The sequence below is a fragment of the Lampetra planeri genome, chromosome 7 (genome assembly GCF_965212315.1).
Source record: "Lampetra planeri chromosome 7, kcLamPlan1.2.h2, whole genome shotgun sequence".
NCBI classification, from domain to species: Eukaryota; Metazoa; Chordata; class Hyperoartia; order Petromyzontiformes; family Petromyzontidae; genus Lampetra; species Lampetra planeri.
In genome coordinates this window covers 15,052,129-15,124,217 of record NC_136113.1, presented here as the reverse complement: position 1 = coordinate 15,124,217, position 72,089 = coordinate 15,052,129, and the positions used below count along the sequence as shown (strand labels likewise).

At 51.4% G+C, this 72,089-nt stretch overlaps 1 protein-coding gene across 1 annotated transcript; it reads left to right on the top strand.

Moving 5' to 3' along the window:
• Window positions 1-50,249: 50,249 nt before the first annotated feature.
• Window positions 50,250-59,054, top strand: NKX2-2 (NK2 homeobox 2). Its single transcript, XM_078596506.1, has 2 exons — window positions 50,250-51,314; window positions 57,446-59,054. The coding sequence occupies exons 1-2, from the start codon at window positions 51,059-51,061 to the stop codon at window positions 58,135-58,137; spliced, it is 948 nt and encodes a 315-aa protein (XP_078452632.1). The 5' UTR covers window positions 50,250-51,058; the 3' UTR covers window positions 58,138-59,054.
• Window positions 59,055-72,089: the final 13,035 nt, after the last annotated feature.

Below are 72,089 nucleotides of genomic sequence, written 5' to 3'. Positions count from 1 at the left end.
ACCAGGCGAGGTAGTTAACATATCCTAGCCACCGTGATGATGATGAGAGAGACACGCAAACTCCAAATATACAGCAGCAGGCGTCAGGGTCCGGGTCGAACCCACGACCTCCTGCGTACCAGGCGAGGTAGTTAACATCTCCTAGCCACCGTGATGATGATGAGAGAGACACGCAAACTCCAAATATACAGCAGCAGGCGTCAGGGTCCGGGTCGAACCCACGACCTCCTGCGTACCAGGCGAGGTAGTTAACATCTCCTAGCGACCGCGGCGCTCGAACGCATCGCCGTAACCTTGCGAGCGAATGTTAATAGTCAACGATTCTTTTTTTTTATCTCCTTTTGCATTATTGGCATGGTGCTTGTTTGCTTTCGAGAACGCGTAAGAATAAACGAGTTAAAAAATAAACACTCGCACAGCGTGGGGCACTCGTTGGGGAAGGGGATGTTTATTTGACAACGTGTCTTGTTAAGAAGGAGGGAAACCGCGAGTGTTTACGCGGCCCCGGAGATCCGCGCTCCGCTCACATCGTCCCCATTCTCTGGCGAAGACAGCAAAGTCGTGCTGGGGGTACGGCTCTCCAAATCGTTTCTCTCTCTCTCCCCCCGTCTCCGTCATTCGCGATTTCATCTTTTGTAGATGTTGCCGATCGGTGGTCGCCCATCTATAGCAGTGTTTATATATTTTTTTAAATGTCAAGGAGTAGCAATCATCATCTACGCGAACGCCGATCGTCCGCGCAGCAGCAGCGGCTATTGGCTGTTGGTCATCGAACAAAGGCGGCGGTCACCGCATTGCGTGGCGCTTGCGGATGCGCTTCTGCGCCCGTCTGGAACGCTCTTCCCTTAAGATATTAGGAAGCCGCTGCCAGATATACACTTTGATATCTCATTTGAAAACTCATTTCTTTAGAACTTATTTTTGTGTGTGTTGTCCTCCCTCCACACCTCCGATGAGCACGGGTTGGCTGCGTACGGTGCAAAAGAAAGTTCAACATACTTAGATGCAATTAAGAGAGCACCGCTCGAGAAGGTGTTTTTTGGCCAACTCGTCCACGTTGGCCAGAGGTCTTGGAATAGTGCGTTGTACCCCCCGCACCACACGTCTATGCAGATCAACCTGCTGCTGTGTGGACATAGGCGGCGGCGGCGGGGATATAATCAACTTGTGCCATTGCGTCGACTGCCGCGCCGGACGATCGAAATCGCACTCGTGACCTCTGCATTGCAAGCCCAGTGCGCTCGCCGTGTGAGCAGTACTCACTCACTGCTCCTGCGTCCATCAACAACTCAACACGCTCATCATGGGCGATGTTCCGTACAGCCTGTAACAGATGCTGTCTTTCCGACAGACCTGTTCTTCACCTGAGGACGGCTGCTTGCGTTGTGGCCGAAACGTAGTGAGAATTGTATTTTATTATGTTTTATTTTTATTATTTTATTATTTCCCTTCTACGTGACTTTACCGAAAGAACCAAGAAGATGTAACAGACTGTCGGGCCAAGTGCTGTTGGCGAGTAGCACCTGTGAAGGCCGGCACGGCAGACGAGGGGGTTTGGTGGCTAAGCACCACGCCCGACCGCCTGGGTCTCCCTCGTGGCGATGTTTACACACCGCACCAGGTGCACATTTGAGGCTGAGTCGACCTAGGGGAGGCCCCATGACCTGTTCGTCACTGGTGTTGGCCATGAGCGGAAATACAATTCGGGTCGCCAGCTTCCTAGCTCAGCGCGCTAGGAAACACACACATTGTATGTGCTATGAAGAAGGGCTATTGACTGGAACGTCGTCTATTATGTATATGATTGTTCCTTTACAGGCGGCAGCGGTGTTGACACGGAACGTGCTTGTGCACCACCGCCCACGCAGCCGCAGCAGGACCAGCACAATGTGAACCGAGACAGTGGACGAATGTCGCCCTCCAGCGGTCGAGTTTGCGTCTCTCTCTCTCTCTCTCCTCGTGGTCGCGTGGATTTTTCTCCGGCTCCTCTCCGATTTTCCACCCCTCCACATTTATCACCAAGGTGCGTTTAGAGCAGTGGTTCTTAACCTTGACTGCAGCCTTGCACCCCTTTGGTTCTCAAGCGTAATAATATATATATAATGTTGGTATAAAATAAAATAAATCACGACGTTTCGGGAAATCTTTCCCACCTGATGACGGACGCTTGTGTTGCGCCCGAAACGTCGTAATTTATTTTATTTTATACCTACGTGACTTTACCGAAAGAACCAAAGAGTATGGATTCCTGCAGTCACGAAAGCTTCAAATCAAGATATATAATGTTAATAAATACACAGGTTTGATGACACAAAGTAGTTGTACTTACGTTCCCGTGCTTAATTTGTGTTTCGATGATTTACCTTCTAAAACAATCCGGCCGTGTCTCGCAGTCCCAGGGGTTGCGTTCACCCCAGGTGAAGAACCACCACGAGGATGACAAGTCACTTCTTTGAGCTATCATTTGTGATAGCCAGGTCGCTTGTGAACACGAGCTATATCGCTCAGTGGGCCTTAACTGTCTTCTTGGTTTTTTTTCGGTAAAGTCACGTAGAAGGGAAGTAATAAAATAATAAACATAAAATAATAAAAATAAAACATATTATGTTTTATTTTTATTATTTTATTACTTCCCTTCTGCGTGACTTTACCGAAAAAACCAAGAAGATGAATCCCTGCAGTCACGAAAGCTTTATATGGGCCTTAACTGGTAAAATAAAAAAGAATAACTTCATATTGACGCCCCTGACCCAGATACTTGGTGGGAAAGCACCTCTCACGAGTCTCAATATATTTTTTCAAGAACCTCCTCCATTGGGATGTTTGGCCACTCAGTTTGTATATTTAAAAAATTAACTGGTTTTGCTTTTGCACGTGTTTTGGAATTTACATGAGAAACAGACTGGGGGGGGGGGGGGTAGAGCGTGGATTCGAGAACCCACTCCGGCTGATGACATCGTCCAAACTGCTGAGACAAATGAGTGGTGCTTGGGCAGGACGTGCCACGGCTGTCAGGGGTGATGGCCCACGGGCGAGAGTAATCACGGAGCGGCAGCCGAGGGATGGAACGCGTCCGAGAAGACGTCCATCCAAGAGGAGACGAAGCGACAAGATCCGCTCGTGTGCCGGAGCTCAGTGGATCAATAATAACAAAGATCCTACATCGTGGGATCGTCGGATAGAGTGATGGCTTGGGAAGGCTTTCATCCAGCAGTGGATAGCTCGCGGCTGATGATGATGATGACGACGACGTGACAGGAAACCCGAGTTACGTGGAGAATCCCCTTCTTACGGGAGGGGATAACACTCAAGGGTCTGCACATACGGGTTCACGAACTCTCTCTCTCTCTCTACTGCCATCTCTTCGCCACGTCGGAGATGTGCGGGGTCTGGCAGCTTCACGAAGTGAGTGGGACCCACCCAACACTCGCCACCAAAGCGTTGTTGCATCAGTGGTGCCGCGGGAGGCCAACACTGCCCGATCTGATCTGATCTCGGGAGCTAAGCAGGCGATTAGCCTGGCGAACGCTCGGATGGGTGGGTGACCGCCATTGCCCGCCGCGGTTTGTGATTGGCTGCTACGGGCCTGGCCCACGTGGTGACGAAATCCACTGTTGTACTGCACTGTTGTGCTTCGATGGCTTCCACAGTAAAGAGTTGCATTTAGTAATTATCAAAAGATACGAGTATACAATTCGCCTCCTTCTGCTATCTGTTCCTCCACGTAAAAGCAAATGAAAGCAGTTTTTTTTTTATTTGAAGCTTTCGTGACTGCAGGGATTTATATTCTTGGTTCTGTCGGTAAAATCACGTAGAAGGGAAATAATAAAATAATACAAATATAAAAAATAAAAAATATCACGACGTTTCGATTACAACACAAGCAATTATCATCAGGTGTAAATCCACAGCAAAAAAAATTCTAATTTTCAAATAAAAATATAAAACAATAAAAATTCTCACGACTTTTTGATTGCAACACAAGCAATCATCATCAGGTGTGAAATCCACAGCAAGAAAATTTGAAATTTTTGAAACGTCGTGAGAATTTGTATTGTTTTATATCTTTATTATTTTATTATTTTCCTTCCACGTGACTTTACCGAAAGAACCAAGAATATGAAAGCAGTTTTCTTTTTATACACATCTCCGTCAGCCACACGGATCTTACGTGAGTAAACAACTTCATCAGCATCGGCTGCAAACGCACTCCGGCGGACCGGTTTGTAAACTCGGCGTATCTCGTCAAGAGTGAGGCTAGTTTGAACGAGCGCGCGTGAATTGCCAGTCCTTTCACGGCAATGCCCTCTCTGTTACACGTGGCTCCTAGTCCGACGGCCGATCAGTCTCTGCTCGTCGATTTGTGTCACCAAATATTCCGCGCAACGAAGCTGACGGATCGCTCTGCGTCCTCCGACGAGCGCGTTTTGGCTACGTACGGTGCGAAAGAAGCATCAACATTATATTGTTTTTATTGACTGCAAACCCCCAAGACGTCTTGCGCCGCCCCGTGGCCACGCCGCGCGTTATTTGCCTCCAACCAGAGACGCGAAAGTCCGCGGCCGCAGCCTCTCAGACACGAACAGAACCCCGTTCGTGCCTCTGCATTTAAGGCGCCGTCCATAAATGACGTCACGCGATTTTTAGGCGATTTTTGACCCCCCCCCCCTCGTCACACGGCGTCACAAAAAGTCAGACCCCCCCCCCCCTCAAATATGACGTTACAAAGCTCTGCCCCTCCTCCCCCAAAACCATATTTACATTTTGAATATAAAACATGCTTCAAATCGCTTTAAACTATTGCAATTGTAGTGCGTATTTAATGTGGCGCTGCACTCTGATGTTGTAGGAGTGTTGTTATAACAATTAGTTTTGTTATAACAATTTTATATTTATTTAAAGTTGCGCATTTTTATGTGACGTCACATTTCTGAAACCAGCCCCCCCCCCTCGTCACACATCGTCACAAATGTCTGACCCCCCCCCCCCCGGTACGTGACGTCATTTATGGACGGCCCCTAAGTATCCGCACCTCCGATTAGCACGTTTGGCTACGTACGGTGCGAAAGGCGCATCAACGTACATACGTGCACCGCTGTGTGCAATACAATTGAGTCATTCGTGATGGCATTTGTTCGATTTGTGAACACTGGTTACGGTCAATCTCTACGGAGAGAATGTTACATCCCCAGGGATATCTGTAAATGGACAGCACGCATAACCTCGTGACATCGTGAATGATAAACACGAGGGACACACCGTTGAGAGGATCCTGCTGAACGATTGCCTCCCCACGCCGCGTCAGTGATGGGGATTGTTTTGACCTCGCCTCGATGGGCATGGTGGGGATCGACCCAGAAACCGTTCAAACATCACCTGAACCCATCCGGATATCACCTGAACCCCGTTCAGACATCACCTGAACCCGTTCAGACATCACCTGAACCCATCTAGACATCACCTGAACCCCTTTAGACATCACCTGAACCCCTTCAGACATCACCTGAACCCGTTCAGACATCACCTGAACCCCTTCAGACATCACCTGAACCCATCCAGATATCACCTGAACCCCGTTCAGACATCACCTGAACTCCATTCAAACATCACCTGAACCCGTTCAGACATCACCTGAACCCGTTCGGACATCACCTGAACTCGTTCAAACATCACCTGAACTCCGTTCAAACATCACCTGACCCCGTTCAGACATCACCTGAACCCCGTTCAGACATCACCTGAACTCCATTCAAACATCACCTGAACCCGTTCAGACATCACCTGAACCCGTTCGGACATCACATGAACTCGTTCATACATCACCTGAACTCCATTCAAACATCACCTGAACTCCGTTCAAACATCACCTGACCCCGTTCAGACATCTCCTGAACCCGTTCAAACATCCCCTGAACCCCGTTCAGACATCACCCGCCACCGATGTTGCCCGTGGCCAGAAGTCAAAGTCGAGCGCCGGTGTTCGTGGGGCAGTCCGCTAACGACTGCCTTTGACCTCGTGTCGATCTCAGTTGCTCATCGCCACGCGGAGCGTCGCGCTGCTGTCCTCACTCTGGTCGCGAGCCACTTCCAGGCGTCTCAGCAAATGGGAGAAAATAAAAACATGAGAGAAAAAACCTTTATCGAGCGGTAAGCCCGAACGGGTTCACGGCAGACATCAACAGCAGCAGCAGTTGCGTTTATTGGCGAGAGTTCACAGTTCAAATCTCCTGTTGATGTTCGTTAATCTCCGAGCATAATCGTGCCGAGCCAGATAAACCCTTGTTCGGGCCCGAGAAACACGAGGACGTGGTGAAGCAATCGCCAGCACCGTAAAGTTCAATCACTGCACTCCGATTTAAATAAAGAGAAAACACGCGCACAAACCGCATTCGTTGATGCTCCACCGGTCAGTTGGAGTGTGCGAGTGACTGCCTTCCTCTGGTCTCTGTGTCCTTATTCCGTGATTCAATAAGGGAGCGTTTGATCGGCTCACCCATCGAGAACACATCTCGTTGTCGTCCAGCAGGTGGCAAAATTGGTAAGGCGGGACTTTGAAAAGAAATGGGCCCTCAGTTTATGACTGCCAGGAGGAGATACAGGAGTGGCCGTCACTGTTCTAAACATTCCTGCTAGCGCTATTACTTAGACCCCCCCCCCCCCCTTAGCCCCCCCTTATCACCCCGTGACCATAAAAGTCAACTGCCCGGAGTCAAGTACAAAGCACGACTTTATTAACTAAACGGAGCAACCGTTTGACTCGGGCATTCATCGAAAACAGCGATCAATGGGGGTCCGTGCGAGATAGCGTGAACACGGTAACCTAATCTAAGAGTGGAACGAGCTTGCCTCGGTGATCAAGGCTGTTTGAGGCACTCAGACTGAGCCGATAGACTAATTTTATTATTCACTGGATCCACCCCGGGTTGCTCAGAGGGTAGAGTGCTGAGCCCGCGCGCGGCTCGGACACGGTTTTTGAAAATGCAGGTTTCAGTCGCATGTTAGTAATTAAACGCGGGTTCTGAAGTTTGTCGAATTAATTGGTTCATCCCCACCACTCCCCCCCCCGGTCACTAATTACTACAAGATCAAACCATTGCAATGAAATCTGCTTCATTGCTTACGCGTCCAGGTAAATTCCGGCTTTGAGGATTTAAAATGAAAACAAAAAATGTGCATAGGTTTAACTGTCGAGCGGTGGAAGGGCACGTGGAATATTGCTGGGCCCGACTTTTCGTAAGCCAATGGTCACTTTAAGCCACTGGTCCTTCACCTGTGGTGCACGCACCCCCTGGGGGTGCCACGTGTCCTCCTGGGGGTAAGGGACATGGCCAGATTTTAGTTTCAAGGTAAATCATCGAAACACAAATTAGTACGACTTCTTTGTTTCATCAAACCCTACATGTATTTATTAACATTCCACATTTGTTCACGTTTGAGAGCCAGAGGGATGCAAGGCTGCAGTGAAGGTTAAGATCCACTGCTTTAAGCGGATCTCTGATATATCTCTGTGATACCCATCACCACCATCACCATCGTCACCATCACCACCACCATCACCATCGTCAGCATCATCATCCTTGATCTATCCACGACTGTGTGAAAGTCTGCCGATTGTACACAGGGTGGGCCCAAAAGTCAGGACACATATGACGATGACTTATATCTTAACAAATCACATCGGGATATTGAATTTATTTTAACAAAATGTTCAAGCTGACTTCCATGAACACGAATGCACGATGCACGAATTATCTTTTGAAATGAATTTAGCACTTTGTTTTGGTGTTTTGCTTTGTTGTCTGAACCCATTCAGGGCTTTTGCTCGAGATTCAGTAATGTCATCTGAGAAGGAAGAAGACGTGCATATGTAAAGCTACAGAAAATAGATTAAATATTAACTCAAAGAAAAAAAACAATTACGGATTTAATGCCGGTGTTAAAATATATGAAACGACCTTACGTGTGTGCTGACTTTGTTGATACCCTGTATATCTACATGGTCATGGGGAAAGCCTTGAAGACACAACTACAAGACGGCAGGAGAAGAGGGTCACAAGTGGTGGTCACTGTGCCGACCGGTGAAGCTGGACCTCAGGAGTGGCTAGGAGATGTTAACAACCTCGCCTGGTATACAGGAGGTCGTGGTTTCGATCCCGGCTCTGACGCCTGTTGTGTGTTTGTTGTTTGTGGTGTTCTCTCCGTGGTCGCGTGGATTTGTTTGTGGGTGCCTCCGGTTTTTCCCCCCACATTCTGGATCAGCATCACGCGCTTAGAGTATATGGCTGCTGTAAATGTACGCGTTATTCTAAGCCACTTCGTTGAGCTTTCATTTGTGGCCAGGTCGCTTCTGACAAAGACCCATATAGCTCAGTGGGGCCTTACCTGGTAAAATAAAAATAAATAGTTTAGTATAGTTTAGGTTACCCAGAGCCTACTATGTACGTGATGAGATCTCCGTAGAAGGTTGAGTGCCGTTCAAACGCCAGTCTTGCAAAGTCGCAAGCGAACTCAAGGGAACCAAACGTTAACAAGTGGACACGATGCCAAAAAACACCGATTGCCGATGCAACAAAGGCCATCACCCTCGGAGACGGATTGCATGATGACACACACACACACACATATATGGTTCTCAAGTACCTGGGCAAAGTATGTCAACTCGTTGCGATTCTCGGCAGAGTTACCAGTCTCATTATCGCCTTCCGTGTGTCACGCGGTGACCTTTGGAAGCCGTATCGTCCAAGCGCTCGGTGCTGAATCGACGTGTTTTTTTGTGCTGCGTGTGGTTTCGAGTGATAGGGTCCCCGGGGCACGCCACCGCAGGTAAACATCGCCCGCAAACCGTGGCACGCTGGGCTTGCCAAACTGTGGCAAGCCCAGTTTGCCAAACCGTGGCAAGATGGGCTTGCCAAACCGTGTCACGCTGGGCTTTGCCAAACCGTGGCAAAATGGGCTTGTCAAACCGTGGCAAGATGGGCTTGCCAAACCGTGGCAAGCTTGGCTTGTCAAACCGTGGCAAGATGGGCTTTGCCAAACCTGTCAAGCTGGGCTTGCCAAACCGTGGCAAGCTGAGCTTGTCAAATCGTGGCAAGCTGAGCTTGCCAAACCGTGGCACTGAGCTTGACGTCGGCTTGAATTGTCAGTGTTATTTATTGCTACTCTACATGATGAATTAAACGAGGCGGACGAGAGTGGGGTTTGGAGTCCGTTTGATGAGATGAACTTGATGGTGACGATGATGGTGGTGGTGGTGATGATGATGAGTCAAAGTAACGTAGCGATGTGACCTAAAATTAACGTGTTTAATCAATGCCGACTACAACTTCGCTGTGCCGTGATTCAGAATCGAGGACATGAACTGGGACGAGAGAAGACACACCGGGACATGACACAGCGAAACAGAGACACAAAGAGATAGATGCACGTTTGGACTCACATTGCGAGCACGAGGACGAGATGTTAACTCCCTCGCCCAGTACACAGGAGGTCGCGGGTTCGATCTCAACCCTGACGCCTGTTGTATATTTGGAGTTTGCCGTCGCGTTAATTTTTCTCCGGGTGCCCTGCTTTTTTCCCCTCCCACAGCGATCCGGAAAACATCAAGTGTGGAATGAAGCCCTGACTGTGCGTACATTACAAAAAAATAAATACGGTTAGTTTCATTTTGAGTTTTTGTTGTCGCTATTATTGTTGTTGTTGTTATTTTCACACTCGTAAGCGGGATTTTTTTTTCTTCACGAGACCGCTGTTCGCCAGATTAACCAGCAGATGTCGCCCTAAGTCCGCGTACTGAGTGGGGGACCCTCACCTGGGTCTTCGCCGCGTGGACCTCCGGCTGAGAGCAAATCCGCCGCCGCTGCTGCTGCTGCTGCTGCCGCTGCGGCGATTTCTACTTGAACGGCGCCAGGTGCGGCAAATTGGGGCAATTGAAGACCTGCGTGTGAGTGACAGCTCTCACCTCAACTCACCTGACCTGAGCACACACCTGTGCGCGTGGACACTGTGGGAGTGGGATTTCGTCTGTGTGCGCGCGCGCGGATGGAGAGCGGTGGCGCAACGGTTAGCGCGTCGTGATACTAACCCGGCGACCCCGGGTTCGATTCCGGCTCACGGTCTACGTACCAGTGACGATTACATGACCCTGATCCTGGGCCTCCCCTAGGTCGACTCGGCCTCATTAATAATTGGTGAGATGTGTGAGCATCTCTACGAGGGAGACAAAGGCGGCCGTGCGTGGTGCTGCCCACACGCTCCCTCGAGTGGTGGTCGTGCAGGCCTTGATAAGCGCTCGCTAACAGCACTTGCCTCAGCAGTCTGTTGAAAGCTACACGGGAAATCTTTGTTTGTGTCGATGAAGGGAGGTGGCGCAGTGGTTAGCGCACTGTGCTATGAATCAGCGCGAGTTCTACTCCCGCTCACGGCTAACATCAGTTGTGATTACGTGCCCCCGGTCCGTGTCTCTCTTAGGACGACTCAGCCTGAAATCGAGTATGTACCTGGGCCGCGATGTGTAAGCGTCGACACTGGAGAGAGACAAAGGCGGCCGGGCGTGGAGCCTGCCTTCATCGGTGCTCTGCTACAGCACTTGCCCCCCAAAAGCATATGGCTATACGGGGGATCTTTATCTTTGTGTGTGTGTGTGGGCTGTAGGGCAGTGGCGTAGCGTGGCTAGCATGGGCCCCGTTGCGAGCGATGAAATGGGAGCCCCCCTCTGTCCGCCTTCGTTGCCTGGCCCCGTGCAGTCGCACCGCCTGCACCCTCGACAGCTTTGCCTCTGCTGTGGAGGCTTGCCGCTACGCTGGGTTGTACGTGCGGCGGTGTTCTCAACTGTCCTGCTCTTTCAGGATCGTCCTGCTTTGGAAGGATCTTTGCTGGACATTACGAGTCCCCGGATTTTTTGGGCCGTTTCGTACTTGCGAATGAGATGATGCATCAAGATGCCATTTTGCCTGCCTCTGAAGTTGTCAGAAACTGTATTCTTCCCTTCCCCCATGATGGTGGTGTATGTGTTTTCATTATTATTATTATACCACGTAGTAATGCAATCCTGAGCTCCGTGTAAGCCGGTAGTTGTCTCGACCTGCTAGAGCTAGGGAGGTTCTCACCCACTGGTGGAGCCAGACTGGCTGCTATTGGAGTGCATTCGGGAGTTGTGCCTGAGTCTTTGCCCGCAACCGCTTTGTCCACATCCGAGCGACTAGTTGCGCAACGGGAGACATTTTAACGGCTTTCTATTTCCGGATCGTAACGACCGAATCGCAGTTGGCATGCATATGCAAGTGTGTTGAACTTCTTTCGCGCCGTACGTCGCCGACCGTGCAGATACGTCGCGACAAATCGCTGTGGCCGATCTGTGCTCAAACGTCGAGAGCGCTTGGTCGCAACTGCTCACAACCGGTTGCGCAACTGCTCGCCCACCCGGATGTGCGGAGAAGTCCACGCAACGAGCGATTGAGTTGCACGCAACCGAGCCGCGCAACCGATCGCCCGCGTGTTGGTCGCGACTCAAGGGGTGCCATGTGCTACGTACGCTCGCGACGCGTGCCCCGAAATCGTGCGCCTAAAGCATCGGACGCCTACGGTTTACGCAAATCTGCACGCAAATCGGATAGGCCAATGCAAAGTAATTGTAATTGGACCAAGAGCGGGTGATTGCGTGTGTACAAACGGGGCGTTGTGATCAATGAACATCGAAATACGTGATACGCGTTTTGAAATGAGCGTGCGATATCAAACGGCACTGATGTGCAGTACTGCGTCGTGCTCTTTATTGGCCTCGGTAAATTCAGTTCCGTTTCAGTTTATTTGTAATCACCCTGTGAGCCAAGAAGCTCGTAAAGTCGGATTTCATCAACAACAACACCGCTGGTTCTCGGACAAACCCAAGAAGTCACGGAAATTTTAGAAATAACAATGAACAATAAAGGGTAAAAGAAATAAAAAAAAAATGCTAGCAAATCATAATCGCAATATAAAAAATTACGTAAAAAATAGGAAAAAAATTCAATATAGATGATTCTCAAACAGCCGCGCTGTATCTCAAAACTATATTGACTAATTTAAATCCGCCACGGTCATCATAGCGCAGATACAGCCTCGAACACGACGGCATTGCATGGGGTGAAGACAAACGCGACGCTTGCCTTTGGCGGGACCAAAGGAGGTGTTCTGCTGTGGGGCACGTGGAGGGAGCGCTTGGCTCGGACGAGGCATGTGGCGCTTTCATCGACGGCCAGGGCCGAGTCGTTCCCTCGACACGACGCTGGGATGAACGTTCGAGCGATGAGCCCTGGCTCAAACGAGTCACTGCCGCGGGCGGCTTGAGGGCCACCCACACCGGACTTTCAATGGAGAAAGGTCGCCGGTTGGATTCGATCTCCGGGCGCGGAAAGTTATAACAATAGGCAGGGTTATGCGTTTGTTTATTTAATCATCCCCACCCCACCTACCAGCACGACACGTCTGCTCATCCAGAAGTGTAAATGGGTGGACCGCAGTGTGTCGATCTGGTGCTTTTGCGTGTGGTGGGGGGTGAAGTGTGGGTTGCACTACGCATGCATAAGAAGAGCGATTCAATTCAAACAGTAAGCGATCTTTGTCAAATTTCGATTTAAAGCTTTCGTGACTGCAGGGATTCATCTTCTTGGTTATTTCGGTAAAGTCACGTAGAAGGGAAATAATAAAATAATAAAAATAAAACATAATAAAATAATTCTCACGACGTTTCGGCCACAACCGAAAGAACCAAGAGGACGGACGATCTTAGTCAATTCACAGCTGACTTAAGACCACCCCCGTCCCCGCCTTAACCCACGCCGTATCGTTCACGGTGGGGGGGTCATTTGACCATACTTCACCACGATGTCCCAGTGCACGTTTGTTGAATAGGATAATATGTAATATCGAGGACCGATTCAGGTAGTGCTCGCCGCTGACGCGAGCGTGCGAGTTGTCGGGCCGCGTGGCACGAAGACCCCCACGCCGTGCCGGTTACAGGAGTTGTTTGACCATTCTTCATCAAGCAGACGCCTTCGATGCGTTCCTACGCGATTGTGTTCGATGCCACGCGAGATTACGGGCTCATATACATTGCATGCAGTCCATGTGTATACCGTATACATATAGACTCTATACAGCATGTACTCCAAACGCGATGGCGAGGTTACATGAGCGGCAATTGCCCCTGTTACAGTGGCCGCTGTACCCCCATCCGCATGCGGGCGGATGGGGATGTTGTCTTCACGCGCAGGACGCGTGCGCCCGTGTGTCTTCATATGTAGGTCGACTCAGCCGTAAAAACAAACGAGTAGCCGTTGCGGTGTGTAAATATCACCACTGGGAGAGACAAAGGCGTCCGGGCGTGGTGCTGGCCACTCCCTCGTGTGCCGTGCCGGCCTTCATAGCTGCTGCTCGCTTACAGCACTTGCCCCAACAGTCTGTTACAGGCTATACGCGGGATTTTGTCTTGTACGTCTGTGTGTGTGTGGGAGCGCGATTGTGTTATGTGTATGCGTGTGTTTCTGTATGTTTCTGTTTGTGCGCGCGCGCCGTGTGTATGTGTGGGTGTACTAGAGAGCGGTGACGCAGTGGTTAGCGCAATGCGATACAATCTCCGATGGCATGGGTTCGATTCCCGCCAGATCGATAACATCATTGGCAAGTGGCGCCGTCCGTAAAACACCAACAGTGGAGAGACAAAGGCGGCGGCGGTGCCCGACGATGGCCACTCGACACCTTTGTGTGCCGTGTCGAGCTCAATAGGTGCTCGCTAACAACGCTGACCCGCATCATCGTTGTTCTTTCGCTGCGAGTTCTGCATCCGCAACAGCAATATCCTCTCCTCCATAATCGAGGCTTTTTATTTATTTATAAATGTGTCGTTAAAACCCGCCACCACCCGACACAGCCAACGAGTAAGGGTTGTCACGTAAACAGAACGTGGCCAATTCGTCACTCGTACAGCACTAACCGGTTGTGTGTTGGAGCGCCAAGGCACAACATTTACAATCTGAGATCAGATGTGCTTCTATTACGTCGCGTCTTCGACCGTCACGGATGCGCCTTTGTCCAAATAATCGCCCCACTCCTCCGTGCCGTGTGTGTGTGCGCGCATGCTGTAACTGGCACTTTCTAAGAGACGTTCTCTTCTGCGGCCTTGTGATGTGTCCGCCCATATCTCGGTCAGTCCCCCGTCGGAAGTGATCGGCGATTCGCGGATGTTGTCGACAAATACCCACGTTCGTCTCAAGACGTTCGCCAATAATGATAATAACAATTGCGGCGTCACGAGGAAACCTACGTGATAGGTGACGTTTCGGGCAGTGGTCCTTCCGCACGGCAGACGCATTTAAAGTTTCGTCTGATTTCGAGTGAAATCGCAACCGATGTCAACGTAGGGGCGGGCGCATTCTGCAATTTGGTCGAAATGCGAAATCGCATTAAGTCTTTACAAAATAAAGTCTCGCATGTGCACAACATGTGTACAACATACAATGCGGTATTCCCCACCTTCGCCGACCCGCACTGACCAGAGTGGTGAAGTATGGTTACGCAAGAAAAACCTCTTGGCACGGGGAGGGAAGAGCCTCCATCCACTAGCGGATTGAGAATGAAAGCGGTGTATTTATTAACTCGTTAAATCCACACGGGGATGTTCGCCTGCATACTTATAATCTCTAAATTCTTTATGAGATAATCGGTTGTAAAAGTGTGGACTATTGTGCATGGTCCAATACATTATTGGAGCATAGAGCCAACGAACATTGTGCATAACACCAGGACAATCTATAAGTGCAATCAAGACGATACATTCTCAATAAATAAATAACAATAGTCAAGACAATTACATTTATTATGATTAATATGATAATTGTGTTTATATTATTATTTATTGACTGAGTCTATCACCGTGAAATTCTATGCCTTGGTTTGTTTGAACGTGATGTTTGTCTGTATATTTAGTTATACATGTGGAGGGCTTTAGAAACAATATATATATAAAACGGCGTCTAAGTTTAAATCACGATCCCCGCATGACAAACGCGATGTTTTCTAGGGGGTGACGAAATAATACCGGAGGCGTTACGAGATGTTTCGTGTGGCTGGAAAATAGCCACGCGACATTTCCAGCTCGACATTGAACGCCGACGTTTCAGTGTCAGCCCAACAGCGGAGTCCTTTGGTGGACGTGCAAATGACCAAGGGCAATGATCCTTTAGTTCGTTTCAATTATCATTTTTATTTGGGGGAGCGACGAGGGAATTGGTCGCCTTGTGGCTGCAGCGCGATCGTGAATCGTCGCAGAGATTCACGGTTCGAATCCCAGCGGCCGCCCTGATTATAACTCCGAGTGTATGTGGGTGTGTATATGTAATAGCGGGGAGTGGTAGTGTAGCGGTTAGCACGCTGCGCTACTAACCTGGGTACCCGGGTACGATTCCCGATCTCGAACCCGGTCCTGGGCCTCCCCTGGGTCGACTCAGCCTCAAATGAGTACCAGGTGCGGTGTGTAAACATCACCACTAGGGGTGACAAAGGCGGTCGGGCGTGGTGCTGGCAACCCCAACCGCTCGTGTGCCGTGCCGTGTTTGCTAACGGCACTTGCCCCGACAGCCTGTTACAGGCTACAGGGGGGATCTTTGTCTTTGTTTTCTAATCGTCGTGATGATGCTACGCGTCGTCCGCTTCACTCGCAGTGCAACGTCAACAAATCCCGTGACGCCATTCGCAAGAGTTCGTCATCGTGTGCCGGCGTCACGCTCCGCATTTTGCTAAAGTTGGCACTTGTAGAAAAACAAAAGCGAGACCCTACCCCTTGATGCCGAGAGCTCGCACCTGGTCGCATGACGATTTACAAAGCCTTGCCAATTCGCCGCTGGATGAAGGCCACTTTACGCAGCGTCGGTCGCGGGTGTTTAATTTTAGCCACAATTCACCACGTCGATCAGTGCGGGTGGTGGAGAGGGTATAGGAATGGGCGGTGCAGTGGGACCGGTTAAGATCCCACTCGCCACCGACGATAGCTGTGGCCGGGAATTGAACTCGCGTGTCGAGATCAACTGCGCCAGCCGTTCTGGCACGGCTCCCTCGTGAGTAGCTGTATGTGAATATACCTTTCGTGTTCATATGCTGCACATACGTGCAAATGACCAAGGGCAATGATCTGTGTACGAGTGAGTACACGTGTGTGTGTGTGTGTAAGTACGTGCACACGCGTAGCGCTTTGGTACACTCGCGTTAAAAATCGTAACGTAATTTGACCAAATGTGTTCAGAAGTGACATTGAAGTCGGAACATCGTTCAAGAGGCGTGGCAACCAACAGAAGACAAACTCACGGTGGACGCCTCGATTAGAGTTCATGGAAACCGGTGCGGATACAACAACACCGCGCAATGCACACCGAACGCAGATCACACGCGCTGAATTGGACAATTCATAAGGCAGGGATGTAACGTTGGAAAAAAACTAAGATGTAGATTTGCAATTCTGTGGACCCTGCAGCGTCTCCTCGGCACAACTGCAGAGAGGCTGCAGCCCCACGCACGCACGACCACCTTTAACCCCCCGTACCCTGCCCCTGCGATGATGTGTACACACCGCTCCAGGTACTCGCACGAGCCTGCGTCGACCTGGGGGAGACCCATAACCGGTTCAGATCATCTCCGCTTATGTTAACAGAGACAAAGTCCCCCCGTCCCCGCAGGAGGCTTGCACTAACGGTCGGAGCAAGAGCTGTTAGCGAGCACCTATGACGGGTGGCATGGCACACGATTTAGTGGATGTCCAACACCGTGCCCGGCCGCCTTTGTCTTCCCAGTGATGATGTCTTACACTCCGCCATGTACTTATTTGAGGCTGGGTCGACAAAGGGAAGAGCTCAGGGTCGTTTCAGATATTCGCCACCGTTTTTGGCCATGAGCGGGAATCGATGTCTGGTTTGGTGGATTCGGAAGCCCGTGAGTGAGTGCGCTAACCACTCCGCCACAGCTCCCCAAGACAAGACAAAGATTCCCCGTATAGCATTAACAGCCTCGTGGGGCAAGTGCTGTTAGCGATAACCGATGAAGGCTGCCACGGCACACGAGGGGGTGGGTTGCTAGTGCCACGCCCGGCCGCCTTTGTCTCTCCACACACAGCCAAACACGCACATGTATGTATGCCGAACCTCTTTCGCACAATACGCAGCCAACCGTGCTATTAGGAGGTGCGGTGGAAGGACAACAAACTAAACATAAAACGCCGTACCAATGCAACGAGTGTTCAATCTAGACGTAAAAATAAATAGCGCCGATGACTTGCTAACATCGGAAGGGAAGAGCGTTCCAGACGGCCACGGAAGCTCAACGGAAAGCGCCGCGCGATGCGGTGACCGCCGTCTTTGTTCGAAGGCCAGCTGCCAAAAGCCGCCGCTGCCGCTGCTGCTGCTCCTGCTGCCGCTGCCGCTGATGCTGCTGCTGCTGCCGCTGCTGCTGCTGCTGGGATGACCGGAGAGTTTGCCTGATGGGTTATGCTTCTCCACGAGCTCAGCGAGGTACGGTACAGTGGTTCATTTGCGGCAACAAGCACTTCGCGTGCGTGCGTGCGCGTGCGTGCGTGTGTGAGCCCAATCGCATATCCGGTGCACAGTGTGCGCGTGTGTGTGTGTGTGAAGTGAGTAGAGTGTTCGTTATCGCCAGGGAGAGGACCGCATCGCTCATTATTAACCAGCTGCAATAACACCGACGAGTAGTTGAGGGCTATAAAACTGAGTGATTAGAAGTCGAGCGCTTGCACGGTACGGTTGGGTGGGTGCAGGGGATGAGATTGTCACCAGGCGCCCATCACCCCCCCCCCACCCCGCGTAGGCTGTGCTTGCATTATTGGGGCCGGGTAAACACGCGACGGCGGTGGACACCAAGGACTTGAAAATGTCGACATCGCGGGCGGTGTGCGGGACGGGGGTAAGTGGTTTCGTTGCCACCACTTAGGGGGCCGCAATCCCATCGCGGGGGTTAAACGGCCGCGAAAACACCAACAGCGCTCGGCGCCGAGTGAGCGAGCGCTGTTGTTTCGCTGTGCGCGTGCCGTGCCACGCGAGATGATGATGATGACGGTGGTGGTGGCGATTGGAATATGAAACAAACAAAAAAAACAACCTGAGTTAGATTCCCAGCCCACGGCCAACGGAAACCGGTGACGATGCTCTGAACCGGTTTTGGGCCTCTCCTAGATCGGCTCGGCCTCAAATGAGTACCTGGTGCGATGTGTGAATGTCGCGGCTAGGGAGATAAAGGCGGCCCGGCGAGGTGCTGTGTGCCGTGCCGCTAACCTCATAGGTGCTACTCGCTAACGGCACTTGCCCCAACAGTCTGCAAAGGCTATACGGGGGAGTTTTGCGATTGTCGTTGTGTGACGACGACGGTGATAATTGCGATGTGACTACCGGCCACCCGAGTTTGACGCTCGCTCACGGTCAATTATCAGCGGAGAATATCCAAGCTGGTCCTGAGCCTCCCCTATTGAGTCATCGGGGAGACAAAGGCGGCCGAGCGTGGCTCTGGCCGCACCGCATGCTCTCGTTACACCGCGTCAGCCGTCAGTCGTAGACGCTCCATCAGCAGCACTTGCCCCAACAATCTGTTAAGGCTACACGGGGTGGGGGGGGGGAGTTATCTTTCATGGTGATGATGATGTAAAGTCGGAACGTTTTCGCTTGAGTGCAGCACGTTGGTCTACAGGCTAAAGGGGCAGCCCTGCAACGACTCGACTCACGCCCCTGCTGAGGAAGGGCCTCCAACTGGAGTAACCCACACTTTACCCCACCGCACGCTGAGACGGAGGGGGTATGGCTCGGGGTGGTGGGGGGGGCAGAAGTTTCAGTGACGTTTCCATTGGTTTAAGTGCCGCTCCGGGAGATAGAACTTGCAACGTCTGGAGTTCAAGGCCACTGTGGGTGTGTTTTATATATATATTGCGATGGTAGAGCTACTGAGTAAATGCGTGTAGTTATATATTGCAGCAATGAAGTCCGTTTATAGACACGTAAACCGCGGGAATTGCAACTCTTTGAATTTATCGTGCATGTTATTATAGCAAAAAATGTACAATGAGAGCAATCGTGTAGTAGTAGTAGTAGTAATGATGATAATATCGACAATTATTTACACAGCAAAGTGTCCTGCTTTTAGATCGTCTGGCCTGTATCGCTCACGAGTGTCTAGCATTTTTTATTCGTCTCAAAAATGGCACTCACTGCATTATTGGCCGTCTCGCTTTCGTAAGATGTTCTGGATTCAACGTGTGGTCATTTTTGTTGTTGTCAACTGAAACAAATTACGCAGCTCGGGTGTGTTACGTATTCACGCGTCGGTCAAATGTTCCGTGAACATTTTCGTCCCATTTTTTTCGTGCGAAATTTGTCCTCCCTTGTTCCATCACCATCGTCAACAAACAAACGGGCCCAAGTTGCACGTTCCACGTGGTCCAAGTTGCACGTTCCACTTTGCCCAAGTTGTACGCTCCATTTTGTCCCAAGTTGTACGCGCCACTTTGCCCAAGTTGCACGTTCCACTTTGCCCAAGTTGCACGTTCCACTTGGCCCAAGTTGTACGCTCGACGTTGTCCAAGTTGCACGTTCCACTTTGCCCAAGTTGTACGTTCCACTTTGTCCAAGTTGCACGTTCCACTTTGCCCAAGTTGTACGCTCGACGTTGTCCAAGTTGCACGTTCCACTTTGCCCAAGTTGTACGTTCCACTTTGTCCAAGTTATACGTTCGACGTTGCCCAAGTTGTACGCGCCACGTTGTCCAAGTTCTACGCTTGACGTTGTCCCAGGCGGTCCGTGTGCAACGCGTAAATCGAACTCGTCCTAAACTCCCAGAGTCGGTAAATTGTACGCAGGGAAATGAGGGAATAACAACGTCTCCATTATGTCGCCAATAAATGGTGTTTTGTTTTTTTAACGAGCCTGGCGCTGCTGATGAGTCACAGAAGATCGAAAGCTGTTCGGAGCACTAGCGCTTAAACAAATTCTTCTGGCTAACATTGATCTGGAAATACAGAATACGCGTCTGCTTATATATACTGAATATATGAATCCACATAATCGCACGGTTTGCTTAAAAGCGAGACATATGTAACCCTCTATCGGTGCAAATCTCAATATTTTGTGGAAAAGATCAGTTGGCCGAAACGCTAAGAGTTTTACTTTTTCTCTCTCTGGCAATATATTTGTACGTGGTTCTTTAATTGCATTCATTGTTGAAAATCATCTAACACGTGACAGCACAGACAGAACAATATCGCCAGATATGTATTCTCGCAGTGGATGACCACGTGAGCATGCGCCTTGTATAAAAGGCAAAGGAGCAGCCCCTGCAATATCTCGCTCACACCACTGCTAGCGGGAGTGGCCTCCACTAGAGGGGGAATCTAGAGAACTTCTAGAGAGAGTATTTGGCCTACTCTTCCACGCTGGCTAGACATCCTGGAAGAGACGTTTAAATATATATGTATATACAGTATGTGAAATATACAGCTTATATATGTACACTGTTAATATAGATACACGTACATAACTGCGTAACTATGCAGTATGTACGCTGTTCAAAGCGTGTGATTCTCTCTGTACGTCTACGTGTTAATACGCGTGCGTAAACTACCATTCTTAGATATTCTGTTTGAGAGGAGACCTGACGGATCCTTGTGATTTTTCTTTTCTTTTTCTTTTTATTTTATTAATTTACATTTTTTACCTACGTGACTTTACCGAAAAAAACTAAGAATATGAATCCTTGCAGTCACGAAAGCTTCAAATCTGGAAGGTTATAAATTAGTTGGTTTTTACCGCTAACGTTGAGAACTAGCACGTGTTCTCAGAGTTCGCCGTCGGCCGTGGATCTCGGGCAAGAGCTGCAACTCCATTCCGCGTGGGGTTGGACGCGGAGCTCACAGAGGCCAAGGGCCGTGTCAGAGGCACCGCTAAGATTCAGGGCTCTCTGTCTGTCGCGGTGTTAAACCGGCCTCCAACACGTCAGCGAGGATGATGCTCTAAGACAGATAACCATTTGGCGAATAAACTAAAAATAAATTTGAGATATAAACAAAAATTTTGGTTTATTCCAGCTGTAACATCGAACCATTTGTTTTCGGTGTGACACGTGACGGACACTCTCTGTGAAGTGCATATAATAGTTGTGTACACGGGGCGAACGCCGTGACTGCTGCAGGGGTCATTCTACGACATCAACTTTCGAGGCCGTTTTTCCATCACAAGGTGGGTGCTCTGCTGGCTGCGAGAGCTCGAAAACGCAAACGTCTCCGTCCCGTGATGTATCACGACAGACGCGCACACAGAATGTCATTGACTCACACGAATCCGCATTGCGCTCAGTCTAGTCATTATCATCACCATCGTCGTCATCATAATTTAACCAGGGATGCATGTCTTCCGGATCTGTTTGGGTCGGCGACCCGGGGAATCTTTATACCGTACCCGGCACACCGCGTCTCGATGTGGCTACTTGTGGTCCATGTGCCACGTCGCGGACGAAAAAAATATTCACTGAAACAAACAAATCTGACCGCGGCAATTAAACGGCAGCACTGCTGACGCCGTGGGGGTGGGGGGGACAACGATAATTCAGCAGTAGATAGACAATGGCTGAAAAAAATATTTACATAAAACACCGAGTGCTCCAGTTGAACAATTTGTAGCGATGTTGTCCTTCCTCCGCACCTCCGATTAGCACGGTTGGCTCTGTACGGTGCGAAAGAAGTTCAACACACGTACACATATACGCCGTGCCACCTTCCCTTTCGTATCGCCACATAGAAGCAACGTATCTGGTAATCTCCCCGCTCTGTTGGCCTTCGACGTTTCGAAAGTTTAAACCGGTCCAAAGTTTGCGTGTCGTGGAACGATCGTAAGTCTAGAAGTTAAACAAATGATGATGTGGTGATGCTGCTGCTGCGTTGGCAGTGGCGCACAATCATAATTAACAACAACAACAGGACGCATTCGTCAATAACACTTTCATAAAATAAAAACAAAGCAGGCGACGTTTCGGGCAGTGATCCTTCATGCGGTAATGAAGAAGGAGGGCCAAGAGGTCAAATAACTAAATTTAAAGTCGTCGTTTTAAAGAGGCGACAGGGAGCGAATGAGTGGGGCGCGTGAACGTTTCACGACCGGCCGAGCTGCGGGGGGGAAGTCGTGCGCGGACCCAACGTTTCACGACTCTGAGCTACCTCGCGCGCGTGTCGCGTCGAGTACACACTGGGGTGGAGCGGTGGCGCAGTGGTTAGCGCACTGTTATGTGAACCCGACAAACTGAGTTCGATTTCCGCGGCCACTGACGAGTCCTGTTAACTCCCAGTGTGAAAACAATGCTCGGGGGAGGCGTTCATCCAGCAGTGGATATCAATCGCTGGATAAACGCAACGCGCGGGGCCACACGTGGCGCGCGCATTCGTCGGACTCGCTCCGCGTGGCACGAACACCAACACCGAGCCAGGTGGGGGGAGGGAGTGGGTGGGTGCGTGGGTGGGGAGAGAGGGAGGGGGGTGGGTGGGTGGGTGGAGAGGGCAGCACCTGTACGGGCAGGGAATTGCCGCCGGTGCCAATTTGCGAGATGGGCATATGGTTATCACCTGGCGTCGCGCCGTTATCGCGCAGAAGCAAACACATCATCGGTTCTCAGGGGGGGTCCGAGTGTGCCGCATGACCGGGCAAACACGGGCTCCCGGAGACGAGAATAATAAAGCAGCCTCCCAACCCGGCCCGGATATATATAAAGCGCATCATTGGGTTATCTCGAAGGCTGCGCCTCTTTCAAGCTTCCACTCGAAGCGATCTCCAAGGCATCTCGAGATCAGTTTAAGGGTCGGCCCTCCGCCCCCATCGCCACATCCATGCAGCGACTCTCACTCTCTCTCCCCCCCTCACTCTCCCACCCCCTCCCTCCTGCACCTCAAGCCGCCCTCTCCTGCGAAAACAACTGCCCCCCCACCACCACCCCACCACCCATCACCCACAGCATCACACCCCACCACCCCCCATCAACCCCCCCCCCCACCATCCCCCACCACCCCACCACCCCCCACCATCCCCCATCACCACCCCTTACCTCTCCACACCTCCACCCCCCATTATCACCCCTCACCTCTCCCCACCACCCCCATCACCCCCCATCACCCCCCCCCCCTCCATCACCACCCCTCACCCCCACCACCCCCCATCACCCCCATCACCCCCCACCACCCTCTCCACCACCCCCCATGACCCCCCACCACCCCCCATCACCACCTCCCAGCACCCCCATCACCCTCCCATTACCACCCCTCACCTCTCCCCACCACCCCTCACCACCACCACCCCCCATCACCCCCCACCACCCCCATCACCACCCCCCAGCACCCCCATCACCCTCCCATCACCACCCCTCACCTCTCCCCATCACCCCTCACCACCACCCCCACCACCCCCATCACCACCCCCATCACCACCACCCCACCCCCCCACCACCCCCTGCCCCTTCGTTCCCTCCTCCCACCTCCACACGCCGCTCCCTTCTCCCGCTCGTGCATCTGGAGGAGGAGGCGAGGGCACGTGGACGGACGAGAGCGTCGATTTGTCTCGCGGTTAAATATTAGCCCTCGTGTAAAGGTTAAAGTTTCCGCCGCCGAGCAAAATCCGCTGATGCGAGCGCGAGTGCGACTTCGCGAAGGCAAACACTGCAGGCGCTCGTCACGCGATGGGACTGAGGAGTTGTATTTCTTTGGCCAGTCGCTGGCGTCTCTGTGTGTGTGTGTCGGTGGTGAAGTGGAGTGCGGGGGAGCGATGTTACGCACCTCATTGCCGCGCGCTGAACGGCCCCGACCGCGTCTCTGTGTGTGCGTGCGCGTGTCTTGCGGCGGAGTTTACGGCTGGCATTTCGGAAACCGGCAACCTCTGAGCGTCGTCGGCCATTTATTGCCCCGAGGCGAAACAGTCGCGCGCTCTCTCGGTTTTTATTTTTGTTATTTTTATCAGCGACAGAAGCTGCGTGCGCGTGGCCCACTAATATGCTTATGCGATGGAGGGTGATGCGTTCGGGGTAGGTTTTTTTTTCCCCCAAGAATTTTTTTATTTCGCATTGTGTTGCATTATTTGTCCAAATACAAAGCGATATTTGCGGCTAATGTTGGTACGGATGTGCAATGTGCTTTCAAACTGTAGGCCTGCAATGTTTTTTTTTTCGATGTATAGTAAATTAGTATTAGTATTATTATAACGATGATGTTCAGCGCTGTGTCAATCCGCTGCTGGATGAAGTCCTACCCACGCATTTGTTTGACCATACTTCACCACACTTGGCCAAGTACGCGTTGGTGAACAGGTGGAGGCTTTCCAACGGCGGCAAGGAGATGTTAACTACCTCGCCTGGTATACAGGAGATCGTGGGTTCGATCCCCGATCCTGACCCTTGTGGATTTGAAGTTTGCGCGTCTGTCTCTTTATCTCTCTCTCCACGTGGTCGCGTGGAATTTTCTCCGGGTCATACAGTTCTCCCCCTCCACATTTGTAATAAAACACGCGTTTAGATTATTTGGCTGCGATACATTTCCACGCGATATGCCATTTCGTTGAACTGCCATTCGTGGCCAGGTAGCTTCCGAAAAAGAGTTGCTCATAGCTCAGTGTGATCTTACCTGGTAAAACAAATAACTAAATAAATAAACGAGTTTAAAAATAGTTTCGTATCACTCGCCAATGATGTTAGCCGTGGTCGGGAATCGAACCCATGCCGCTCCAGGTCACGTAACAGGAGCGGAGTGGCGCTCACCACTGCGCCACCGCTCCACACCCGCAGTAACACTCAAAGTCCATGGTTCCGCCGACATGTTCATTATTTAAACACATCGATCTCGTTACGTGATGCAAAATGCATTTGGCCTAAATGAATTCAGCATGAAATTGTATTACGCGTACTTAGAGGCAATCAAAGGCGGGAGGTTGGTGCGGCGAATGGGGAGGGCGCGGTGGGGGTGGGTGGGTAGTGGAACCAGTAACAAAGACGCAGATCCCCCGTATAGCCTTAACAGACTGTTGGAGCAAGTGGTGTTAGTGAGCACCTATGAAGGCCACAGCGGTACACGAGGGGGTAGGTGGCCAGCATCTCGCCCGACCGCCTTTGTCTCCCCAGTGGCGATGTTTACACACCACCCCAGGTACTCATTTGAGACCGAGTCGACCTAGGGGAGGCCCAAAACCAGTTCAGATATTCGTCATCGGCCGTGAGCGGGAATCGAACTCAACTACGCAACCGCTCCACCCCCACACAGAACACACAACCACACACGCACAACACCCTGCGATTATGGCATTTTTACGTAGCTATTAAATAGTAGTGCAGCGTAGAGCAGCAACTATTGAACACCGCATTTACAAAGGAGGTGCTTTTTGAGCCGATGCGGCAAAACTACGAAATGCCGAGTTCGTAGCGCAGCGTCGCGCTATCCACAACGCAGACACACAGCGCCTTCTCTCTTTCGCCCCGAGTCAAATATAAAACGTGTTTTTTTTTTGCATACGTGCGTGGCTCGTGATGGATGCATATCGGATGGCGCAAATCCGCACCTCATAATGGAAATAATCCACGGCGCGCCGAGGCCTCGCTCGCACGCTCGCTCGCTCATTCCCAGCTCGCTCGGCTCGCTGTGCGTTTCGGGACAGGCCGGGTCTCGCGTGCGATGCCTATCGGGGGAGGAAGGGGGAGGAGGGGGGGGAGGGGGGTCACAGCGGCGAGGCGAGAGGCGAGAGAAGCCCCGAGGTCGCGGCTTGCTGCTTGCTGCTGCGCGCGGGATAAGCGCCGCGTTTGCCCGCGGGCGCCGCGCCTGCAACCGCCACGATTCCGCACCACCACCACCACCACCCCCGCCCCCATTGGCTCTCCCTCACACGCCGCTCTTTGAAAACTGCGGCCGTGTTAATGAAGGCTTAATGGGAAATATTCGATTGGCGGTGCAACTGCTCACAAAATCAAACCCCGCGCGTGAGTGAGTTGATGCCTATTTATTTATTCATTCATTTGAAGCTTCTATCGCACGCTTGTAAATGGCCCGGGCTCATTGATCATAGCACGTGTCGATGTCCCGTTACATACACGCAAGGACCTCAGCGCTGCTTTCTGTTTGAAATGTGGAAGCTGAGTTTAAGTCTTCATCGATCTGAAAGTACAAAAGATAAAGTTTCCTCCACCCCCACTCCGCGGAGTCCCACGCAGGCCATCGGGGCAAGTGCCGGAACGGCGCGCGAGGGAGCATCGTGATAACCACCACAGACAACGACAAAGATCCCCCGTATAGTCTGCGAGAGACCGTTTGGGCAAGTGCTGTTAGCGAGCACCTATGATGGTCTGAACGGCACACGAGGGGTTTGCGTGGCCAGCACCCCGCCCGGCCGCCTTTGTCTTCCCAGTGGCGATGTGTACACACCGCAACCAGGAACTCTTTTTTAAGGCTGAGTCGACCTAAGGAAGGCCCAAGACCGTTTCAGATGATCACCACGCCAGTGGTGGCCGTGGCCGGAATTCGACTACGGGTTGGCGGTTTCGCACTTGGCGCTTTCGACTACGCTACCGCTCCACGCGCACACAGTACACACAACCACCCGCACACAGTACACACAACCACCCCCACACAGTACACACAACCACCCGCACACAGTACACACAACCACCTCCACACAGTACACACAACCACCCGCACACAGTACACACAACCACCCCCACACAGTACACACAACCACCCGCACACAGTACACACAACCACCCCCACACAGTACACACAACCACCCCCACACAGTACACACAACCACACACGCACAGCGCCCTGCAAGGATGGCATTCTTACGTAGCTACTAAATAGTAGTGCACGGCATATCAGCAACTAATTAACACCGCATTTCCAAACGAGGTGCTTTCTGAGCCGATACGGCAAACTACGAAATGCAAACTTGATTGGAAGCTTTCGTGACCGCAGGAATTACTCTTCGGTTCTTTCGGTGAAGTCGCGTAGAAAGAAAATAAATTGAATAATAGAATTCGACGTTTCGATTGCGACCCAAGTAACCGTCATCGGGTAGAACTAAATTTGAGAGAGAGACAAACACACATACGAAATGCAAGTTGATGAATTGGAAGCTGGATCTGGTAATCGTCACGTGGCCATACAATAATAATAATAATAAAAACTTGCAACTCCTTTGTACAATCCACCGCTGGATAAAGACGTCCCACACTCCATCAGAGTGTGGGGGTTGTTTGACCAAATCTTCGCCACCCTCATCTGTGCGGATTGGTGGGCAACAGCGGAGCAACATCGGTTCCGATAATACTCGTCACTGATGTCAGCCGTGACCGGGAATAGAACTCAGGTTGCCAGATTAAGGTTGCAGTGCGCTAACCATTGTCGCACCGCTCCTCTCGTTCGCTACGTAGACATATGTCTATGGATACACATTCGCGTGCTCTATACACGTGTGTGCGCGTGCGCATTCTATATTGAATTGTATCTGGCAATGTATATTTAACGTATTTCGGCATGCGTCAAGTACGTGACGTGTTGAGAATTGTTCGCGGTAATTGTCTTATTCATAAATCACGCGACTTTTAGAAGCAAAAACTATGAGCGTAATCTCACGTGCATACATTGCAGAAAGCAAATAAGTCAACACTCAAGAGACACAATGAGCGAGGTTCGATAATAAACACGCGCCGACACACGGATAAAAGCACACACAAGCACAACACACAGACCAACGAATACGCACATTTAATACACAGAGCACACATATGCACACAGCAACACGTAAAAATACGCGCACACCAACACACACATGTACACAAAACTATGCACGTGCAACACACATACACACGAGACAAAGACCCCCCGTATAGCTCTAACAAACTGTAGGGACAAGTGCTGCCAGCGAGCACCGATGAAAGCCGGCACTGTGCACGAGGGGGTGGGTGCCCACTCCGCAGGGCCGCCTTTGTCTCCCTCGTGGCGATATTTTCACAACGCACCATGTCATCATTTGAGGCTGAGTCGACCTACCGGAGGCCCGGACGGGTTCAGATAATCGGCACTTGTGTTTGGCCGTGTGCGGGAATCGAACTCGGCTCGCCGGGTTCGTAGCACAGCGCGCTAACCGCTACACCACCGCTCCCCACACACAACACACACACACATTTATGATCACACGCAAGGTCGCACGCACATGAATACACAGCCTTTCGTCATCATCAACCATGTTCAATCCACTGCTGGTTCAAGGCCGTCCTCCCCCAAGCTTCTTCTCACGGTCGCAAGACGGCGAAACAGTCCACCGAAGCACGCGCACGATCACTGATTTCATCGCTCCATCTCCACCGTGGGCGGTCTTTCTTTGGAACGAGTCCGAGAGGACTTCCACCGAGGCTCACAAACAAAACAAACACAAAAATCCGGGCTCTCGATTAAACACGAAGATAAAGATTCGCCTTAACAGACTCTTGTGGCAAGTGCTGTTAGCGAGCACCTATTGATGCCGGTACGGGATACGAGCGAGTGGGTGGGTGGCCAGCACCACGCCTGGCCGCCTTTGTCTCCCCCCACTGGCGATGTCTACACACATCGCTCCAGTTATTCATTTGAGGCTGATTCGACCTAGGGGAGGCCCAGGACCGGTTCAGCTAATCGCCATCACCGGTGGCGTTTTTTTGGTGGCCGTGAGCGAGAATCGAGTTCGGCGTTGCCGGGATTCGATTTTTTGTTGCCAGTATCAAAAATGATGGTGGGAAAAAAACTGTGATATATATTTTTTCTATATATAAAAAAAAAACTTTTTTCTGGCAACAACTACCACCCCGCCCCCTCCACACACTACCTCCCCCCCCAACACTCGATCAAAGTACGGCCACAACAAGTCCCGCTGTCCGAGTGGGGCGTTTGGGCCGGGTTTAGCCGAGACGCGCGCGCGGCCCAAGGGGTTAAATCCGCCGACTCTGCGATGAGGATTATCGCCAGAGGTCATCATGGCGTGATCCCAGCCTAAACGGTCGCGCACAGCTCCCCACCACCACCACCACCACCACCCCCAATTGGTCACCGCTTCCACATCACGCCCCCCAATCCACCCCCCCCCTCTACCCCAACACCCCCCCCCTCTCTCACCCACACGCGCTCCAACCACTGCTCCCTCGTTCACAACGCGCGCATGTCGCTTTGCTAAGCGCAGACCGAGCGCTGTGTCGAAGCACAGAGGTCGAGGAGGAGGAGGAGGTGGTTTTTTTTCGTTGTGTTTTCGCCTTCCTCTCTCTCTCTCTCCTCTTTCTGTTGTTCGAGACAGCGGGTTCGATGGTGCTGCAGCATGCGTGTGTCTCCGACAGTTCGTCTACGAAGCAGGGGCATTGCTCGAAACGTCGCCTGCCGAATGTTTCTTTCAGGGCAGCGTTGTTGTCCAGTGCGTGAAGTGAGTTCATTGCTGCACTGTGAGCGTGTGAACATCTGTGCAAAAAGAGCTTTATAGCTCATCGGATTCCTCCAGAATTAATAAAGATTCTGAGTCTGTGTGTGGTGAGGAGCGGTGGCGTATTGGTTAGCGCACTACGCTGCGAGTGCGGCAGTCCGAGTTAGATCCACGATCAGCGGTGGTCTTCTGTAGCGGACCCCCCGGGCATGAGCCTCCCCTAGGTCGACTCGGCCTTTAAAGACGAGCACTGTGCTCGGTGTGAAGTGTAGACGTCAAGGACGGCCCGGGGTGATGCTCGCCCCAGCACCACCTCGTGTGCCGCCTGCCGGTCTTAATAGGTGCTCGCAAACAACACTTAACCCCTAAACGTCTGTCACGGTAAGCACACGATGGTTGATCTTTGTCTTTGTAATCTTGTTGCGCTTTGGCGCTGGGTCGGTATAAGCTAGTTTTTTTTTAATATAAATGCATAATATAATGTGAATGATTTTATATATATGTGTGTGCTGCTGCTGCTGGTATCACTCACCGCTATCGTATCATTTTAATAAGTGTCGCAGACACCGCGAAAGACCACTTTGATTCTTGTTCAGATAGTTATTGCCAATTAGAATTTATCAATGATGCGATGCCTGTAAACTGGGACGGCAGGAAAGGGATGGAGGAGGGGGGGGGGGACACAAGACAAAGAACCCCCGTATAGCCTGGACAGACTTTTGGGGCAAGTGTTGTCACGAGGAGTGAGTTTTTGCCAGCAGCACGCCCGGCCGCCTTTGTCTCACTTTGTCTCACACCCACCGCACTAAGTTGCGTTGCTTACTTTGAGGCGGAATGGAACTCTGGGAGGCCCAGGACCGGTTCGGATCATCGTCACCGATGTTGGCCGTGAGCGGGAATCGAACTCGGGTGGCCGGGTTCGTAGCGACGCGGCCCTACGCACTACACCCCCCGCCACGTGCAAGACCACACGCGTTTAGACAGAGACGCGGTGATACACAGACACGACGCATGCGACAATTGAAATACGCAGAAAAGAAGACAAATACGAACACAAATACACACATACGCGTGCGGTATGTACAATATTTATCCGCCGTTCGCCACGAAGTGCCAGGCTAGGTGTCACCTTGAGGCCCTGCACGTGAAGCGAGGATGTCTCGCTCGAATAAAAACACACGGAGACTCACAGAAATACACACACACACAATACACACACAATACACACACACAATACACACACAATACACACAATACACACACAATACAAACACACACAATACACACACAATACACGCATAGACAATAGACACATACACCATACACACAATACACACACACAATACACACACAATATACACACATACACAATACACACACAATACAAACACACACAATATACACACACCCAACACACACACACACAATACACACAATACACACACACAATAAACACACACAATACATACACACACAATACACACATAATGCACACACAATGCACACACAATACACACACAATATACAAATACACACACAATACACACAATACACACACTACACACACAATACACACCACACAACAAGTACACCTCGCACGTACACACAGGGGCCTACAGACATGCGCGCACACACACACAAATGCACACTTTTTCTCACACACACACACGCGTACAATACACACGCACACATGCACAGAGACCCATATAAATGCGCACAAATAACGCATAAACTTAACACGTGCAAACAGAGACCCATAAGAAATACACATACATAAAAAGACAAAAACTCCCCCTTATACTATAGCCTTAATTGACTGTTGGAGAAAGTACTGTTAGCGAGCAGCACCTATGAAGGTCGGGAATGGTACGTGAAGGGGTGGGTGGCCAACACCGCTCCCGACCGCCTTTGTCTCCCGAGTGGCGATGTTTACACACCGCACTAGGTACTCATTTTAGGCTGAGTCGACCTAGGTGAGGCCCACGACCGGCTCAGATAATCTTCACTGGTGTTGGTCGTGAGCGAGAATCGAACTCGGGTCGTTGGGTTCGTAGTGCAGCGCGCTAACCACTTACACTACCGTTACCCACAATACATACACAACATTAATACAAAGATCCACCCCATTGCCTATAACAGACTGTTGGGCGATAGTGCTATTAGCGAGCACCTACATGCACACAGACAAAGATCCCCCGCATAGCCTTAATAGACGGTTGAGGGCAAGTGCTGTTCGGGAGCACCTCATAGACACAAAGACAAAGGTACCCCGTACAGCCTTTAACAGACTGTTGGGGACAAGTGCTTATGAAAGCCGGCACGACACACGAAGGGGAGTGGGTAGACGGGCATCTCGCTCATTCCACTAGCCCCCCCTCTCCCCCACTCATCCCCCCCCATCCCTGCCCCACCGCCACCCCCACCACGGTGGTAATAAGTCAAGAGGCGCGCCCATCATTTTCTGGAGCAGGTAATGACAGGTGCTCTGTTTACCGCGTGCTCTGTCGGTTGACACGAAGCTGGCTGCTCGTAAAAGAGAGCGGGGACTACCCGATCGATAAGCGAGCGGCTGCGAGAGGGCGGGAGGGAGGGAGGGCGGGCGGGCGCGCTCTGGGGCCCCGTTCGTGACAAACGACGCGAGCGCTGCGCCGTTTATTACGCGGGATCGGTGGGGGGGGTGCCCGCCGGCCATAAAGGCGCGGTTGGACCCCGGGGAATCGATAGCAGTGCGCGGGTGGAAGCTCAGCCCCGTGTTTATACAACACGTCCATCAGCGTTAAGGGCCGTGCGGTTGCCGGGCACGAGGTTAGTGGAGGGGGAGGGCAAGCGGTAAGGTAGGTGGTGTCGTAATACGGTCGTCAATTGCGTTCTCGTCTTTGTTCGGGTGGCAAATCGCATTGGTTACCGGTTCATAAGACGCGGGCCGGGTGGTTTCCTAGCACACGGAGAGGGAGCGGAGGGGTGGGGGGGGGTAGCAGAGGGGAGGGGTTTCGCGGTGGCGAGATGTTAACAACCTCGTCTGGTACACAGGAGGTCGTGGATTCGATCCCGACCCTGACGCCTGTTGTATTTTTGGAGTTGTACACGTTCTCGCTCTCCCAGTGGTCGCGTAGATTTTTCTCCGGGTTCTCCGGTTTGCTGCCCTCTAAATTTAGAATCATCATCATTTTCACGCGTTTAGAGGAATTGGCTGCGATCAATTTCCACGTGATAAGCAACTTCGTTGAGCTATCGTTTGTGGCGAGGTCATTTCTGACAAAGAGTTATATAGCTCAACCGTTTCTTACCTGGTTAAATAAAAAAAATTGTAATATAAAAGCATATATACAATCGTTCGTTGCGTTAAGTTTTATTGTTAATTTTATTTGATGTTCGGTTTTTTGTTTACAGATACAATCTGCTCTTGTTACCGTGATCTCAGTATAATGACGCACTCTCTAACTACCACTGCTCCCCCTCCCTACCGCATGCCCTGTATATTTTTAAAGATAAAGTTAAGGTGGGGGGGCGGGGGAATGTGGTATAATCTGGTAGGCGCTTGCTGTGTGCGTGGTGGCTAACAGCACTTTCCCCAAAAAGCCTGTTAAAGGCTATACGGGGGCTCTTTGTCTTGTGTGTGGCCATATTTGTATAGAGGGACTGCTTTGACACCGGCTACTTATTTCGAGGCTGCCTCTTACTTCCAGGAGCGTCGCAATAAGTATGGGAGAACGTTATTCGTCAAATTTAATCTAATCACACGTATTATTGTTATTACATTAAAACACTGCTACAGTTGTGATTAATTACTTTGACGGTCTCTTAAGGCTGCGAGAGGAACCTTTGTCTTTGTATAATAGCAAACAATTATAATTAGGCTTATTGTCTATCAGAGGTGTGGACTCGAGTCATGTGACTTGGACTCGAGTCAGACTCGAGTCATGAATTTGATGACTTGCGACTCGACTTGGACTTGCATAACAATGACTTTGTCCCACCTATGAGATGTGGACTCGAGTCATGTGACTTGGACTCGAGTCAGACTCGAGTCATGAATTTGATGACTTGCGACTCGACTTGGACTTGCATAACAATGACTTTGTCCCACCTCTGTTGTCTATATATCCTGGTGAATATAACACGAACCTTCAGACTTCCTTCAGGAGGGTCCAGAAATTGTGACGTTTGACCGATCCTGTGAATAAATGAGCGTCTTTCCGCTCTCTAACGAGTCCGTGTTTGATACACACACAGAGAGAGGATCAGTATCATCTGTATCTATTTCAGACGCACATTTGAAGCCGTGCGGTTAGGTACGTGGCTCGGTACGTCGTGGTTATTTCGCGTGTGTGTTGAGTACAAATCCCTACTCTTAGGCTTTTTTCGGTAAAGTCACGTAGGTAAAAAATAAAAATAAATTACTTCTATTAATTTTATTTTAAATTTTTTACCTACGTGACTTTACCGAAAGAAGCCTAAGAGTATGAATCCTTGTAGTCACGAAAGCTTCAAATCTAGTATAAATCCCGCGCTCGATGGATTACGTTTGGCGAGAAGGCGGGCATCGCGCATCATGCAGCAATTAGGCTAAATTACGCGCGCGCATCTGCATATAATAATAATGATGATGAGTTTCCGAGCGCATGGGGGTAGAGAAGACCGTTTCCTTCCCTTGCCCGGCATTTACTCACAAGTGCGGCCAACAGAACCATACCTGCAAAAGTAAACAGGTAATCCGTGCTACAGAGAGAGGGCCCCTTCAGCTAAAGTACAACCACTTAGCCTCTTGCTTGTTTACCTAAAACCACCGCCTTTGTTAGGAGACGGGGGGATTCTTGCGACAGGAGGCTAAGGCTCAGCGTGTAGCACTCCTAAGCGACATTATTATGACGCGAATCTCCAAAATCTTTTTTTTGTGTGCGTGTGTCTTTGCAAATAAATGCGCAGGCGTTTTAAAACACACACACACACGCACGCGCACGCACGCACGCGCGCGCGCGCGCCCACGCACGCACGGATACATTCGCACGCGCCTTTTGTGGATTCTATGGGCTGGCTGTGTAGCCCACAAAAGTAGAGGTCTGAATATGACACATCTCGCGTGGAATTGGAAAGCGCCTAATGCGAATGAAGTGAGCGCATTTACAGCGTGACCGAGTGGGTGAGAGAGAGAGAATGGGGGGGGGGGGGGGGATATTTATATATTTAGCTCGTCCCACAGTTTTGTAGATATACGTACACGTTGAGGCGGTGAATTAAACATTGTGTGTGTGCTTTGAGCCCAGAGACTTGAGTTCAAATCCGTGACACGGCTAACATCAGTGACGAGTGATACTAGACTGTATCCCAACCGGTCACGGGGCTCCATTTGTCGCGACCCAGCACAGACCAGCGTGGTGAAGTATGGTCAAAACAACCCCAACACGACGAATGCAGCTTGGGGAGGCCTTCATCCAGCAGTGGATTGGCAAATGACTGCAAATAATGATTCAGCATCGTATGGTATATTCAGGTGTAGTGCTAAACCTAAGCAGAATATTACAATTAAATCAACTGCGATTTTGCAATTTTTCAATCCAATTCTTAGAATGTTCATCAAGCATGCACGGGCATTTTTTTTATGACTTCAAGTATATTTTTTTGAATGAATTTCGGTTTTTTTTTGTCCTCCCGGTACATCGCCCAGTAACGTCGTCGGACAAACATTCACATTTCCCTTGAAGGCAGCGGCATCGCTCGTGCTGCCTGTGCTTGCTGCGCCCCTTATCGATGCAGTAATCACATCGACGGACGCGTGCGTTGCGACTGATGTCGTCTTCTGCCGTTGTCTTCACGCGAGTCGCTGCGTTTCGTCCGCTCGGCTTGTTGAGACCCGGGCAACCACGAGAAAGGAGAATTTCTGCACTCGATGGGATTATTGCCTGGCCTACTCAACAATGTTAGCGTACGCATCTCATAATTCCAACTGTTGAGAGAGAGAAAAAAATACACGTTAGTAGGGGGGGGGGCGGTGGAGGACACGAGACGGCTCGGAGGCGCCGACAGACAGTGGTCAATGAATGGAAAGCGTTCGGACTACGTCCAATCGTGGAGATGGGACTGGGTGAAATCAGCTCGTGCGCAGGTTCTTGCTGGACTCTTTGACACTGGAGGGGGGAGGCCTTCATCCAGCAGTGGATTGACCATGGCCAGGGCCGTCCATAGGGGGAGGGCGGGGTGCGGGGCCCGGGGCAACTCACACCGTGTGGGCCTCCCAAAACGTCTTCAAACTAAACCGTCGAATCGTGCCCCCCCCCCCCCCTAAAACGCGGGGCCCGGGGCGGTCGATGCGATTCGCTCTACCCTCGGGACGACTGTGACCATGGCTGATGATCAGCATCGATATCGAGCTATATAGCCACATGTGTTGCGTGATTGCACTATATTCTTAGACGCAATTATATTTCTACACATATACACACATTTAACCGTATCTTATGTCCGCTTCGTAAAACAGAGGCTCGTGCATTGCACTTAACATCACGAACAACCCAATCGAATCAGATCTCGCCAGGAAGCTGAGCAGCATCGAGCATGGGCAGTGCGTTGCATGGGCGAGGCGGCGAGCAGCAGAGGGCAGTCCAGCATCCCCCATTGTTGTACTGTACTCCACCCACCCCCAACCCTCCCATCTGAACCAGCTGACACGCAGCGCGGCATTGGGAAGACTTCACCCAACACTCGACTGACCTTTGCTTTTAAAGTACGAGGTGGGTGGGAGATGGGGGGGAGGGGGGGGAAGCGCATCTTCTATTCGGGAGAATGCGGTAAATGCCCACGGAGAGATACGGTAAATGGCAGAGCGAGATGCTGGGAGGGTTCGCCGTTGCCCCATTATGCAGTCGCAGTGGGTTTTAAATAAGCGGCTGCTGTTGCGATTTTAAGTAGAGATATATTACACACGGTGTGTATGTGTGCGTGCACACGCAACGCTTGAATGCAAGTCTGCACACTTGTTTTAAAAGTCTCGCATATGGAAGGTTGTTTTTGAATCAATCAGTCTTGTTCAATTTTTTTTACAGGGGGTGGGTGGGTGGGTTGGTTGGGCGAAAATCTTAAAAAAAAAGTGTGACTACGCTTTTCCCTACAACAAGAACCCTCGGCCCCCCCCCGCCTCTAGGTCAATAATGGGCCAGCCACGAAGGTTTGTGTGACGGAAGGGTGAGAAAAGAATGTGTGCGCGTGAATGCGAGCGTGGCTGCACGTGCGCGCGCCCGCGTGTGTGTGTGTGCGCGCGTGAATGTGTGATTGAAACGACTGTTTAACGGATGTGAGTTGGTGTTGTGTGTGTGTGCGTGCGTGAGATTGCTTTGACAAAGACAGGCCACAGTGGCGCGATTGTGGACATGCAGCCCAAACCAAGCCGTGGACCCGCGGAGTAAACCCGATGTGGTCTGCGCTTCTTCAACGGAGCAGGAGAAGCGGTAACGACGCGACACGAAGTTCACTCGCATCCCTCGCTCTCATGAAGCCCCTCTCGTCGTGACCAGCAGACTCCACGTTGGCATTTCTAGCTTCTTCTGCGCATCTTGCTGCTGCCGTCATGCAAGAATGGAATCGCTTTGGCGTGCGCGAGTGTATGTGTGTCTGTCTGTATTGTGTCGTGCCCATCTTGATAGGTGCTCGCTGACAACAACACTTTTCCCCAAACCAGTTTGTTAACGGCCCTTACGGGGGTTCTTTGTACGTGTGCGAGAAAAAAGAAATGTCTGTGCAATGTCTGTGCAATTGTGATGGGGGTGTTCGTGTGTTTCCGCGTGTGTCTTTGCGTAGTTGTGTGTGTGTGTGGGAAGCGGTAGTGTAGCGGTTAGCGCGCTGCGCTACGAACCTGGCCATCCGGGTTCGATTCCCGCTCACGGTCAACACCAGCACTTGCACCAAGCATCCATGAAGGCTATACGGGGGACCTTTGTCTTTGTGCCGGCGCGACACCGTGCCAAGTCGTCGCGACCCCGTGCAACAAGCGACCGGACGGCTCTCAGTCTCCCCCTTGTCTCCCCCGTGTCACCTGGGGGCCGGTGCCCGCGTTAAGTTGACCTGTCCGTGGCACTTAAACTGCGGTCGCTCGCTCGCCTTACACATCACACATTACAGATCCAGTGCCCACGGATCCAGCTGCAGCAGTCATCGTGAAGAATAACTTTCATCGTCATGAATTAAACGCTGACGTGCAATACAGACGCACTTTATGTGTTTAGGATATTGTTGGTGGAGAGGTATTTCCCATAAATATGCTAAATTCCTCTTGATATGCAAATTATTTTGTCAAGGCGCTCTTCCCCCCTCCATCCCAGCTTAAATAGTCGCTCCAAGCCTGGGGTGTGTCATTCAGACTCTGTCTTCTCGACAGACCTGTTCTCCACCTGAGGATGGCTGTTTGCGTTGTAGCCGAAACGTCGTGAGAATTATTTTATTATGTTTTATTTGTATTATTTTATTATTTCCATTCTACGTGACTTTACCGAAAGAACCAAGAAGGTGGCACAGTGGTTAGGGCACTGCACGATGAACCTGGCGGCTTGAGTTCTGTTCCCGGGCACGGCTAACGCCAGTGGCGAGTGATCGATGGGCCTTAACCAACCCGAATCCGACATGTATGCTCAACTTCACGACTGCAAGTTCAGCAAATGTTCAACATCTCTGCACACTTTCTTGAACCTTCCTTAGCAGATCCTCAGTGGAAACGGTTGCCGTGTAGAGATCTGGCGTGATTCGTATGTACGTGTGGATGTGTGTTGAACTTCTTTCGCACCCTACATTGCCAACAGTGCCGTGCGGGGGAAGGACAACAAACGAAACAACGGACGCTGACGTTGTTTACAGAGCGGCTTTAAACTCAGCTTCGATTGTTTTTTTTTAATCCAATCGAATGTATTCCCCCGACGTATCGTCCCTGCCGCGAATTATGAATAAAATGAACCCCTCCACTGTGATCTCTGTTCTAAGTCTGCTCTTCGGACTCGCTCAGAGAGGAGCGCAAAGAGGTTTGGCCGAATTTATCCTCGCCGCTTGAGAAATGAAGTAGGGACGAGACGTCGATACGAGACGCATGTTCGAGACGCGGGTACGAGACGCAGGCACAAGACGTCGGTTCGAGACGCAAGTTTCGAGACGCGGGTCCCTCCTGCATTGCAATGCGCCGAACCCAGTCCCAACACTGGGCGTGGCATAATCATCCAGCTGATGCCACTGACATCTGGGATCAGTCCGTGACCTCTGCAGCGCCGTCTAAATCCACTTGGAGCCCGCGGCCGAGTGCGAATGTTAAACAACGCGAAGAGGCTTTGACGAAAGCCCTTCACCTTGTTTGGTCGAGGGTGAGTTGACAGGGGCAGTGTTTTGGACTTTCGTTGTTTTGTTGTGCTGCTTCCACCGCCCCCCCCCCCTTGCCCCCCAATGTGTGTTGCGGGTTATCGCACACTGCGTCTTCGTCCCTTCGAATTGCACGGTCTGATCGCTTCCCCTTCAAGAGATCGTGTTGCCGCTCTCGCGTTTGTTTGCAGACACGCTACATAACAGTCGAGGTGCCGTACTCTGCCTCGTTCCGCGTCTGTTCCCGCGAATTGTTATCACGTCGGCGTCAATGTTGTCATCTGGATGCAAACCGCTTTGGCATGTTCTGGTGTAGTTAAAATGTTAGGTGACCCTGGCGAAGGAGCAATGATGTCTGGCGTGTCTCAATGAAAGGCGTTGTTTCATCTTCTGGTCGAGTAAGGTAGTGCTGACTCATTGACCAGCGCGGTGAAGTATGGTCAAAGCAATCCCCGTGACTTACGCGGCGGTGGCCACCGCCTTTGTTCGATGGCCGAGCCAGAGGCCACCGCTGTTGCCGCTGCGAGGATGAGCGGAGTTCGCGTGATGGGTAAAGCTATCTACTTCTGCTGGCCCGTCTGGAACGCTCTTGCCTCCAATGTTAGGAGGCCACTGGTGCTATGATGCTACTTTTTTAAGAATCTCTATTGAAAGACTAATTTCTTGAAGAATGCTGTTTGTGTTTCGTTTGTTGCCCTTCCCCCACACCTCCGATTGGTACGGTTGGCTACGTACGGTGCGAAAGAAGTTCAACATACATAGAGAAAAGGTCCCCCATATAGCCTGTCAGGGCAAGTGCTGTTTAGCAAGGAGCAAATAGGAAGGGCGGCGCGTACACGCACGCGTACACACACGTGTACACACACGCGTACACAACAACAACAACCGCCATTCGCCACTAAGTGGCGGTGACGTCACCAAATCGCTTGTGCCAGGCCATGTGCACCTTGAGGCCACGTGAAGTGACGAACGCCCGCTGGCAGGAGGTCACGGGGCAGACCCAGGTGCCACGGGTCGACTGACTGAGATGAACGAGATGACTGGCTGATGCACCACGCACGCGTACACACACGCGTACACACACGCGTACAGACACGCGTACACACACGTGTACACACAGTCGTCCTTTCAGATGCGCTGCTTTTGTGGCCGTCTGGAACGCTCTTCCTTCCAATATTAGGAAGCCACTGAAAGCTATGATGCACTTTTAAATAATCATCATCATCATTTTGATTGTCAAAGTCATTGCTTTAGAACTGCGTGCTTGTTGTTGTGTTTCGTTTATCGTCCTTCCCCCACACCTGCGATCGATACGGTTGGCTACGTACGGTGCGAAAGAAGTCGTGTATGTTCCTACGCGTGTTTCCTGTACACCACCCCACGACCTACTCTTTACTTGATGCAGAATATCCACATATTTAGGGGGCGTCCTGCCGCGAGATTTTAGTTTTAACTTCAAATGTTTTCAGCCAATTAACGACGATACAGGTGCACCCGGAGAAAACCCAGGCGCGCAAGGGAACAACGGTCTGTCGCCGTACAGATGGACGAGAGATGGCGATTTGGTCCACTTGCTGTTGCCGCCGTCTCTGGCTCGCCGGGGGATGTGGCGACCTTTCGACGGCGGAAGGGAGTTTCCCACAACATCCGTGCCGTGATTCTCCAACCCTCGCCGCTGCCTCCAAAGTGCCGCGTTACAGGCAGCCACGTGCACGGCCGCACGCCGTCGAGCGAACATGCAACGTTGGGCCAACGTTCCGCCAACGTTGGCACGGTTACTGGCCAGTGGGCAATGCGTGAGGACCCACACGCGTGTCAAACACACGATGGCCTTGCACCAAGGGCAGACCTCAGCACGGATCACGAAGGCTCTCACTGGCACATTCGTGCTGAACACACGCACGCGCGCACTCGTATCCACGCATGCACGCGCATCGACTGATACAAAGACAAAGATCCCCCGTGTAACGTTCACGGACTCTTGTTAGCGAGCAGCACCTATGAAGGCGGGGAACGGAACACGAGGGAGGTGGGTGGCCAGCACCACGCCCGGCCGCCTTTGTCTCCCGAGTGGCGATGTTTTACACACCGCACCTGGTATTCATTTGAGGCTGAGTTGACCTAGGGCAAGCCCAGGACCGATTCAGATAATCGTCACTGGTGGTGGCGGGAATCGAACCCGGGTCGCCGAGTTCGTAGCGCTAACCACTACACTCCCGCTCGCACGCTCACATAAAGATAAAGATCCCCCGTATAGCCTTAACAGACTGTAGGGGCAAGTGCTGTTAGCGAGCACCTATGAAGGCCAGAACGGTACACGAGGGTGTCCAGCACCACGCCCGACCGCCTTTGTCTCCCCAGTGGCGATGTTTACACACCGCACCGGGTACTCATTTGAGGCTGAGTCGACCTAGGGGAGGCCCGGGACCGGTTTAGATAATCGTCACTGGTGTTAACCGTGAACGGGAATCGAACCCGGGTCGCCGGGTTCATAGCGCAGCGCGCTAACCGCTACACTAGCGCTCACATACACACATATACACACGCATGCACTCATACACACAAACACACACACAAACTTGTGCACACACGCACGCATATGCACAGATACACACAACAATTACTCACACACGCAGAAACACACGGGTACGCACAGATGCACACGCAATTATGCGCTCACACACAATCTCGTCGCTCTACAATAAACCTCAAAGACAAACATCCCCCGTATAGCCTCTAACAGACTGTCGGAGCAAGTGCTGTTAGCGAGCACCTATCAAGGCCGAACGCGGCATACGACGGGGTGGAGTGGGGGGGGGCAGCACCACGCCCGAAAATCAAACTCACTCACACACACACCGTCACACACACACATACACACACATACACACGCGCACTCACACACCCCGTCACACTCACACACACATACACACACACATACACACACACACACACGCATACACACACGCACTCACACACCGTCACACGCACACATACACACACCCACACATACACACATATACACACGCGCACTCACACACCGTCACACGCACACACACGCACATACACACATGCACTGTCTGTCACTCACACACTGTCACGCGCACACATACACACACGCACTGTCACTCACACACGCACTCACACACTGTCACACGCACACACACTCACCGTCACACGCACACATACACACGCACACATACGCACTGTCACTCACACACGGTCACACGCACACACACACGCACTGTCACTCACACACCGTCACACGCACACACACACACGCACACACACACGCACTGTCACTCACACACTCACCGTCACACGCGCACACACACACACGCACACACACGCACTGTCACTCACACACGGTCACACGCACACACTCACCGTCACACGCACATACACACACACACTCGCACTGTCACTCACCGTCACCGTCACACACACGCACACACACACACTGTCACTCACACGCACTCACACACGGTCACACGCACACACACACACGCACTGTCACTCACACACGCACTCACACACACATGCACTCACACACCGTCACACGCACACACACACACACGCACTGTCACTCACACACACACACGCACACACACACGCACTGTCACTCACACGCACTCACACGGCGGTGAGGAATCCCAGAGGTTCGCGTGACGAGGTAGCCGCCATATCGGACGCGTTTATGGACGAATCGGCCGTAAAAGCTTACCTTGTGCAAACAGCCGAGACGCAGTCGCCTTAAAACGCAAAGCAGATATTGACTTTCCTCTCCAGCCCGTTTGCCGTGGGAGATCGTGGTAATTGGTCGACTCCCATTGTGCCAAAGTCCTTAGAGACATCCACAGAGAACTTCAACTGCATTTGGCAGCCCCTTACTTTGGTATAACGTTTTAGCTCGCCGCCCCCAAGATTCTCTCTCTATCTCGCTCTCTCTGTCCCTCTCGTGCTGCATTGGTAGCGTACTTCTAGATAGAAAGACAGACAGATCGACAGAGAGAGAGACAGAGTAAGCGAATGAAAAGTTGTTTTTGTTCTGTGCCAAACTGGAAAACCATGAGGTTGATGTGTACACGACCTGCTGCAATATCCGACAAATCTCACGTGTGCGCGTGTGCGTGTGTGCGCGCGCGTGCGTGTGTGTGTGCGCGTGTGTGTGTGCGTGTGTTTTAGAGGATGCGAGAAAAACGCGTAAGAAATATTTTTTTGAGTGAAAAAAAAAAATGGGACGACCTCGGGACCTGATGGTAGATTGAATGAGTTTTTGTTTTTTTTTGCCAAAAATTTTCATTTACATGAAGTGCAGATCGCCTTTTCAGAAATCAATGAAAACGGCCCTCCATTGAACGCGGCTGAATGCCATGACAACTCGGAACAAGCTCAGATTTATTCCAAACAGTTAAAGCGCATTGTCCGTGGGCGTCAATCACCCATTATTTCATGACTAAAACAAATGCAAAAAAAACTGGGCCGCCACAAAGGCGTCCAACAGGAGCTGGACATTTGTCTACATCGCCTGCTTTGTGTGCAGCTTAGCAATCGGGTTCGTATTTGGGTTTGGCCCGGGTGCCTTCGACCACCCAGGACGTGGGGCCCCGTCTCGCCAGCAGAACGGCAACTCGTGTGTGTGCCTCTGTGTGTGTGCCTCTGTGTGTGTGCCTGTGTGTGTGCGTGCCACTGGGGAGACAAAGGCGGTCGAGCGTGGTGCTGGCCACCCACCCCCCTCGTGTGCCGTGCCAGCCTTCACAGGTGCTGCTCGCTAACGGCACTTGCCCCAACAGTCTGTTTAGGCTATACGGGGGATCTTTGTCTTTGTGTGTGTGTGTGTGCTGGCGCAGCGGTAGTGCAGCGGTGAGCACGAACGCGGCGACCTGAGTTCTATTCCCAGTTTACGGGCCAACATTGGTGACGAATATCTGAACCGGTCCTGGGCGTTCCCCAGGTCGACTCAGCCTTAAGAGAGCACCTGGTGCAACGTGTTAACATCGCCGCTGGGGAGACAAAGGCGGCCGGGCATGTTGTGCTGCCCACCCACCGCCTCGTGTGCGGTGCCGGCCTTCATAGGTGCTCGCTAACAGCACTTGCCCCAACAGTTTGTTAAGTCTATACGGGGGATCTTTGTCTTTGTCTGCGCGTGTGCTCAACGGGTCCCACTGCAAGGGGACAAACGCTGGTGGGGGGGGGGGAGTGGGGCTGGGGTGTGAGGGGCACAGGCGGCTTGGAGGCGCGAGGGGGGGGGAGTCTTGGGTGTTGAAGGGGGGGGGGGGTTGAGGAGGGGGTGCCGGTTCGTGGTGTTGCGTGGGGCGGCGAGTTCTGTGGGAGGGTGGGTGGTTTTGGTCTGCGCTGGACCCCCAACGCGCACATATAGGCTACCTACAGCAGGGCACCGCTCGAATGGTTACAATAAGTGTAACAATGCGCGCGCACAGATACACACACGCGCCCGCACATATACACACACACGCTCGCACGCACAGACACACAGACACGCGCGCGCGCGCACAGACACACACACTCGCACGCACAGATACACACACACTCGCACGCACAGATACACAAACACACGCGCACGCACAGATACGCACGCACAGATACACACTCGCACGCCAGACACAAACACACACACACTCGCACGCACAGATACACGAACACACTCGCACGCACAGATACGCACGCACAGATACACACACACACACTCGCACGCGCAGACACACACACACACACACTCGCACGCACGCACAGACACACACACACACTCGCACGCACAGACACACACGCACACTCGCACGCACAGATACACACACACTCGCACGCACAGACACACACACACACACTCGCACGCACAGACACACACAGACACACACTCGCACGCACAGACACACACAGACACACACACACACTCGCACGCACAGACACACACACGTAGACTCACACGCACAGACACACACAGACACACACACACTCGCACGCACAAACACACACACGGACACACACAGACACACACTCGCACATACACACACACGGACACACACTCGCGCACACACTCACGCTCTAAGCCACACGCGCTATGACACAAGACCACGGAAGGAGGATTTGGAGGAGGGGGGGAAACGACCGACACAATCAGAGACACGAGCTGGAGCAGCGGCGTGCTGCAGCACGAGGGTTTAGAGGCTTCGTGTGTGGACAGAGGACGCAGACCGGAGTCGAACTCGTGTCGCGTTGTGTGCATCTCGAGTCGTGTCGATCGTGCGCTGCTCGAGAGCGGCTAACGCCAGTGGAGAGCGCTGTCTGGACCTACACGTGCTGGGCCTCCTCTGGATCGACTCGGCCTTAAACGAGAACCTGGAGCAGCAGTGTGTAGATTTAATCACTGGGGAGACAAAGGCTGCCGATGTTATCGACGGCCTTCTTTAAAGTGCCAGTTGCTCACTAACAGCACGGGGTCCCAACAGTCTGTAAGGCAATATGGATAATTTCGTTATCCGTTTTTGCTATTTTGTGTACCCTGTGAAAGACGACGATTCCCCCTTTTAGTCGTACAGGCCATCGGGGCAAATGCCGTTATGGCACACGAGCGGGCGGGGGGGGGGGGGCGGTGTGACCAACACCGCCCAACACCACGCCCGGCCGCCTTTGTCTCTCCCGGGGAGCTACCGTTTACACCCAGCACCAGTTACTCACTCGAGGCTGAGTCAAGGGCGGTTCAGATAAACATTCGCTGGCGTTAGCCGTGAGCGGGAATCAAACTCTGTTCGGCGGCTTTTCAGCGCACTCGTCGCGCGCATCCCTACGTGCAAAAACAAAGGTCACCCGTATAGGCACCACCCACTGTTGGGGCAAGTGCGATCGCTGATTACTTATAAACACACGCACACAGCGCGTAAAGCATTAATTGCATATTACAGCCCTTTCAGAACCCTTCGAGTTAAGAGTGACTAGGCACATTCTGCACCGCACAAAGATCCCCCGTATAGACTTAACGGGCTGTTGGGGCAAGTGCTGTTAGCGAGCAGCACCTATGAAGGTCGTAACGGGACACGAGCGGGGTGAGTGGCCAACACTACGCCCGGTTGCCTTTGTCTCCTCAATGCTGATGTTTTGTACACACCGCACAATGGATGTATTTAAAGCGTAGCGCTCAAACCACCACTACACGACCGCTCCCCCAACAAGCACGAACACACGTCGACATAAAAAAAAACAAAGATCCTCCGTATAACCTTGACAGACTGTTGGGGCAAGTGCTGTTTGCGAGCACCTATGAAGGCAGGCACGGCACACGGTACACACAGACACAAGCGCACACACACGGAACACACACACACGGTACACACACTACAGACACACAGTACACACACATACGGTACACACACGGTACACACAGACACACGCGCACACACACGGAACGCACACACACAGTACACACACACACGGTACACACATACTACAGACACACAGTACACACACACGGTACACACACTACACACACACGGTACACATACACGGTACACACATACACACTACACACACGGTACACACAGACACACACTACACACACACGGTACACACACGCACGGTACACACACACTACAGACACACAGTACACACACACAGGGTACACACAGACACACACTACACACACACGGTACACACAGACACACACTACACACACACGGTACACACACGCACGGTACACACACACTACAGACACACAGTACACACACACAGGGTACACACAGACACACACTACTACACACACGGTACACACACACGGTACACACACACACACTACACACACACGGTACACACACACACACTACAGACACACACGGTACACACACACGGTACACACAGACACACACTACACACACACAGTACACACACACACGGCACACACACACACTACAGACACACGGTACACACACACACACATGGTACACACAGACACACACTACACACACATGGTACACACACACACGGCACACACATACACACTACAGACACACACTATACACACACATGGTACACACACACACGGTACACAGACACACACTACAGACACACGGTACACACACACTACACACACGCGCACCTGGGCGATGTGAGCGTGGCCTTACACAAGCCGCCTCTTAACCCCGGCGCAGGACACTTTGCACGCGGACAAATCTCTCGCGCTGTGCCCGCCGCTCCTCCGTGAGCCTGCGCGTCCCTGCGTCACGCGCCGGCTGTTGCGAGGGTTAAGGCGCAGCCCTGCAATTTCTTGCGGACGTCACTGCTGGCGGGAAGGGCCTCGAGGGGTGCGTTGGCCTACTCTGCCACGCTGCCCCGACGTCTTTGTGAGAGGTGGCTTTGCCCACACTTTACCCCACCACACTCGACCTACGACTGATCGATTAACTGGGATTGTAGCCTTCCAATACTGCTGGGTGGACCGAGGCGGACGGCGCACCGGGTGATTGAATCAGCATCTGTAGTTAGACTGGAGCAATCCGATGAGCTATGAAGCTCTTTTTTCACACGCAGATTTCCCAAATTGAAACCGGCGGACCTCTGGATTGCGGGTAACAGTGTGCTCACCGTGACTCCACCGTGACACCAACTCGATCGGTCGTACAATCGCACCAACGAAGCTCACACGTGCGAACGTGTACGTGACCGGTGGAGCTGCATGCCCTAGCGCTCTGCGTGTCGATGCGATATGAACACATCCACCGTCAAAACGCCGCCGAGTGAGGGCTACTCAACTCGAGTATTCACAAACGTGATATGTAACGCATCGGGAGAGAGCGCACGTCCAAACGGAGATGGAGCGATTCGGGAATGTACGCGTAGGGGTTAAATGACAACGTTCAAACGGTTCAGAAAGCGAGTGGTCTCGGGCTAGACGGAATATGTGATGGGCGATTGCCGACTTTAAGAAACGGAGTGACCAGCCGAGGAATCGGAACGCATCCAAGAGGACGCTCACATCGGAGACGGAGCGATGGAATCGGCTGGTGTCTACGTAGGGAATTGCATCGCAGGATCGTGACATGGTCACGGCTGGGGGAGGCGTTCATCCAGCAGTGGATTGATGAGTGCTGCTGATGATGACGACGGTGATTTAAAAAAAACCAAAACAGTTTTCGTCGCATGCCGAATTGTGCCAAACAACCGTCAATGGAATGACCCAAATATCTTCGTGTTGGAAATGTGTTTTGATACTCGAGATAATTTGTATTATTATAGCTAATGTGCCTGCTATATTTCACTCGTCAATAAAGACTTTTCAGGCTTTCCGGAGAATGTGTGTATATATGTACATTCATCATCATCTGGGCATGGTACTACTGTGCTGTGTGCACTGACATGTGTTCGCTTGTACAGGGCAGTTTTTAAATGGTAATTGACAACAAACACGAGACAAACAGGTTTGGTCTGCATATGCAACACGAGACGGGCTGCTCAAGCAGCTGTGGCTAAGAGCTCACGCTTAATATGCACGTACCCGCAGCTCCATAAATACTACGAACCAAAAACAGTCTAGCCATCATCACTATTATCATTAGCAGCCGAACAGTTATGATAAATTAACTGCTGGATAAAAACTCATCTGCGATCCTGCAATGTAATACTGATGCACATACGCGCCTTTCACGGCATTTGGACAAACCTCTGTGTCCGTATGTAACCGATATAATATCCATGCGTGCGTACCGTGTATATATATGTGTGTACACACCATGTATACAGGAGGAAGCGGTAGTATAACGTCAGCATGCCTCGCTACGAACCTAGCGACCCGAGTTCAATTCCCGCTCACGGCCACCAACACCAGTAACGATTATCTGAACCGGTCGTGGGCCTCCCCTAGGTCGACTCAGCCTCAAATGAGTACCTGATACGGTGTGTAAACATCGCCACTGGGGGAGACAAAGGCGGTCGGGCGTGGTGCTGGCCACCCACCCTCTCGTGTGCCGTGGCGGCCTTCATAGGTGCGACTCGCTAACAGCACTTGCCCCAACAGTCTATTAAGGCTATATAGGGGATATTTGTATATGTATAAGACGCGAACAAATAAATAAACAAACACACGTTGAAAAATGTGATATCAGCATCTGCCACTGAGACTCGCAGATTATTCAACGTAATTACAAGCGGCTTGTTTCCGATGCAATAAATGAAAGCGTAAATATGTTTAATTTGTTTACAGATGCGAATGTTAAATTGCTAAATATATGTAAACATGTTTTTAAAAACCCATAATAGACGTAATTTTACATGTACATACTCGCTAAAAAAATATTACACGCAGAACTACAAACACATATACATATATAAAGATACTGCATATCGTTCCAGTAAAGTAAGATATTTCGTGTATGTATACTATGCAATTGCGAAATATAATGTGGCGATTCAACACTCAGTGCATTCATACAGCGTTGGCGGTGCAACGAATATCGCCTCTAACGTTGACGCCTTGCGCACAACAGCGGCGTGGCAGCCCGCGTATCTGCCGTGACATGTCCAGGTCAACCCGCACGTGAATTATGTCAGTGCTACACCACTCAGACAAACGTCCTCGCGTGTAGCGATCGCCGCCGTTCCACTTTGATGAACGTCACCCGCAGCCGCGCGGAGCACGGAGCCCTTCGTGTCTGTCTGTGTGTGCCGCTGCAATAAGTTTCGGGATAAATACTGCAACTATATCAATCGAAAACAAACAAACAAAAAGACTCAACAACACGCAGGCAATGCCACGATGCAACGTAAAGTGAGAGAAAGCGAGAGAGAGAGAGATTTAAAAAAAATAAACAACGACCCGTTACGCTCGCGCGAGCCTCGGAAAAACCGTGGCGAATTTCAGCTTCAATGCTGCAGCACCACCGTGGACACGACCGCGGTCTAATTGTTGACACTAAACTCATAAATCTAAGTGGGGGCGGGGCTTTTGTGACAACGCTTTAGTCTTTAGAAGGAGGCGGCTACAGGCGGTGGAGGATTGGAGGGGTTGGTGGATTTGAGTGGGTTGTTGTTGTTGTGGTGGTGGTGGGAGGTTGGCGGTTAGGGAACGCTGCGTTGGTGCGGTGGAGGTGGGCGAAGTGGTCGAAGTCGTAGGAGGTGGTGGTGGTGGTGGCTGGGTAGGGGGGGGTGATAGAGAGAGAGAAGTGAGGGGGGGCTACCAAATCTTTGTATGCAAATGATTCCCCCGGTAGCCCACGCTCCTCGCCATTGTCACGGCGCAGCGCGATGTGGTTGTCGTTGCGGACGAAGCACTCCATCGGTTGCGGTGACAATCGCACGCCATTTCCCGGAGTCAACTCGCAGCTTCCCCCCCCCCACCACCACTTGACTCGAGCGAGAACCCGCCCACATCTGTACGACCTCCCCTTTGCTCTTCTTACCTAGGGAGTCGCGCCGAGGCCCGTTCGCAGTCACAGCCGACGCACGACACGCGACGTGGTCGATCCGGGCGACGTGGAAACGCCCGCGCCACCCATCTCGCACCCCCCCCCCCACCGCCGCCGCCGCAACCTGCAGCTACGAAGCGACTGTTGTTGTGGCTGCTGCTGCTGCTGTCCGCTGTTGTTGCTGCCAAAGCATCGCTCGGGCGGGTTGGCGAGGAGTCGTGCGCGCGTCAAGACGCAGCCGAAATGATGCCGCTGCTGCTGCTGCTGCCACTGCTGCTGCATGTCCCGAGCACGCTGCCCGCGTTCCACGTCGCGTTAGTAACCGCGTCTGCGCCGGGGCTAATTCGAGTTTTATAGGCGGCTCTTTGCCCACGAGCAGGCGCCAAGGGGCACTGCTTAACACGCCGTGTATTTAGAATAGCACTTATTGAAACCCATTAAAGAACGGCAACAACAGCAGCGGCAAATCAATGCATCATTGCGACAACGCCGATATCGACATCTGCAAAAAGCTGACGACAGTCATTCGTACAACTAACATCATCATCATCATCATCGCCACTGTCTAATTCTCGTGATGACAGTAATAATCGTAGCAACAATATCAAGACAACAATAGCAACAACAAAAACATTACCGCGCACATTTACAAGCTGCTTATCAAACAATCGCCCAAACTCTCCGTCCGTGTGCCGGGGCGACTCTGGGACAGCTTTGCCTCCTGGATCCGTGTTTGTTGTGTTCGTTGTCGTCAATTCAGTCTCCAGCGGGTGACCATATCTTGAACAAAACAACAACAACGACATCCAAAACATCCAAAAACAACACGTTCATACAACACGCCAAATCATGTCGGCGACAATTACCAAGACGAGTTTTTCCGTGCGGGACATCTTGGATTTACCCGACTCGAAGGAGGAAGACACCGCCACAGAGGACAGCGCCACGGAGGGCGAGTCGGAGTCGTGCATCGTTGAGCCACGCCGAGAGCCGCGCTGCCCGCCGGCTCCGGGCCCGACACTTGCTCTTGCCAGGCCGTACTTCGACGCGGGAGAGAACCCCTACACCCGCTGGCTAGCCACCGCCGAGGGACTTCAATACTCGCGTGAGTCTCTCTGCTCCTACTACTACTTCTCACCCCCAACACCTACACCATCACCACCCCACTCCGCAACACGCGTGCCGACTTCAGCGCCGCTTGCCCGCGCCGCTGCTGGGTTGTTGGTGTCGACACTGCCGGCGCGACTGCTTGTGCCAAATATACTGGAGTGACTGATTGTGTTAAAGTTACAAGTGTGCCTCTTTGTGCTAAAGCTGCTAGTGACACTGTTTGTGTTAAAGCTGTCAGTGTCACTGCTTGTCTTAAAGCTGCTAGTGACACTCCTTGTGCTAAAGCTGCTAGTGACACTGTTTGTGTTAAAGCTGTTAGTGACACTGATTGTGCTAAAGCTGCTAGTGACACTGATTGTGTTAAAGCTGCTAGTGACACTGTTTGTGTTAAAGCTGCTAGTGACACTGGTTGTGTTAAAGCTGCTAGTGACACTGATTGTGTTAAAGCTGCTAGTGCCACTGATTGTGTTAAAACTGCTAGTGACACTGTTTGTGTTAAAGCTGCTAGTGACACTGATTGTGCTAAAGCTGCTAGTGACACTGTTTGTGTTAAAGCTGCTAGTGACACTGCTTGTGCTAAAGTTGCCAGTGACACTGTTTGTGTTAAAGCTGCTAGTGACACTGCTTGTGCTAAAGCTGCTAGTGACACTGATTGTGCTAAAGCTGCTAGTGACACTGTTTGTGTTAAAGCTGCTAGTGACACTGCTTGTGCTAAAGTTGCCAGTGACACTGTTTGTGTTAAAGCTGCTAGTGACACTGCTTGTGTTAAAGCTGCTAGTGACACTGCTTGTGTTAAAGCTGCTAGTGACACTGCTTGTGCTAAAGCTGCTAGTGACACTGCTTGTGCTAAAGTTGCCAGTGACACTGTTTGTGTTAAAGCTGCTAGTGACACTGCTTGTGCTAAAGCTGCTAGTGACACTGCTTGTGTTAAAGCTGCTAGTGACACTGTTTGTGTTAAAGCTGCTAGTGACACTGCTTGTGCTAAAGTTGCCAGTGACACTGTTTGTGTTAAAGCTGCTAGTGACACTGCTTGTGCTAAAGTTGCCAGTGTCACTGCTTGTGCTAAAACTGCTAGTGACACTGCTTGTGCTAAAGTTGCCAGTGACACTGTTTGTGTTAAAGCTGCTAGTGACACTGCTTGTGCTAAAACTGCTAGTGACACTGCTTGTGCTAAAGCTGCTATTGACACTGTTTGTGCTAAAACTTCTATTGACACTGTTTGTGCTAAAACTGCTAGTGACACTGCTTGTGCTAAAGCTGCTAGTGACACTGCTTGTGCTAAAGCTACTAGTGACACTGTTTGTGCTAAAGCTGCTAGTGACACTGCTTGTGCTAAAGCTGCTAGTGACACTGCTTGTGCTAAAGCTGCTAGTGACACTGTTTGTGCTAAAGCTGCTAGTGACACTGCTTGTGCTAAAGCTGCTAGTGACACTGCTTGTGCTAAAGCTGCTAGTGACACTGTTTGTGCTAAAGCTGCTAGTGACACTGCTTGTGCTAAAGCTGCTAGTGACACTGCTTGAGCTAAAGCTGCTAGTGACACTGCTTGTGCTAAAGCTGCTAGTGACACTGCTTGAGCTAAAGCTGCTAGTGACACTGCTTGAGCTAAAGCTGCTAGTGACACTGCTTGTGCTAAAGCTGCTAGTGACACTGCTTGTGCTAAAGCTGCTAGTGACACTGCTTGTGTTAAAGCTGCTAGTGACACTGCTTGAGCTAAAGCTGCTAGTGACACTGCTTGTGCTAAAGCTGCTAGTGACACTGTTTGTGCTAAAACTGCTAGTGACACTGCTTGTGCTAAAGCTGCTAGTGACACTGCTTGTGCTAAAGCTGCTAGTGACACTGTTTGTGCTAAAACTGCTAGTGACACTGCTTGTGCTAAAGCTGCTAGTGACACTGTTTGTGCTAAAACTGCTAGTGACACTGTTTGTGCTAAAGCTGCTAGTGACACTGCTTGTGCTAAAGCTGCTAGTGACACTGCTTGTGCTAAAGCTGCTAGTGACACTGCTTGTGCTAAAGCTGCTAGTGACACTGCTTGTGCTAAAACTACTAGTGACACTGCTTGTGCTAAAGCTGCTAGTGACACTGTTTGTGCTAAAACTGCTAGTGACACTGTTTGTACTAAAGCTGCTAGTGACACTGATTGTGCTAAAGCTGCTAGTGACACTGTTTGTGCTAAAGCTACTAGTGACACTGCTTGTGTTAAAGCTGCTAGTGACACTGCTTGTGCTAAAGCTGCTAGTGACACTGTTTGTGTTAAAGCTGCTAGTGACACTGTTTGTGTTAAAGCTGCTAGTGACACTGCTTGTGTTAAAGCTGCTAGTGACACTGCTTGTGCTAAAGCTACTAGTGTCACTGTTTGTGCTAAAGCTGCTAGTGACACTGCTTGTGCTAAAGCTGCTAGTGACACTGCTTGTGCTAAAGCTACTAGTGTCACTGTTTGTGCTAAAGCTGCTAGTGACACTGCTTGTGCTAAAGCTGCTAGTGACACTGCTTGTGCTAAAGCTGCTAGTGACACTGTTTGTGTTAAAGCTGCTAGTGACACTGCTTGTGTTAAAGCTGCTAGTGACACTGCTTGTGCTAAAGCTACTAGTGACACTGTTTGTGTTAAAGCTGCTAGTGACACTGCTTGTGTTAAAGCTGCTATTGACACTGCTTGTGTTAAAGCTGCTAGTGACACTGCTTGTGTTAAAGCTACTAGTGACACTGCTTGTGTTAAAGCTGCTAGTGACACTGCTTGTGCTAAAGCTGCTAGTGACACTGCTTGTGCTAAAGCTGCTAGTGACACTGTTTGTGCTAAAGCTGCTAGTGACACTGCTTGTGCTAAAGCTGCTAGTGACACTGCTTGTGCTAAAGCTGCTAGTGACACTGTTTGTGTTAAAGCTGCTAGTGACACTGTTTGTGTTAAAGCTGCTAGTGACACTGCTTGTGCTAAAGCTGCTAGTGACACTGCTTGTGCTAAAGCTGCTAGTGACACTGCTTGTGCTAAAGCTGCTAGTGACACTGCTTGTGCTAAAGCTGCTAGTGACACTGTTTGTGTTAAAGCTGCTAGTGACACTGTTTGTGTTAAAGCTGCTAGTGACACTGCTTGTGCTAAAGCTGCTAGTGACACTGCTTGTGCTAAAGCTGCTAGTGACACTGCTTGTGCTAAAGCTGCTAGTGACACTGCTTGTGCTAAAGCTGCTAGTGACACTGTTTGTGCTAAAACTGCTAGTGACACTGCTTGTGCTAAAGCTGCTAGTGACACTGTTTGTGTTAAAGCTGCTAGTGACACTGTTTGTGTTAAAGCTGCTAGTGACACTGTTTGTGTTAAAGCTACTAGTGACACTGTTTGTGTTAAAGCTACTAGTGACACTGCTTGTGTTAAAGCTGCTAGTGACACTGTTTGTGTTAAAGCTACTAGTGACACTGTTTGTGTTAAAGCTGCTAGTGACACTGTTTGTGTTAAAGCTGCTAGTGACACTGTTTGTGTTAAAGCTGCTAGTGACACTGCTTGTGTTAAAGCTGCTAGTGACACTGCTTGTGTTAAAGCTGCTAGTGACACTGTTTGTGTTAAAGCTGCTAGTGACACTGTTTGTGTTAAAGCTGCTAGTGACACTGTTTGTGTTAAAGCTGCTAGTGACACTGCTTGTGTTAAAGCTGCTAGTGTGTGCTAATGTTGGAGTCAGTGTGCAGGGGAGGCGATGAACACAAGCTTAACGCATTGGTCAATAACACCGCTTGGCTCTTAGAGGAATCGAATCTATAATAAGCGACGTTTTGTGCAACGGCTCCTCTTCATACCAGGGAGCTGCAATTAATTGTAGTAACCGCCATAGACGTCGCTTGTTACAAGTGTGTATAATTCATTTTGGGGGCAGTGTCATTATTGACCAATGTGTTGAGTGTTTGTAGTTGTTGTTGTTGTTAAGTGTGCTTGGGCAACCACTGCCAACGCAGCAGCAGCGGCAGTGCGCACAACAATTGCGTTTAATCGGGTGGTTGTGGAGTAGAGTAGCGTGCACATGTAACCTGTGTATGCCACACTTGCGCGTGTGATGATCGCACACGTGTCGAGAAAATGAGAGAGAGAGATGTGGGTCCGATGATCGATGGGACGAAAAGTGTCTACGTTGTTTTGGTTAAGTTTCAACGCGTGTCATTGTTGACACGCGAGTTTGGTCGATTGGCCCATCAGTTTGTCGATAACATCGACTTAAATTCACGTGACTTTATTAACAGTGTTAAACATATGACTCTTTGGTTCTTTCGGTAAAGCCACGTAGGTAGAAATAAAATAAAATAAAACAGAATCCCGACGTTTCGATCGCAACACAAGCAATCGTGACTTTACCGAATGAACCAAAGAGTATGGATTCCTGCAGAGACGAAAGCTTAAAATCAAGATTTGAAAATATTATTTTGCGAGCCTGTTAATTCGTTTCGAATGCACGGATAGGTTTTCATGTTTTCTTTTTCTTTTCACACCGGCTGTAGGTTATTTTAGACCACGCATGCAGCTTCACGACGTGGATAAGTAGGCGATTTAACCCGAGGCGACTTTAGCGCTTTGGCCGTTCGCGTGCATCGATTGATTGACGCTACCCCGCCAAATCGTAGCGAATATCGCAGCCACTTTACCCCGAGATCGGGGCTACGAACGCCGCTAACCTCTGCAACAAATTGAATGAAAACTCACGTTGCCAAAATGCTATGATTCAAAAATATCCGCCGAATAATATTCAATTGCATATTCATCGCGGACTTTACCGTACAAAATATACGATGCAACTGTTTTTTTTTACAATATATGTTTTATTATGTTTTATTTTTATTATTTTATTACTTCCCTTCTACGTGACTTTACCGAAAGAACCAAGAAGAAAAAAAAAGAATATAAATATACAGAATGTGAGTTGCTATATTAACGCTGATAGTTGCTTCCTGCGCGCGCGTCAAATACGCACGCACACAGACACACACGCACAGACACACACACAGACACACACACAAACACACGCACACAGACACACACACACAGACACACGCACACAGGCACACGCACACAGACACACACACACAGACACACGCACACAGACACACGCACACAGACACGCGCACGCAGAAACACGCACACACACACGCACAGACTAATACCCAGAGTCACACTCGAAGACGAGACTAATCCTCTTTGTTTCTCGAGTTCTCGTCTCGTTAAATAGAAGAAGAAGAAAGCCCTTGAATCTCGACGCGGTAATGATAGTGTAAATACAAGTCGGGCAAATCGCATAAACGCGCGTCAGTCGGCAAAAGTGGTCCCGATGAGACGGCCCGCGATATGGATCGGGGGCCGCCGTGGCTACGTGACGCAGAGACTCCGCGGATCGCTCCGTTTCCCCCATCGCCTTGTCCGCCAGATCGAAGCAGTCCGCGTGCATTGTTGTTGTGGTTGTTGTTGTTCAGAGGACGCGAACACGCGAGAGAGGCACACAACAACAAGTACACAACTGTGACACAACAAATAGACAACCGAAACGCAACACATACACAGTTTCTATTTAAAGCTTTCGTGACTGCAGGGATTCATCTTCTTGGTTCTTTCGGTAAAGTCATGTAGAAGGGAAATCATAAAATAATAAAAATAAAACATAATAAAATACAATTCTCACGACGTTTCGGCCACAACGCAAGCAGCCGTACCTCAGGTGAAGAACAGGTCTGTCGGAAAGACACGTCTGAATGAACACCACCAAGCTTGGCAGCGTATATTTAAGCTGGGTTATTATTTCCTTTCTACGTGACTTTACCGAAAGAACCAAGAAGGCATACACAGTTGTTACACAACACACACAGTTGCTACACAACAGATACACAGCTGTGACACAACAAAGAGACAACCGAGACGCAACTAATACACAACTGTGACACAACAAATACACAAATAAGACACAACAAAAAGACAACTGTGACACAACAAATGCACAACTAAGACACAGCAACAACAAAAAACCCGATGCTGACTGTCGTCCATTTCTCCCTTGCGCGTGTGTGCGTGTGCGCGCACGTGTGTACACACGTGTGTGTGTGTACACGTGTGTTTATGCGCGCGCGTATGTTTACGCACGCACACACGCACGCGCGCCCATTATTTAGTACACGGGCTGAACGCGGCGAGCGCACGGAGTCATCAGCACCCGTCCGTGAAGACGCACTCGTCCCCGGACCCGCACGACGGAGCGAGCACGGACGCCTCCAACTGCAGCAGCGGCGGCGGAGGAGGAGGAGGCGGAGGAGGAGGTGGAGGAGGAGGAGGAGGCGGAACGATAGGCGACTTGGGAGCCGGCGGCAGCAGCAGCAGCAAGAAGCGCAAGAGACGAGTGCTGTTCAGCAAGGCGCAAACCTACGAGCTAGAGCGACGCTTCCGACAGCAGCGCTACTTGTCGGCGCCCGAGCGAGAACACCTGGCCAGTCTCATCCGCCTGACTCCCACGCAGGTGAAGATCTGGTTCCAGAACCACCGCTACAAGATGAAGCGCGCTCGAGCCGAGAAGGGTTGCGGCGTGGGTGGCGGTGTGGGTGGCCTTTTGCTGCACCCGGACGGATCTTCGAGCGGGGCTGGCGGTGGCGGTGGCGCTCTGCAGTCTCCACGCCGAGTCGCGGTGCCCGTGTTGGTGCGCGATGGGAAGCCGTGCACAGCTGCGGGTCTGGCCGCGTACGCGTGCGCGGCCGCGCAGCCCGCGGTCCACCTGTCCCGCTTCGGCGCGGCGCAGTACGGAGCGGCCGCGTACCCGGCCTACGCTGCCGCGTTCCCTGCGCTCATACAGACCCAGCAGTGGGCGTGGTGAAGCGTGCGTACTGATGGTGGTGGTGATGGTGGTGATGATGCCGATGGTGCTGAACACTCCGCTGCCTGCCACACGTGATGGCGGTGAGGAAAACTGCGATTCGACGAAGAGGAAGGAGGTGGTGGTGGTGATGGATGATGAGGTTGGGGAGGAGGACTGTGAGAAATGTATCTATATATCTATATATAATGATGATTATTATAATTATAATAATGATAGCGATTACGCAAAAAATGTCACTGTAAAGCAAAACCATGGACACGGCTTTGCAACGAATGGGCCGGCAAACCCCTTGCGAGAGACTGCGACATTGACACTTGTCTCTGTAGATTTGTGAGTGTGCGCGATGTTTACAGATTTGTAAAGAACTCTTTCGATATGCCAACCAACCAACCAACAAACGAACGAACACACCAGGATATATATATGTAAAAACGGCAATTATAAAACTGTGAGATAGGAAATGACACACTCGTTAAAAAAAATCAGACATCGCAGTACCTATAGGTCGTGCAAAACGTGTTAGCTCTTTCTCCTGTGTGTCGTCTGTGTAACCGTCCGATTGAATTCGTAATTGACATTGTACAAGATGCAAAAATAGTAACGTTTCGCGTTCTTTTTTCATACACACACACGCGAAAAAACACTTAAGTTATGATATCTTTAAGAGCGTGTTTATGTCACGAGGCGATCCTGTGTGTGCAGGTTGGCGAGTTGCGTGTGTTGAATTCGCGGTTTTGAAACGAGTCCATCAACCAACCAACAAACGACGATAACAACAATAAGACATTTGCGAGACAAGCTAACATTTGTTCGAGGACCTGAAGAATATTGTTTCTCCTTGATTTTTTACACACAAAAAAACAAAGCAAGGGTTCAATAAACACTTTACATAATAAACAGAAAGAGAGAGAAAACGAGAATGCGCTTCATGAATACACCCGCGGAGTCTCAGATCACGCGTAGGGCACCTCTCTCTCGCCACGCCGATAATTGCCCCACACACTGGTTCTCGTCACGATGTCATAAACATTTATCAGCGTACGTTTTAACTTCTTTCGCACCGTACGTAGCCAAATCGTGCTCGGATGTGCGGGCGGCTGGGAGGGTAAAGAAAACGAACTGAACCCGTGCTAAAGAAATTAGTTTTCAATCTCGATGATTTGAAAGTTGAGTAGCTTTCATTGGCATCCCGATATCGGAAGGGGAAGAGCGTTCTCGACGGCCCCAGAAACGGCGCATCTGAAAGCGCCACGCGATGCCGTGGCCACCGCCTTTGTCCGTCGGCCGAGTAGCCAAAAGCCGCTGCTGCTGCTGCTGCTGCCGCTGCTGCTGTAAGAATCACACCGGAGTTCGCGTGATGGTTCATCTTATATTTTATTACGTAATAATGCAGCGCCGTATTTTTGTTGTTGTTGAACATATAACTGGCATCTATATCGATAAATAATAATGATTTGAAGGAAAAAATGTCACTATTTATATACATCTTATAGAACAGTTGTTGGCGAACTTTGGCAGTGTGCGTGATGTTCTTCGTCAGTGACGAAACCCCACGGTGGAGGAGCACATGTGATTACTTTTATTGTTGTTGTTGTTATTATTGACTCGGCAACAGCATCATCATCATCACCACCACCACCGCCGCCGCGATGGGAGATTAACCCTTCAAGCGCGCGGAGATTAGAGGCCGAGAGGAAACCCATTGACGATGTTCACCTAACACGCCGTCGGCTTTAATCTGGCGTTAGCATCACAGACGCAGATCCCCCGTATAGCCTTTGACAGACTGTTGGGGCAAGTGCTGTTAGCGAGCACCTATGAAGGCCGGTACGGCACACGAGGGGGTGGGTGACCGGCACCACGCCCGGCCGCCTTTGTCTCCCCAGTGGCGACGTTTACACACCGCACCGAGGCCTGAGTCGACCTAGGGGAGGCCGAGGATCAGTTCAGATGAATCGTCACCGGTTTTGGCCGTGAGCGGGAATCGAACTCGGGTCGCCGGGTTCGTAGCGCAGTGCGCGAACCGCTACACTACCGCTCCACACACACAAATACACATTCAAAGACAAAAATCCCCCGTATAGCCTTAACAGACTGTAGGGGCAAGTGCTGTTAGCGAGCACCTATGAAGGCCGGAACGGTACACGAACAAGGGGGTGGGTGGCCAGCACCACGCCCGACCGCCTTTGTCTCCCCAGTGGCGATGTTTACACACCGCACCGAGTACTCATTTCAGGCTGAGTCGACCTAGTGGAGGCCCAGGACCGGTTCAGATAATCGTCACTGGTGTTGGCCGTGAGCGGGAATCGAACCCGGGTCGCCAGGTTCATAGCGCAGCGCGCTAACCGCTACACCACCGCTCCCCACAAATACATACACAACAACAACCGCCATTCGCCACTAAGTGGCGGTGACGTCACCACGACGCTTGTGCCAGGCCATGTGCACCCTGAGGCCACGTGAAGTGTCGAACGCCCGCTGGCAGGAGGTCACGGGGCAGACCCAGGTGCCACGGGTCGACTGACCGAGATGACCGAGACGAGTGGCTGATGCACCACCTGTGCCCCCTACTGTGCCAACTTGCTGTGCTTTAGCCACCCAGCGCTCCGCTCGTTGTTGTGAGCGTCGCTCCTCCGCCCTCCGTTGTTGTTGGAGGGCGACTGCCTCCAACTGCCCAGTAGCGTCCTTCACGAGCCTCCTCCACTGAGGCCGATCTTGACACCGCTGGTACCAGTCATCGGCAAGTCCACTCAGCTCCACGTCCTCCTGTACCACATCACTCCATCTCTTCTCTAGCCCGTGCCGCGCCCGTTTAGCCCCCTCGATCCGGCCGAACAAAAGCTGTTTAGGCATGCGGTGGCTGGGCATGCGGGCTACATGACCCAGCCAACGCAGCCTTGCCTGCCGGAGGAGCTCACTGATAGGACTTTGCCCAGATCTTTCAAGGACTTGTGAGCTCCTCACACAATCCAGCCTGGTTAAACCCAGGATGGATCGTAGGCAGGCCAGCCTAAATGTTTCCAACCGGCGAAGATGCTCCACTAGGGGGGTCCACGTTTCGCAAGCGTAGAGAAGGGAGGGAATGACCGTGGCCGAGAAGACCTGAAGCTTCATACATACACACACACATACACACACATACACACAAACATACACACGCTCGCAGTGTAGTTCAGGCGCTCCACGTGGTTGATGGATTTGACTTAGCCCCCCGAAGCTGTAAACGGGACGCCGAAGACGTGGGCTGAGACACGAAGGACGGCGCACCGTACGCACGTACGATGAACTTCTTTCGCGCCGTACGTAGCCAACCGTGCGTTGGCGTCTGCGCCTCAAGTTTCGCGGGCCTCTTGGGTCTACGACGTGCGCGCTTATTTTGAGTCGTGACGGGGGCTCTTTGTTTTACGCGCCGCAGTTTCTGATCCCTCACCAAATGCGGCGAAGTGACGATTGAACCTTTTATCCGGAACGCTTCTCACCACCCACCCAGCCAGCCCCCCCCCCCTACACCGTCGGGAATTCTCTACCGGTTGAATAATTTTGTCAACGCCATATCCGGGCTCCATCTTCGCCTCATGTGATACCCGTACCAATTGTCCCCCTCGCATAATTATAGGATTATTATAATTGGGGTGCAATACAATTGGAGTAATTTATAAAAGGTGTAATATTCTACTTTGGCGGTGGTAGTAGTAGTAGTAGTGCCTTACGCCGATAATCACTTCCCCGACCCGGCCTCGGCAGGTTTTGCGGAAATTATCGAGTGATCGATGTAAGGCCACTGCAATATCGCACGGTACACGATGCATAGATATCGATCCCTTGTGCACGTGCTCACGTCCACGGCGTCCTCAGGCCAGATAAGAGCACTGTAGAAGTAGTTTTGAGTGAGCCTATGACGTGCATAGCGTGGTAAACAAGTATTTTCCACGGTGTATAAATAAGTTCGGATTGGTCTAAGCAGAACATACACAAACATATATACATATATGTACGTGTGTTTGTGTGTGCAACTCGCCTGTTGTGTTCACTTATACTGTACTCACAGTACTTAGAGGGGAGGATCGACAATTCAATGAAAGCTGTGATCGTGAGAGAATTATAGAGTGACTACGTAAGTATATACCAGCATTACTCTGCCACTTCCATCATGAGACAATATTTTATCTTTATTAATAATAATAACAACAATATCGGACGAATATTGAACAAAAGATATCGGAACAAATTCAGCCCATGATTGCCTTCTACCTCGTTAATACGAGGGTAGTTTGGTTATCCCATGCTACTTTGTACCTCCGATGAGCGCGGTTGGCTACGTACGGCGCGAAAGAAGTTCAGCATAACATACACACACACGTGAAACTTCTCTGAGAGCTCCTGGCCTCTTCGCTTAATTACCTCTCAGCTGTTTTTATTTTTGCTGACTGGTCACCGTGACCCAAGACAAAGACAAATATCGCCCGTATAGCCTTAACAGACTGTTGGGGCAAGTGCTCTCAGCGAACACCTGCGAAGGTCGGCACGGCTCACGAGGGGGGCCGGTTGGTCAGCGCAACGCCCGACCGCCTTTGTCTCCCGAGTGGGCGATGTTCACGCACCGCACCAGGTACTCGTTTTGAGGCTGAGCCGACCTAGGCGAGGCCCGGGACCGGTTCACATAACCTTCATCGGTGTTGGCCGTGAGCGTAAATCGAACTCGGGTCGCTGGGTTCGTAGCGCAGCGCTCAAGTTGCTACACTACAGCTCCCCAAACACACACACGCCTTTATTTACTTACTTACCACTGATGTATTACTTTCTGGATGTAATACCCCGTAATTATTGGTCATTGTGTCCATAATTGAACTCCACGCGCTCAGAGCTTCTTCATCCACTCGTTTCGCGCTCCGCCGATCAGCACGGTTGGCTGCGCATGTTTGCAAAAGAGAAGTCAAAAAACAGAGTACGTACATAAACTGAAGCCTCTTCATTTGGCGCGAAACGTCGGACATCACGCCGAACCGCACGCACGATACGGCCCGGAAACACATGCGGCGCAACCGCGACAACGTGCGCTCGTAATTCTTCATCATCACAGCAGCGGCTGACAGCATCACGAGCACACGAACGGAGCATGCTAACAACTCGTGTGCACTCCCTCGTCAACTCTCACTCGGTGGTGGCGTCAGCTGCGCCGAGGTTGCACTGGTTGTCACGCCATCGCCTCTGTGACACACATTGAATGGGCCTGCGACTGTTACTCAAAGCAGCTGAACATATAACCACGCACACACACACGCGCAAATTCCACGTGCTAGCAGAATGTATTCACCATAATATCGGTTTTTTTTTGGGGGGGGGGGGGGTTAGATCGCGTAAGTATAAATGCGTCGTTAAACCCGCCACCACCCGACACAGCCAATTAGTAAAGTTTGTCACGTAAACAGAACGTGCCAATTCGTTACTCGGTCGAATTGCTGTACACTACCGCCGGCGCTGTATATTAACACGTACGTAGATTATACACAAGCACGCACGCACATTGCACGTACAAAGATCCCCCGTATAGCCCTGGACGGACTGTCGGGGCAAGTGAGTAAGTGCGAATAATCTATTTTAAAAAAAAGTCGGACACAGATGCCCCAGGTAGAGCCTTCACAGAATGTTGGAGGGAGCATCTATTGCGCGCGCGCGTACACAGACAAAGACAAAGATCCCCCCTATAGCCTTAACAGACTGTTGGGGCAAGTGCTGTTAGCGAGCACCTATAAAGGCCGGCACGGCACACGAGGGGGTGGGTGGCCAACACCACGCTCGGCCGCCTTTGTCTCCCGAGTGGCGATGTTTACACATCGCACCAGGTACTAATTTGAGGCTGAGTCGACCTAGGGGATTCCCAGGACCGGTTCAGATAATCGTCACTGGCGATGGCCGTGAGCGGGAATCGAACCCGTGTCGCCGGGTTCATAGCGCAGCGTAGCGCTAACCTCTACACTACCGCTCACCCCACACACATACACACACGCACGCACGCACATCAACACGCGCGCTCACTCAGATTAAACCCCTATATAGGCACGCACACATACCGAGGCAAGAGTGTGTTACGAGTCGCGCCGTGCGCGTGTAAGTTATGGGAGAGAGAGAGGGAGGGAGTGAGAGGGAGCCGTAACGCCGGCCCCGCGGTTGTTAACAGGAAAGGGGCGGACAATGGAAATTGTCTGGGCGATGTTCAAGGCGTGCATTTTGATGAGGCCGAGCCGGGTGGCCCTCCCTCCTCCTCCCCCATTGTGGCCGTGCCCCGCGTCTATCTGTCGACGGACTCGGAGGGCCGCGTGAGACCTTTGTTTTACGCTCGGCCGCGCAGCCGCGTCCCATATGGGTCGAGAAGTCTCCCCACCCCACCGCTCTCCGACCCCCTCGTGTCCCCCACGTGTGCCCTGCGCGTGGCTCGACGCTCGGCGCGTTCACGCGTGATGTGACGCACGGGGCGACGTGCGTGGTGCATGGCACGCACACGCGCACGCACGCACACACACGCACGCACACACACGCACACACACACGCAAAGATTTCCCGTCTAGCCGTTAACAGGGCCGTTGGGGCAAGTGCTGCTAGCGAGCACCTATGAAGGCCGGCAGGGCACACGGACGGGTGAGTGTGTGGCCAAAATCACACTCGGCCGCCTTTGTCTCTCGAGCGGCGATGTTAACACACCGCGCGAGGCGCTCACTAGATGCTGAGTCGACCTTGCCCAGGACTGTGTTGTAGGTGATTGTCACTCGTGTTGGCTGTGAGCGGGAATCGAACTCGGGTGGCCGGGTTGAGCAGCGTAGCTGAGCGCGCTGCTAGCTCCTGCACACACTCACACGTGAACCACGCGCACGATGTGTTACACAAGTGCATACATCCAGGCGTGCTAGTGCAAGGTCGCACAAAGTCAACGATCCAAACAATGTGTCACGCTGCGCCAGATCTCGTCGGATCTCGGAAGTTCAACAGGGTTGTGTCTCGTTTAATAGTTGGATGGATGACCACCACCACCACCGCCACCACCAGTAGCACCACCGGGGGCTTGCCAGGTTTCGTAGGCGTGAGGACTGCGAGGTCGTGGCCAGGAGATGACAGTGCTGAGCGTCGCTGCCCTCGCTATGGACGTGCTGGGTGTAGAGTTTTCCCGTCACTTCGCACGTGAAGCTAAACAATTCACTCGTGGTCTTAGCGAAAACATTCCAATTTTAGGAGCAAAAAAGCATTGTTGTTATTGTTGTTGATGTATTATCACTCTGCACGGTCTTATTTTTTTGTTTGCTTGCTGAAGCAGCACCAGCAGCGACCCTGGCCAGCAGCGAGTGAAAGCCGTCGCTGTTCAAGGCGGCAACACCAACCAACAAACACACCCCCAAAGCCCTCCAGCCCTCAAACTGAGCTGAGCAGTCAAACGGTGGCTAATCGATTGTGCTCGCTGAACGAGTGGCTGCTCGAAAACGAGACTCACTCACTCTCTCACTCCTCTCTCCCCCGCCCCTTGTACGCGATTACAACGAACGGCGGGGGGAAGGGCCGTTCAAGGCTCGTGAAGTCTGTTTGCAGAATCTTGTGAAGAGCCCTCTCCGACAATTACGTTAATGTTTACCCGTTAAAAAAATATAATCTTGTTTTGCCCTGGAATTCTGGTCTGCGGGATAACCCCGTCGACTTCTCGAGAGGGACGCGATCCGTGCCAATAGCTGACCTATCTGTCCCGCCACTCATCACTCCAAACACGCGCGCACGCACGCGCGCGTTATGCTGTATTAATTGCAGCGGCAGTGCGCGTGTTTGATTGTGTGTGGGGGGGGGGGGCGGAGCGGTAGTGTAGTGGGTAGCGCTACGCTGCGCTACGAACCCGGCGACCCGAGTTCGATTCCCGCTCACGGCCACCAACAATGGCGACGATTATCTGCACCGGTGCTGGGCCTCCCCTAGGTCGCCTCTGCCTCAAATGAGTTCCTGTTGCGATGTGTAAACATCGCCACCGGGGAGACAAAGGCGTCGGGCGTAGTGGCTCTCATAGGTGTTCGCTCACAGCACTTTCCCCCAACGTCTGCTAAGGATGCACGGGTGATCTCTGTGTTGTCTTTGTGGGATAGAGAAGCGAGCGTTTGCCGCAATGGAAATCGCACGAAGGGCGAGCGAGGTTGTGGTGCGAGACGTGTCGCACATCGGATGCGCCATCTCTCACGCACGCACGCGGGCGGGGAACCCCGCTCGTCTGTCTGGATGGTGTCACCTCTTTGAGTGAGACCTGAAAAGCAAAAATGAATACGTAGAACCCGAGACATTTACAACGGCAGCACCGCAGTTTACCATTCTGTGCCGCGTGAGATGCGCGTTTGGATTGTTTTCATGCCCACTGTTTGAATGTTCGTGTGGCACATATTCTCGTGGGGAATATGAAATAGCATGATTATGTTTTAAATATATATATTCACGGACAAGTTTAAAAATGTGTCCACGCTACTCTATTATGAACGCGTATCAATTGATTACATGTTGAACTAATTAAATGTTTAATTAATTATGCGTGATTTTCAATCAGGTATTATCAACGTATACATGGTATTACATCTATATATATATACACACATATACACATACACTTATTTTGCATGGATAATGACGAAGGCGAATTTGATTAAAGCAAGATTGTTTAACGGCAAAGCTATTCGATTTCTACCCACGTGACTTTACCGAAAGAATCAAAGTGTATGGATTCCTGCAGTCACGAAAGCTTCAAATCAAGATTCAATTCGATGTCGTTGGACAATTACTTGTGAAGTTTATGAAAGATTTCTTACCGGTCCAAATTTTGTAAACCCAATACATACATAAATTTAAGAAGTAGGTTTTCCATGAAAAAAATTTTTGTTTGAATATACAACCATATATTAATAAATGCGTATTGATTAGACCAATGTTGCATTCCTATTACGAAGCTAAGCCCGTAAACTCCATTTACATATTCAGACGATAACAATCAGACGTTCTTATCAAGTACAACCTCATAATATTCACGCAGTAGCGTACAACGTACGTACGCGTATACGTGCTATAAAACATTGTACTGTTTACGCGAAATATAACACGAAAACACACACACATATATATATAAACGCGTATGAATAAAAGGACGCGCACAATCCGTCGCAATTTATGACCTACCCACCCATAATCGTTTGCCAACTAAGGACCCAAATTCATTTCGGTCACGATCCCACGTGTGAGACACGGGCGCTTTGTGCGTGTGCACCTCGTTCAATGTTCACATTACGCGCACGCCTACACAGCAACGGCGTTATTTTAATCCGTAATGATCCACCTCAATCTGAGATTGTAAACGTTGTGGCTTGGCTCTCCAACACATCGGCGTGCTCTACTAGTGACGAATTGGCACGTTCTGTTTACGCGACAACCCCTTACTAGTTGGCTGTGTCGGATGGTGGCGGGTTAAACGACACACATGTATATATTTAAACGATCTAGCACAAAAAAAACTCTTACGCATGATATTGGCCGCGACAGCCTACGATGTGTTAAGCTCATTGCGTAATGCTTGTGTGCGTTTGATGGGATGGGTGGGAGCGGTGGCGTAGCGGTTAGCGCGCCGCGCTACGAAACCCGAGTTCGATTCCCGCTCACGGCCCAACACCTTGTGACGATCATCTGAACCGGTTCCGGGCCTCCCATAGGTTGACGCCAGGCTTGAACGAGAACCTCGCGAGGTGCGTGATAAAACGTCGCCACGCTAACAGCACTTGTCCCCGACAGGCTGGTGAAAGGTGACGCGGTCGTTGTCGTTGTGTTGCACGTCATTGCTGTTTGCGTTCAACAGAGTGCATGTGGAGTGCTCTTCCCGGTAACACCCCGTAATCCTGCAGCATTTATTTAAACCGAGACCGACTTTGCCGATGAGACCTAGACTGCTGTAAACCGTTCGAGAGTTGCTTTATTTTATTTTTATCTGCTTGCTAATATTGATATGGCAAGCGAATGTATACGTGAATACGCCGCACAGACTGAGTTCTGCTCAAATGTATTTCCTTTTTTGCCGATAACACACGTACATCTACCGGTGTGTGCTGCACAAAAAAAGGCAAATATATCCCGTATAGCCTTAACAGACTGTTGGGGCAAGTGCTCTCAACGACACACGCATACGCACTCACACCTCCCGTGCGTGGAATGCATTCCCGCCGGTACAATGAAAAGTAAAGTAAAGAGAGGGGGTGTGTGCGTAGGGGCGGGATGGGGTTAATATTCCCTAAAGTGAGCGAGACTCCGACCCGCACGCTGCGTCTAATAGCGCGGATTCGCACACGACTCCCGTAATTACGGCCCTAATGCAACGGCATTTATCCCGCGGCGCGCATCCAGCGATCATGTTCATTGGCCTATAATGCCCGTCAATGGTAGCGAGCCGCTCGTTTAACTCAGCTGGCCCGAGAAGGACCCCGTCGCGAAGTCCCGCGAGCGACTCGTGCACGTGTGACCGTGTTCATTCGACATCGCCCCCCCCCCCCACCTCTTGCCACCGGAGAGCCCCCCAACACGCCGATGCCGGCGAGTGTTGAGCGCGCGGGGAGTCACGCGGTGGTGATACAACAGCGGTGGTGACGGGGGGGGAGGGGGTACTCACACGGTCTCGCAGTACGCGAACCGTGCATGGAAACATGTTGAACTTCTTTCGCAGAGTAGTGTAGCCAACCGTGCTGATCGGAGGTGCTGGATTGCCCCCCTCCCCCGTTCCGCCCGTCCGCTCCCCCGGTCGCTGCGTATTCGCGTGTGAACTCGAGGTGCTTTGGCCACGCCACGTCGCTCTGCAAGTCGCCGGGCTGTCGGTCCACGCGGGGTAGAGCGCGCGTGGGTGATTTGACGGCACTCCGCTTGCGTTGCGGGCTCGGTCGATGAAAGGGTACATTCACGAATTAAAATGAGACGAAAACAAGCAAACAAACGACAACAAGCGAAGGTGAAGCAGCCAATTTGTGGAGTTATTATTTTTTATTCACGAAGCTTGATTAAACGAAAATGCATAAGTTTCGTGTTGCACTTCGTGGCAAAGCTACACACACGTCACGGTTTATGTTTTGTTTTAATTGATAACATGTGTAAGAAACTATCAGCCGGCAGCTTTCTCACAATACGAGCTACTCTTAATTTATTTTTTCAAATTTGAAATGGAACATAATGATAACGTGATAATATCAAACCGTTATGTTTATCGTTTGTTAATGACAGAGTGAGAGAGACATTGAGTCGAGCATCTCCCGTGCATAGCCACGCATTGAACACGCGTGTTGATATATTTGTACATGTGTGTGTATGTGTACATGTGTGTGTGCGTGTGTGTGTGCGTGTGTGTGTGTACATGTGTGCGTGTGTGTGGGGAGCGGTAGTGTAGCGGTCAAAGCGCTGCGCTATGAACCTGGCGGTGTGCTAACATCGCCACCGGGAAGACGAAGGCGGTCGGGCGTGGTACTGGGCACCCTCTTCCCTCGTGTGCCGTGCCGGCCTTCATGTGTGCCGCTCGCCAACAGCGCTTGCCCCAGCAGCCCGTGCAGGCTATACGGGGGATCTTTGTCTTGTGCGTCTGTTATCACTCGAGAGGTAAAATCCTTGCGTCTCACTCGTGGGTCTCACCTGGCAACGACAAAGGCCGTGAACGTAATTTATATCTATACGCCACGTGCATTTTGTGAAATTAATATTGAAAAAACAAAACGCGTGTTTATCTTTTGCGTAAATCGAGAGCTCACCATGCCAAGGTCGGTCAATTATGCGTCGTCAACAAGATTGTGGCATCTCCTCTCTCCGCTTTTTCACGTGGATTTACAATTATGCATGCATCCCTGTTCATCGCTCGCGTGTGTTTGGAGCAATTTCTCAAGTCTTACGAAGACCACGATACCCCGTATCGCCTTTAACAGACTGTCGGGGCAAGTGCTGTTAAGCGAGTAGCACCTACGAAGGGCGTCAAGACACACGCCCGACCGCCTTTGTTTCCCTTGTGTATGTGTGTTCAACTTCTTTCTCGCCGTACGCACACAACCGTGCTAATAGCGGCGATGTTTGCACGCCTCTGACTGGGCTGAGTCGACCTAGGGGAGGCACAGAACCGGTTCAGATAATCGTCACCGGTGCTGCCCGTGAGCTGGAATCGAACTCGGGTGGCCGGGGTTCGTAGCGCAGTGCGCTAACCACTGCGCCACCGCTCTTCCACTCAAGTCTTGCACAAAAGATCCCCCGTATAGCCTTAACAGACTGTAGGGGCAAGTGCTGTTAGCGAGCACCTATGAAGGCCGGCACGGCACGCGAGGCGGGTGGGTGGCCAGCACCACGCCCGACCGCCTTTGTCTCCCCAGTGACGTTGTTTACAAACCGCACCAGGTACTCATTTGAGGCTGAGTCGACCTAGGGGAGGTCCAGGACCGGTTCAGATAATCGTCACTGGTGTTGGCCGTGAGCGGGAATCGAACCCGGGTCGCCAGGTTCGTAGTGCAGCGCGCTAACCGCTAAACTACCGCTCCCCACAAGTCTAACACACACGCACACACGCCGCCGTGCTCTACATACGAGCGAAGATTAACACAAGAACTCTCCTCTCGAGGTCTGTTCGCACTTTCCCCATCAGCTGCTTTTGTTTCACGATAGACGCGCATAATGGATTTATTTTTTTCTCTCTCTCTCTCGTTGTCGGTGGCCGCGGTGTTGTTGTTTGTATGCCATCATTTATCCTCACACCCTATACAGCCTTCAATACAAACCAGCCCGGCTTCTCAGAACCCTCTACCCTCCTCCCTCCTTCTCGTCCTCCCCTTCTTTCTGCTCCTTCTTTCTTTCCTTCCTCCTCCTCCTCCTGGCGTCCGGCGCGCTTTGTGAGGTTATGCTAATTGTGGAGGTCGTTCATTGCTCGGGCGACTATCGACGGAGATCGAGACACCCCACGTGCTGTTTGCTCAACTGGCCAAGGCGACCAGCAGCGGCGGCCACGAAGAGCAGAATTCATTGACCCAGGAGGGGGGCGAGGCAACGCGGCACCAGCCGAGCCTTTCACATGATAATAATTATCCCTGTGTGCCGGCTATGGCAGCAGTGGCAGCAGTAGCGGTAGCTGTAGCAGTAAGCGGCTAAGAGTAACAGCAGTAGTCGTAGTGTAGCAGTCAAGGTATTAATGCCGCGGTGAAACGAATGGGTGTCAGACTCGTGGATGATCGAGGAGGGTGGAATTTATAATTATAAAGTCGGCAGTCCGGGTGGGTTTTTAGTCCCGGTACTCACTGTTATCTGGTAAAGTATCGATCCACGCGCAATTGTAGTTCCACTCATTGTCTCGGCTGCGCACACGCCGAGGGCACGAGGTGGCGGGGCCACATCACAGCGGGCTGCCTGCATGACGAGCCTCCACTGAACCCCCCCCCCCCCAAAACAACACAAACACACCGCAGAACATGTTTGGGAGCGCGTAGTTTATTTTTTGTTTTCATGAAATACAAATGCAAAATTAAACAACAACAACAAAATAACACGAACAACGAGGCACCGCACGTTGTGTTCCTGGAGGCGAACAAACCCGCGGCGCGCATCGCCACCTCTCCTCGTGTGCGGTGGCGAGCACTCGGAGATGAACATTTTATAATTCGTCTTCGCAACGCCGGCAACACCAACACGACCACCACCGCCAGCAGCAGCAACAGCAGCAGCTGCTGCGGCAGCGTTTTTACCCGAAGAGCTGAGCGGAGAGGGAGGTAGGGGAGGGGAGGGAGCCTTTGGACGTGAGTGATTCCGTCGTAGGCTGCCTCTCTATCCGCCTTGTGCCTCGAACTCCTCGGACCTCAAGTGCGGCCCAGCATCCTGCCGGACTCTTCCTCTCTGTTTCCTCCAGACCACGGATACTCGTCTCCCCATCCATCATGCCTCATTCATCC

Excerpts from the sequence above, each read along its gene's own strand:
- NKX2-2 (XM_078596506.1), top strand. The coding sequence starts at position 51,059 with ATGTCGGCGACAATTACCAAGACGAGTTTTTCCGTGCGGGACATCTTG. Across the intron at positions 51,315-57,445 it reads CGAGGGACTTCAATACTCGC|TACACGGGCTGAACGCGGCG; the intron begins GTGAGTCTCTCT and ends CCCATTATTTAG.